Raw genomic sequence first — 72,089 nt, 5'->3', positions numbered from 1 at the left:
TATACTAACGGACTTACGAGTTTTCTGTTAAGTTTTGTGTTGTGAAGTTTTCAAGTTTTGGGTGAAGATTCGATGGACTATCGAATAAGGAGTGGCAAGAGCCTAAGCTTGGGGATGCCCAAGGCACCCCAAGGTAATATTCAATTAAAACCAAGAGCCTAAGCTTGGGGATGCCCCGGATGGCATCCCCTCTTTCGTCTTCATTCATCGGTAACTTTACTTGGAGCTATATTTTTATTCACCACATGATATGTGTTTTGCTTGGAGAGTCATTTTGGTTTATTTTGTTTTGCTTGCTGTTTGAATAAAATACCAAGATCTGAAATTCTTAAATGTTAGAGCGTCTTCACATAGTTACATATTTATTCGACTGCTCATTGATCTTCACTTATATCTTTCGGAGTAGTTTGTCATTTGCTCTAGTGCTTCACTTATATCTTTTTAGAGCACGGTGGTGGTTTTATTTTGAAGAAATAGATTAACTCGCATGCTTCATTTATATTATTTTGAGAGTCTTTTAGAACAGCATGGTATTTTTCTTAGGTTATAAAACTAGTCCTAATATGATAGGCATCCAAGAGGGATATAATAAAAACTTTCATATATAGTGCATCGAATGCTATGAGAAGTTTGATTCTTTATGATTGTTTTGAGATATGAAGATGGTGATATTAGATTCATGCTAGTGGAGTAGTTGTGAATTTGAGAAACACTTGTCTTAAAGTTTGTGATTCTCGTAGCATGCACGTATGGTGAACCATTATGTGATGAAGTTGGAGCATGATTTATTTATTGATTGTCTTCCTTATGTGTGGAAGTCGGGATCGCGCGATGGTTAACTCCTACCAACCCTTCCCCTAGGAGCATGCGTGTAGTACTTTGTTTTGATGACTTGTAGATTTTTGCAATAAGTATGTGAGTTCTTTATGACTAATGTTGAGTCCATGGATTATACGCACTCTCACCCTTCCACCATTGCTAGCCTCTCTTGTGTCATGCAACTTTCGTCGGTACCATAAACCTACCATATACCTTCCTCAAAACAGCCACCATACCTGCCTATTATGGCATTTCCATAGCCATTCCAAGATATATTGCCATGCAACTTTCCACCATTCCATTTATTATGACACGCTCCATCATTGTCATATTTCCTTGCATGATCATGTAGTTGACATCATATTTGTGGCAAAGCACCATTCATAATTCTTTCATACATGTCACTCATGATCCATTGCACATCCCGGTACACCGTCGGAGGCACTCATATAGAGTCATATTTTGTTCTAAGTATCGAGTTGCAATTCCTGAGTTGTAAGTAAATAAAAGTGTGATGATCATCATTATTAGAGCATTGTCCCAGTGAGGAAAGGATGATGGAGACTATGATTCCCCCACAAGTCGGGATGAGACTCCAGACGAAAAAAAATAAAAAAAAGAGGCCAAAAAAGAGAGAAGGCCCCAAAAAAACCAAAAAATGAGAGAAAAAGAGAGAAGGGACAATGCTACTATCCTTTTACCACACTTGTGCTTCAAAGTAGCACCATGATCTTCATGATAGAGAGTCTCCTATGTTGTCACTCTCATATACTAGTTGGAATTTTTCATTATAGAACTTGGCTTGTATATTCCAATGATGGGCTTCCTCAAATGCCCTAGGTCTTCGTGAGCGAGCAAGTTGGATGCACACTCACTTAGTTTTTTTTTGTTGAGTTTTCATACATTTATAGCTCTAGTGCATCTGTTGCATGGCAATCCCTACTCACTCACATTGATATCTATTGATGGGCATCTCCGTAGCCCATTAATATGCCCAGTTGATGTGAGACCATCTTCCTCCTTTTTGTCTTCTCCACAACCACCACTCTATTCCACCTATAGTGCTATGTCCATGGCTCACGCTCATGTATTGCGTGAAAGTTGAAAAGGTTTGAGAATACTAAAGTATGAAACAATTGCTTGGCTGAAACCGGGGTTGTGCATGATTTGAGTATTTTGTGTGATGAAGATGGAGCATATATAGACTATATGATTTTGCAAGGAAAAGTTTCTTTGGCCATGTTATTTTTAGAAGACATAATTGCCTTGTTAGTGTGCTTGAAGTATTATCGTTCTTATGTCAGTATTAAACTTTTGTCTTGAATCTTTCAGATCTGAACATTCATGCCACAATAAAGAAAATTACATTGATAAATATGTTAGGTAGCATTCCACATCAAAAATTCTATTTTTATCATTTACCTACTCGAGGATGAGCAGGAATTAAGCTTGGGGATGCTTGATACGTCTCCAACCTATCTATAATTTTTGATTGTTCCATGCTATTATATTATCCATCTAGGATGTTTTATATGCATTTATATGCTATTTTATATGATTTTTGGGACTAACCTATTAACCTAGAGCCCAGTGCCAATTTCTATTTTTCCTTGTTTTTGAGTTCTACAGAAAAGGAATACCAAATGGAGTCCAATTGACGTACCAATTTTTGATGATTTTTTATGGACCAAAAGAAGCCCTCAGAGTAAAAGAGTTGGGCCAGAAGAGTTCTGGGCTTCCCACGGGGGTGGGGGGCGCGCCCACCCCCTGGGAGCGCCCCCCTATCTCATGGATGGCTCGGAGACCCCCCCTGACGTGAGACCTACGCCAAAAATTCCTATAAATACAGAAACCTCCAGAAAATAACCTAGAACAGGAGTTCCGCCGCCGCAAGCCTCCGTAGCCACCAAAAACCAATCGGGACCCTGTTCCGGCACCCTGCCGGAGGCGGGATCCCTCACCGATGGCCATCTTCATCATCCCGGCGCTCTCCATGCCGATGAGGGAGTAGTTCACCCTCGGGGCTGAGGGTATGTACCAGTAGCTATGTGTTTGATCTATCTCTCTCTCTCTCTCTCTCTCGTGTTCTTGATTTTGCACAATCTTGATGTATCGTGAGCTTTGCTATTATAGTTGGATCTTATGATGTTTCTCCCCCTCTACTCTCTTGTAATGGATTGAGTTTTCCCTTTGAAGTTATCTTATCGGATTGAGTCTTTAAGGATTTGAGAACACTTGATGTATGTCTTGCATGTGCTTATCTATGGTGACAATGGGATATTCACGTGATCTACTTGATGTACGTTTTGGTGATCAACATGCGGGTTCAATGACCTTGTGAACTTATGCATAGGGGTTGGCACACGTTTTCGTCTTGACTCTTCGGTAGAAACTTTGGGGCACTCTTTGAAGTACTTTGTGTTGGTTGAATATATGAATCTAATATTGTGTGATGCATATCGTATAATCATGCCCACAGATACTTGAGGTGACATTGGAGTATCTAGGTGACATTAGGGTTTTGGTTGATTTGTGTATTAAGGTGTTATTCTAGTACAAACTCTATGATAGATCGAATAGAAAGAATAGCTTCGTGTTATTTTACTACGGACTCTTGAATAGATCAATCAGAAAGGATAACCTTGAGGTGGTTTCGTACCCTACAATAATCTCTTCGTTTGTTCTCCGCTATTAATGACTTTGGAGTGACTATTTGTTGCATGTTGAGGGATAGTTATATGATCCAGTTATGTTATTATTGTTGAGAGAACTTGCACTGGTGAAAGTATGAACTTAGGCCTTGTTTCCTAGCATTGCAATACCGTTTGTGCTCACTTTTATCAGTAGTTACCTTGCTGTTTTTATAATTTCAGATTACAAAAACCTATATCTACCATCCATATTGCACTTGTATCACCATCTCTTCGCTGAACTAGTGCACCTATACAATTTACCATTGTATTGGGTGTGTTGGGGACACAAGAGACTCTTTGTTATTTGGTTGCAGGGTTGTTTGAGAGAGACCATCTTCATCCTACGCCTCCCACGGATTGATAAACCTTAGGTCATCCACTTGAGGGAAATTTGCTACTATCCTACAAACCTCTGCACTTGGAGGCCCAACAACGTCTACAAGAAGAAGGTTGCGTAGTAGACATCAGCCACCGGCAGGATAGTTGAATGGGCACTAGAGCTGTCAATCTTTGGCCTGAAATACGAAAGTACCTCAACCATTCAGAGAAGAGACTAGGCGGAGTTCTTTGTAGATTGGACGCCCACTCTAGATGAAGAAACATCATAGACAGTTATTCTCGGCAAGGAGGGGCCTCATGAATGGGTCATGTATTTTGACGGTGCTTTCTCGTTGCAAGGTGCTGGAGGTGGCGTGCTTCTCATCGATCCCACCGGAGAGCATCTCAAGTATGTGGTCCAGATGCACTTCCCCTGGGAGAAGGCCACCAACAACACTACTAAATATGAGGGGCTCCTTGCCGGGCTCAGAATTGCAGTGGAATTGGGAATCAAGAAACTGATCATCTGCGGAGACTCTCAGCTTGTGGTGAGGCAAGCCAATAAGGATCACCAGAGTCCGTTGATGGAGTCTTACATAGCGGAAGTGAGAAAGCTGGAGGAGCATTTTGATGGATTGCAAACAGAGCACGTGCGCGTGCGGAAACAACATTGTCGATCATTTGTCAAAATGCGCTACACAAAAGCTTCCTGTGGAACCAGGAACTTTTGTCCTCCACCTGACTCAGCCTTCAGTATCTCCACCGATGATGGCTAGAAAAAGGAGGAAGTTGGACTCCGGCAAGTATCTCCCGGCAGAGCTTCCCGAAGCCGCTCGTAGAGATGTTGCTGGGAACCACTGCACTTCAGTTGGTGAGCAGCACTCTCCTGCGGAACCACAGGTTCCTATGGTTGAGGTGAGCGCTCCCATGAATGAGGAGGTGCCATTGATCCTTGTTGTTGAGCCCCAGGCTCCAACTTAGGCACGACACATAGTCCACTCCTTCAAACAGGAGAACTTCCCGAAGAGCAAGAAGAAGCTAAAAGAGTAGCCCGACGGTCCAATATGTACTAGTTTGTCGATGACACTGTGTACAAAAGGAGGCCGAACGATGTGAAATTGAAATGCATTTGCCGGGGAGAGGGGCTGGAACTACTAGCAGGGATACACAAGGGCGTGTGCGGCTCCCATATTGGATCGAGACCCTTGGTTGGGAAAGTTTTCCGACAAGGTTTCTACTGGCCCATTGTCGGTGTTAAAACCGGCGGATCTCGGGTACGGGGTCCCGAACTATGCGTCTAAGGCTAATGGTAACAGGAGGCAGGGGACACGATGTTTTACCCAGGTTCAGGCCCTCTCGATGGAGGTAATACCCTATTTCCTGCTTGATTGATCTTGATGATATGAGTATTACAAGAGTTGATCTACCATGAGATCGTAGAGGCTAAACCCTAGAAGCTAGCCTATGATTATGATTGTTGTTGTCCTACGGACTAAACCCTCCGGTTTATATAGACACCGGAGGGGGCTAGGGTTACACAGAGTTAGTTACAGAGAAGGAGGTCTACATATCTGAATTGCCAAGCTTACCTTCCACGCAAAGGAGAGTCCCATCCGAACACGGGGCAAAGTCTTCAATCTTGTATCTTCATAGTCCAACAGTCCGGCCAAAGTATATAGTCCGGTTATCCAAGGACACCTTAATCCCGAACTCCCTCACCCACGGCCCTCCAAGATGCGATTGGGCTAGTCACCAGATGTGAAGCCTGCCAGTTCCACTCCAAGAGCATCCATCAACCAGCTCAAGCTCTCCAGATGATCCCTTTGTCCTGGCCATTTTTGGTCTGGGGGCTCAATATCTTGGGCCCCTTGCCCCATGCTACCGGGGGCTTTGAATTCTTGTACATTGCAATCGACAAGTTTACAAAGTGGCCGGAAGTGTAGCCAGTGAGGAAGGTGACCGCGCAATCAGCTATCAAGTTCTTGAAAAGATTGGTGTGCCATTTTGGAGTACCTGCCAGAGTGATCACTGGTAATGGCACCCAATTCACAAGTCGCTCCTTCATGCATTACATCCAAAACCTTGGGACTAAGGTCTCTTTCACCTCCGTTGCTTATCCCCGGGGCAATGGACAGGCTGAGAGGATGAATGTTGAAGTGTTGCGTCGGATCAAGACAAGGACATTTGATAAGCTGAAGAAATGCGGCAGACGCTGGATTGACGAGCCGCCGGTGGTTCTTTTGTCCGTCCGTACGACACCGAATCGAGCCACCGGCCAGACTACCTTCTCCCTAGTATATGTGGTAGAAGCAGTGCTCCCCACGGAACTCATATACGGGTCACCCTATGATGAAGTAGAGCAGGAGCAGCACCGGTATGACGATGTTGTGCTCCTCGAGGAAAATCGTCTCCGGGGCGTTGTGTGTGTTGTAGGCTACCAGCGAGCCTTGCGCCACTATCATGGCCGCAGGGTTCGTGCCCGAAGCCTTGAGGAAGGCGACCTTGTCCTTAGGTGTGTTCAGTCCGCCAAGGGTTCCAACAAGTCGACGCCGAAGTGGGAAGGTCCTTACCGGTAGTACGAGTCACAAAACCTAGCGCAGTCCATCTGGAGACCAAAGATGGCATTAAACTTCAAAACTCATGGAATATTGAGCAACTTCGCAAGTTCTACCTATAAGGCACGGTTGCCGGGCTCAGCCCTAGCAACCACCTTTTGTACAAGCCTTGCCGATGTGCATGTAACCCTTTGTACAAAGCCAAGCGCAGACCCTGTGCAAAGATAATAGACGAAGTGTTGGCACCCCAAAAACTTGCATGCATGTTTAATTTAAGCATATATCTTTGCTAGGATTATAACAATGCTTAGCATGGGCTAATTAATCCTTTACAAAGAGATCGTATGCAGCAGATTTCTCCCTTGTGCTTCTTTGATTCACAGCTTCCACTACGGGTGAGCTTCCCGAAAGAAAAAATGAAGTGTAGGCCGACGCATCGACCCTCGACAGCCTATCACTGTCGGGGATAATAAGAAGGATGGCGGACGCAGCTAAGTTCACCCCGTTATACATCGTTTACTTTTGTATGAAAAACTTGCGCGTAGGAAAACCTAGTCGCTCCTATCTTCTGTGCTCCCATCTGTCTTGATCAAAAGTTTCTTCGGGCAGAAGTTGGTTGTAGTAACAGTTGAGAAAAACAGATGAGAGGCCGGCTCCTATCCTCGCTCCTACCCTATTGTAAAGGCGTAGTAGTAGCAGGGGAAGGAGCTGGCAAGATATGCTACCGGGGAACGTTGTTTACTTGACAGTATTGAGGGATCACTCCTCAGCATGAACATTACACATGCACAAAATACCCGGAAAACTATCTTTTTCATTAATACGCTGATAAACAAGTACAGGTCATACAAAGTACAAGCATGGGTAGAGGTCTACATATTTTAGAGTAAAGATTGGCAAATGCCTGCATGTTTTAGGTTGAAAAGGATAAATGCCCCGTAATGCCTTTCTTGTCCCTCTCCTCCTAGGAGCTGCAGTGAGAGGTGAAGAGGGCATAAGGAGCGCCTAGGCAGAAGCCCAGCCTGACCCCATTAGGGCCCGTGGGACGCAACCTGACAAGATCGGGACTGGCGAGGGCGAAGACGATGGACGGAGAGAGTGGCTAGGCGATGCCCTGGTCACCACTGCCAGGACTAGTGGAACGCGGTAGGACAAACGAAGCCGAAGCCCACGAGGGAGCCTGCCGGGGCCTAGCTGGAAGACTGCTGGAGGAGGCGGAGACACCCACACCCAACCCCCAGCAAATCGCTCTGCCGGGGAGGGGAAGAAGACCCAGGTGCAGATGACGGTGCCGCTGGCGCCTAGCTAACGGTGATGGTGCAACCTGTGCTCAGCTAGAGCTCGAGCCGCCGTCCTCCCGCTTGGTGTTGTCGTCTTCACCGACATTGTCCTCTTCATCGCTGTCACTCGAGGAGGAGCTTTCTTCGTCGGTCGAGCTCTCCGCGCAGCACCCTAAGCAAGCACCCGAATGCCCGAAGACCTTGACGGAGAGTAGGGTGGCGTTCATTAACTTAAAATGGAGAACGTGCCCCACTGCCAAGCTATGGGCATGAGCAAAAAAATTCCAGCCATGCCGGAGAAGCATGACATGAGGCGCGGGGAACTCTACGTCCGCCCGCATGCTGCCATTATAGCAGCCCCTCATGTGCAGCCTCAACCCTGGCGGCTGTTATAACTCCATCACCCTTGAGAAAGGGGTAGGAAGCCGAAGATGGCTGTGCGGAGGCCCACGCAGCTTGACGATGAACTCCAGTGCCTGGTCTCCGACATGGGCTTCCCTCAAAGCCAAGGCGACCGGACGAGGAGCAACCAAAGCGCTGCCGCGCCCTCCTGGGCCCCTGGCACCATGACGGCCATGCCCACGTCCTCTGGCGCCACCTTGTGCGCTAGACTCCACTTCTGCATCCTCTGCGGGGGGAGGCAGGCGCTATCAAGAAGAAGCCCTCGTCACCACCGCTGGAGTTCAACCACGACCTCTTCCTCTCACCATGGTTGAAGAAGGATGCGGGGAGAAGGAGGAGATGTGTGTGAGTGAGCCCTCCACATGCGCCTCCTTTTATAAGGGAGCGTAGCCGGGGGCTGGCTCCTCATCACCCAGGAGGCAACCGCCCCAGTCTGCCAATCCAACTCCTTGCATCGCTAACAACAAACGGAATCAAGGGTGCCCTCCTGTGCCTATCCGCGGCGCCTAGCTTTCTGCCATGGCACTCATTCCCGCGCCCTACGCATCCGCCACCAACCCTGTGCAATGCATGCAGCGTATGTGGCGGAAACGGCAGGGGTAGTAGGATGAGTAAAATGGCAGTTACCTCCCGATGAACGTGGGCGACCCGTGGGCCACGACGTGAATTACCCACGCGATTCCGCACGGCTCAAGGAAAAAGGGGAACTGACTCAATCTCAGGTTAATGAAGAAGCAAGGAGAACATCAAGAGAGACTTAAAACCCGTAGTGGCATGGCTCAAGCGCTCGCTTGTGTAATGCTTGGGGCCTACCCCAATGATGCTCAGCTGCATGTATGGGCCAGGCCCGGGGGCTCCTGTCGGTACAACAAACATTTACGTTTGTCGCCCAGACTTATACACAGGCATACTGGCGTCGTCTGTTCAGCATCAACACTGCAAACCAAGGCCAAGCAAGAGAAGCATCTCTTAGTGAGATCAAAGAGCGGATCAAGAAAACCAAGACAAACAAAACAGCAAGGCATCGCCTTGGGAGGGCTTCCCTAGCCGGGAAGGAGAGCCTAGCCGGGTCGAGGCCGTCCCAGGGACAAGTCCAAGATTTCCCTGGCAAGCTTGACGGGTTCGCCAAGGATGAGTCTCCACGCCAAGGCGCCACAGCTCCGCCGCACAGCGATGCAAGTCACTTATCAATGCGGTGTCAAGCCCCCAAATGATTAAGTGGCCTCTCCTAAGCACGTGGCGGCCCGTTGGAAGACTAGTTTTACCCAAGTGACACCCGTCCAGAGGCGTGTCAAGATGATAAGAAAGAGATGGTTAAGCGGAGCGGCAGACTTGTCGGGCTGCCTCCTTAGCGTGACACCTAGCAGTCATTTAATGCACTTTTGTCCTAACTGCCAGAGTTAGGTATGATAGCATTGTTATCTATCTAATCAGTAGATAAAGACTGTTTTCCATTGTGGTTACCCCTTGAAATATAAAAGGAGGTCCAGGACAACATAGCAAAGGATTCGGACCCTCGCACACTTACACGGATAGCTGCTCTCCCCGAGGCAACCTTGCCGGGCTTGAGCGTTGCGTGCTCGACGTGTTCTCAGCGGCCCGAACCTGGGTAAAAACCACCAGCATCACCACCTGGTGTTGTTCCATGGCCTCTGCTCTTTATGCAACGTGATCTCCCCCTTTTCTGAAACACAAGGGGCTCATGGCCCCATAGGTGATCATGTTCCACCACGACAGAAGGTGTTAGCAAAGAATAAAATGGTGCAGCGACCAGTTTACTTTGTGAGCTCCCTCACGTAGGGGGGCTAGGTCAAGGAACTCTGGGGTGCAAAAGTTGATCTTCGGCCTTCTCATGACCTCGATGGAACTGCGCCATTAATTCAAGCTCGCGAGATCATAGTTGTGACTCGCCTTCCATTGCAGCGTATTCTGAGGAACCCCGAGGCTACTGGTAGGATAGTGGAGTGGGCGCTAGAATTGTCAAGTTTTGCTCTAAAGTTTTAAAGCACGGTAACTATCCAAAGCAGGGCAATCACAAAATTTATTGTAGAATGGACTCTAACGCCTGATGAAGAGGTGCTGGAAACAACCCTCCCCTGCAAGGAGACCCCCAAGGAGTGGGTAATGTACTTTGATGGAGCTTTTTTGCTACAAGGCGCCGGGGCTGGAGTGTTGCTTGTCGCACCCACCGAGGAGCACCTCAAGTATGTTATCCAAGTGCACTTCCCCAGGGAAGATGCTACCAACAGCACAGCAGAGTATGAGGGGCTTCTTGCCGGACTCAGGATTGTGGTAGAACTGGGGATAAAGATGCTAGTCAACTGTGGTGATTCTCTGATTATTGTGAAGCAAGTGAATAAGGCTTATCAGATCCAGCTGATGGAAGCATATGTGGAAGAAGTGAGAAAGTTGGAAGAGCACTTTGACGGGCTGCAAACAGAGCACGTGCCCCGTGTGGAGAACAGCATTGCCGACCACTTGTCAAAGTGCATTGCTCATATGCTCCCTGAGGAACCAGGAATTTTTGTACTCCATCTAACTCAACCGTCAGTTTCCCAATCAGCGTTGGCCAGAAAGAGAAGAAAACTAAACATCGGTAAGAATTTCCCGGTAGAGCTCCCTGGAGCCGCTGGTGAGAAGGTTGTCGGGGGGAGCCCTATGTTGGTTGGTGAGATGCATCCTCCAGCGGAATCTCAAGTTCTCGCCATTAAGGCTAGCTCTCCCACCGCGGAGGAGATGCCTTTGGTCCTCGTCGTCAAGCCACAAGCTTCGGCATGGGCACAATATAGTCCAATTCACGCAGACAGGAGAACTTCCTGATGGCCCAAAGGAATCTGAACAGGTGTCCCGCCAATCGAGTATGTATTAGTTTGTGGATGACACTCTGTACAGAAATAGGCCAAACGGTGTGAAGTTGAAATGTATCAGCCAAGACGATGGACTAGTGTTGTTGGCAGAAATACATGGAGGTATGTGTGGCTCACATCTAGTATCAAGAGAACTTGTCGAGAAAGCTTTCCAACAAGGATTCTACTGTACCATCGCCCTCCGGGATGCAACTAAGCTTGCCAGCTAGTGTGAAGCCTGTCAGTTCCATTCCAAGAACATTCATCAAGCTGCTCAAGCCCTTCAAACAATCCCTTTATCTTGGCCTTCCGTGGTCTAGCGGCTCGACATCTTGGGCCCCTTTCCTCGTGCCACTGGAGGCTTTGAATTCTTGTACATAGCAACCGACAAGTTTACAAGGTGGCTCGAGGTGAAGCCAGTGAGAAAGGCAACTGCGCAATATGCTATCAAGTTCTTTAAATGATTAGTGTGTTGTTCTAGAGTACCCAATAGGGTGATCACTGACAATGGCACTCAATTCACAAGTTGCACCTTCATGCAGTACATCCAGAGCGTTGGAAGCAAGGTCTCTTTCGCCTCTATTGCTCATCCCAGGAGCAATGGACAGGCTGAAAGGATCAACGCTGAAGTGTTGCGTGGGCTCAAGACAAGAACTTTTGATAAGTTGCAAAAATGTGGCAGGCGTTGGCTTGATGAGTTGCATGTGGTTCTTTGGTCAATCAAGACGACGCCAAATTGAGCTACTGGCCAGCTCCCTTCTCCCTAGTATATGGTGCAGAAGCAGTACTCCCCATGGAACTCACATACGAGTCACCTCGATCACTTGCCTATGATGAAGTAGCGCAAGAGCAGCTGCGGCATGACTATGTCATGCTCCTCGAGGAGGATCGTCTCCGGGTAGCTGTACGTACTGCATGATACCAGCAAGCCCTGCGCCGCTATCACAGCCGCAGGGTTCATGTCCGGAGCCTTGAGGAAGGCGACCTTGTCCTTAGGCGCGTACAGTCCACCAAGGGTGCAAACAAGTTAACACCGAGGTGGGGAGGCCCTTACTGGGTAGTACATGTCACCGGACCTGGTGCGGTCCGTCTGGAGACTTAGGATGGCATCCCAATGCAAAACTCATGGAATATTGAGCATCATCGCAAGTTATACCCATAAGGCGCAGTTGTCTGGCCTTGCCCAGGAAACCTATTTTGTACAAGCATAGTCCCCAGGACTTGTAACCCTTTGTACAAAGCCAGACACAGGCCCTGTGCATAGTTGAATAAAACGAAGTGTTTTCACAAAACTTGCATACACGATTTCCTATTTTCTTAAGTATGATCTTATTGTGATTACACTAGTTTTTAGATGAGATGACTAACATGTTGTGAAGGGCCATGTGCTATCCTCTTTTCTCTTTTGACAATAGAAGGATCTCTTCACGGATAATTTTCCCAGGAAGGAGGATAAATGCGAGCCCGTGCACTTGGTCCCCGACAACCTCTCCTTATCCAAGATGATAAGAAGGACAGAAAAGAGAGATAAGTTCACTTCATTACATCCCATCATTCCATGTTATGCTTAAGTATGAGAAACTTGCATGTAAGGAAACCTTGCAGCCTCTGCCATTCGTGCTCCTATCTTTCACTCGAGTCCGCTCGGCAAGGTTGGTCATAGTTGCATTTGGAGAAGTTGGCAAAGGACCGGCCTTTGTTCGCGCTCCTTACCCATTTTCGAGCTCACTAAATGACGTTTAGTAGCAGCTGCATTGAAGGCCGGCCAGATGTCTTGCCGGAAAACTTTGTTTACTAAGAGTATTGAAGGCTCGTCCTTCAGTATGTTTAAATACATGAACAAGTATCCGACAAGATCTTTTTTCAAAAATACATGGACAAACAAGTATGGATAATATGAGTAGTAACATGGATGAAGGATTACATGATTTTGATTTAAATTTGGCAAGTGCCTAGATTTTTCTAATTTAAAAAGATAAGTGCCCGATAATGCCTTTCTTGTCCCTCTCCTCCTAGGAGTTACATTGAGAACGAAAGAGGGCAAAAGGAGTGCCTGGGCAAAGCCCAGCCTGACCCCGTCAGGACCAGCGGGATGCAACCTGACAAGATCGGGAGGGTGCCTCCCCGGCAAGGAAAAAGAGGCCAGGGTTGGGGAGAGCGGCTAGGCGATGCCTTGATCACCCCTGCCAGGACTAGAGGGACACGGCTCACCAGGGACACCGTGTGGCACCCCGGCTCAGAGCAACCGGTTTACCTTGCATTGCCAGCCCAGAGATCAAGTCTTCTGGCAATACACAACAACATGGTATAGAAACAACTGCTTTATTGATAGTAGCAGATTACATAGCTCTGATATTACATCGAGATTCGAGGCCAAGCGGCACACACGGCACTGCTAGACAGTATGTACATTATTTAATGAACATGACGGGGCCTCGATCACACAAGCTACGCAACAGGGGAAGGACGATGTAGTGGAACTCCATAGCACAGGGACACCAACGCGAACACAGCCTAGACACGAGATGCGCTCCGATGCAAACTGACTTGCCTAAAATCTGGCATAACACGCCAGGTCAGTACATTGAATGTACTTGCAAGCTCACAACAAACATAAGCATGATGACAAACAAATCATGATATTTAATCAGATTAATTCAATGCAAAACTACTACTACCGAAACAAACAAACGTTTCATGCAATGAGTCCCACGGACTCGCTTACCAGATGGTTACCTCGTAACCAAACGGTGACCATACCTTGGTCACAACTGAAATCAATAACTCATGAACACCTCCAGTGTTCATGCTTTCGTCACGAACCAATGCATCACAGCACTCATTTAGTTTGCAAGATTATTAGAAAAGTTTATCCATGGTGTGACTTACTTCCGAGTGATGCCCATAACCGAGTACGCGACTATCGATAGATTAATTACACTCTGTAGAGGTAGCGCACTTTACCCACACTAAGGAATACCTGGCCTCGCATTCCCATTCGGGTGGACCAAAGCATTCCGACGAAACCCTCCCTTTGTCATGCACTCTCCCCGGCCACTCCGACCAACTCCCCCTCAGGGCTAGGTCTTGGGTGGCCCCGTGTCTACCAAAGACACCAACGGCCACCGTCGTGGCAAAACAGTCCCAAATGGGGACAAGGTACCATAAAAACAAAACGAGCACATAAGGTTATGTCTGCCTACCGGGCCAGGGTATGCACACCCATAACCTTCCATCGCGGCAGGCACCGGTGAGAGCCACAACAAAGGACCGAATCAAGACCTTCCCATAAGGTAAATGTGGTTGCACTGAATTAAAAACCCGATTCAGTGGCACCATGATGTGATCAACATCATATTCAAGTTGAACTTAATCAAGTTTAGCTTTGATAAAAACTTTTTATCATCAACATGATATAACTCAAAAAAATCATGCAACTACTCGTCATGCAAAACAAACAACTCATATTCATGGATCAAACTTAACAACATATGCATCTTGCAATACTAAGAATCAAACCTCACTGGTTATAGCTCATTTTTATAAACCAGCAATATTTTTATTAGTTCTTTATTTAAATAAAACTATCACTAGTAAAATAACTATCATTAATTCCCATAGCAACATTCATAGTGCAAAATATTACTCTACTTAGTCAAACAAGTTCATGCATTCAACCAGTAACTAAAACAAGCATATCCAGCATGGTAAAGTAACTAGAAATTTACTAAAGTTATTTATCAAATTTTAAATGAAAATAATAACTCATATTCAAGTAGAAAATCATAAATATTGAAATAACACCATCCAAATGCTGGTGTGGCTTGCCTTAGTGTAGAGGTGGATCACACCCCTCTTGGTTTGCTTCAAGACAAGCTTCTCCCTCTAAAAAATAATTTAAACCACAAAAAGAATTATCAAAACACATTTTGAAAATCACTAGAAATTATAGACAACAAGGAAAAATCCACCTTCTGGTGTGCTGCTAGAGCTTTCTGTAACAAAGACAATGCAAAAAGAATCAAATCATTTGGACTTATGGTTTAGAAATGGTGGCTGGTCAAAGTTTGGTCAAATTTCTGAATAAATTTGAATTAAACAGAAATTCCTGGGGGGTGACGTCGAAGGCGTATAACAGAAATACACCTCCACTCGTACCGGTTCGGGCGCGAGTGGTGAGACCGATGATGTCTACTACACAACCTTCTTCTTGTAGACGTTGTTGGGCCTGCAAGTGCACATGTTTGTAGGACAGTAGCAAATTTCCCTCAAGTGGATGACCTAAGGTTTATCAATCCGTGGGAGGCGTAGGATGAAGATGGTCTCTCTCAAACAACGCTGCAACCAAATAACAAAGAGTCTCTTGTGTCCCCAACACACCCAATACAATGGTAAATTGTATAGGTGCACTAGTTCGGCGAAGAGATGGTGATACAAGTGCAATGTTGATGGTAGATATAGGTATTTGTAATCTGAAGAAAAAAAACAGCAAGGTAACTAATGATAAACGTGAGCACAAACGGTATTGCAATGATAGGAAACAAGGCCTAGGGTTCATACTTTCACTAGTGCAAGTTCTCTCAACAATAATAACATAGATAGATCATATAACAATCCCTCAACATGCAACAAAGAGTCACTCCAAATCCACTAATAGCTGAGAACAAATGTAGAGATTATGGTAGGGTACGAAACCACCTCAAAGTTATTCTTTCGGATCAATCTTATAAAAGAGTTCATACTAGAATAACACCTTAAGACACAAATCAACCAAAACCCTAATGTCACCTAGATACTCCATTCTCACCTCAAGTATCCGTGGGCATGATTATACGATATGCATCACACAATCTCAGATTCATCCAACCAACACAAAGTACTTCAAAGAGTGCCCCAAAGTTTCTACCGGAGAGTCAAGAACGTGTGCCAACCCCTATGCATAGGTTCATGGGCGGAACCCGCAAGTTGGTCACCAAAACATACAGCAAGTGGCACATGATATCCCATTGTCACCACAGATAAACACGGCAACACATACATAAAGTGTTCTCATAAAAGACTCAATCCGATAAGATAACTTCAAAGGGGAAACTCAATTCATCACAAGAGAGTAGAGGGGGAGAAACATCGTAAGATCCAACTACAATAGCAAAGCTCGGGATACATCAAGATCGTGCCATAGAGTGAACACGAGAGAGAGGGATCAAACACATAGCTACTGGAACATACCCTCAGCCCCGAGGGTGAACTACTCCCTCCTCGTCATGGATAGCGTCGGGATGATGAAGATGGCCACCAGTGATGGGATCCCCCTCCGGCAGGGCACCGGAACGGGCTCCTGAGAGGTTTTTGGTGGCTACAGAGGCTTGCGGCGGCGGAACTCCCGATCTATCTTCTGTTCTGGAAGTTTTACGATACGTAGGTATATATGGGTGCAAGGGGCACGTTGGTGGATCTTCGGGGGCCCCACGAGGCAGGGGGCGCGCCCTAGGGGGTGGGTGCGCCCCCCACCCTCGTGAGCACCTCCCTCATCTCCTGACGTAGGGTCCAAGTCTATCTGGTAGGTTTCCTTCCAAAAATAACTTCTCTAGTTGATTTCGTTCCGTTTTGACTCCGTCTGATATTCCTTTTCCTCGAAACACTGAAATAGGCATAAAACAGCAAATCTGGGCTGGGCCTCCGGTTAATAGGTTAGTCCCAAAAATAATATAAAAGTGGATAATAAAGCCCAATATAGTCTTAAACAGTAGATAATATAGCATGGAGCAATCAAAAATTATAGATACGTTGGAGACGTATCAAGCATCCCCAAGCTTAATTCCTGCTCGTCCTCGAGTAGGTAAATGATAAAAAAGATAATTTTTGATGTGGAATGCTAGTTGGCATAATTTAATTGTAATTCTTCTTACTTGTGATATGGATATTCAGATCCGAAAGATTCAAGACAAAAGTTCATATTGACATAAAAATATTAATACTTCAAGCATACTAATCAAAGCAATCATGTCTTCTCAAAATAGCATGGCAAAAGAAAGTTCATCCCTACAAAATCATATAGTTAGGCTATGCTTCATTTTCGTCACACAAAGATGTTCCCAACTTTTATACCCCCGATGACAAGCCAAGCAATTGTTTCATACTTAAATAATCTCAAACTTTTTCAACCTTCACGCAATACATGAGCGTGAGCCATGGATATAGCACTATGGGTGGAATAGAATATGATGATGGGGATTGTGTGGAGAAGACAAAAAAATAAAGTCTCACATTGACAAGGATAATCAACAGGCTATGGAGATGCCCATCAATTGATGTCAATATGAGGAGTAGGGATTCCATGCAACGGATGCACTAGAGCTATAAATGAATGCTCAACAAAAGAAAACTAGTGGGTGTGCATCCAACTTGCTTGCTCACAAAGACCTAGGGCATTTGAGGAAGCCCATCGTAGGAATATACAAGCCAAGTTCTATAATTAAAAATTCCCACTAGTATGAAAAAGATAACTTATGAGACTCACTATATGAAAAACATGGTGCTACTTTGAAGCACAATATATGAGACTCACTACATGAAGAACAAGGTGCTACTTTGAAGCACAAGTGTGGAAAAGGAGATAGTAGCATTGCCATTTTTATTTATTTTCCTATTTTTTTATTTTTATTTTTTTTTCTTTTTTTATTTTTTTGTGCCTTTCTCTTTTTTTTCCTTTTTTGGGCAATGCTCTAATAATGATGGTCATCACACTTTCATTGATTACAACATATGAATTACAACTCGAAACTAGAACAAGATATGACTCTATATGAATGCCTTCGGCGGTGTACCGGGATGGTACAATGAATCAAGAGTGACATGTATGAAAAATAATGCATGGTGGCTTTGCCACAAATACGATGTCAACTACATGATCATGCAATGGCAATATGACAAAAGTAATATATGTCATGCTGATGAACGGAATAGTGGAAAGTTGCATGGCAATATATCTTGGAATGGCTATGGAAATGCCATAAAAGGTAGGTATGGTGGCTGTTTTGAGGAAGATATAGGGAGGTTTATGTGTGATAGAGCGTATCATCTCACAGGGTTTGGATGCACCGGCAAAGCTTGCACCAACTCTCAAGGTGAGAAAGGGCAATGCACGGTATCGAAGAGGCTAGCAAAGGTGGAAAGGTAAAAGTGCGTATAATACATGGACTCAACATTAGTCAAAAGAACTCATATACTTATTGAAAAAATTTAGAAGTCATCAAAAACCAAGTACTACGCGCATGCTCCTAGGGGGATAGATTGGTAGGAAAAGACCATCGCTCGTCCCTGACCGCCACTCATAAGGATGCACAAGCCAGGTACACTTCATGTTTCAAATTTGTTACACAACTTTAACCATACGTGCATGCTACAGGACTTGCTAACTTCAACACAAGAATTCTTTAAATTCATAATCACCCAACTAGCATGACTTTAATATCACTACCTCCATATCTCAAAACAATTATCAAGTATCAAATTGATCATAGCATCCAATTCACTTTCTATGATAGTTTTTATTCAAATTACCATGATGTTTAAGACTCTCAAAATAATATAAGTGAAGCATGAGAGTTCATATATTTCTTAAAAATAAAACTACCACCATGCTCTGAAAGATATAAGTGATGCACTAGAGCAAATGACAAACTACTCCGAAAGATATAAGTGAAGATCAATGAGTAGTCAAATAATTCTGCAACTATGTGAAGACTCTCCCATTTAATAATTTCATATATTGATACTTTATTCAAACAGCAAGCAAAGCTAAAGAAAACTACATTGCAAGGATAGCACAACTCATGTGAAGAAGCAAAAACTTAGGCTCAACCGATACTAACCGATAGTTGTTGAAGAAGAAAGGTGGGATGCCTACCGGGGCATCCCCAATCTTAGATGCTTGAGACTTCTTGAAATATTATCTTGGGGTGCCTTGGGCATCCCCAAGCTTGAGATTTTGTGTCTCCTTAGTTCCTCTCATACCATGGTTTCTCTTTTCATCAAAAGCTTCATCCACACCAAACTCAACAAGAACTCGTGAGATAGGTTAGTATAAACCAATGCAAAACCTTATCATTTTCTACTGTAACAAATCGCAAAAATTATTATTCAAAATTGCATACTAAATGCCTCTGCATATTTAATACTCCTATCCTCAAATAGAATCATTAATCAAGCAAACATATGCAAACAATGCAACCATAACAGCAATCTGCCAAAACAGTACAGTCTGTAAAGAATGCAAGAGTATCAATACTTCCCTGACTCCAAATTATGAACTAAAATTCCCAATGTAATAAATTTATCAGATCTCAATATGCAAAAAGATTCCACATTATACCACTCTCTGACTTTTCTAGGGGATTTTTGCAACATCGATAAACTTTCTGTTTTTCAAACAGCAACATGTATACTAGCAAAATAAGCATGGCAAAGGCTATCCTTGACTTCTTTATTGAAACTAAAGATGCAAAACATTATTATAAATAACAGCAAGCAAATACTAACAAAATAAGATGACGCTCCAAGCAAAACACATATCATGTGGTGAATAAAAATATAGCTCCAAGTAAAGTTACCGATGAACGAAGACGAAAGAGGGGATGCCTTCCGGGGCATCCCCAAGCTTAGGCTCTTGGTTGTCCTTGAATATTACCTTGGGGTGCCTTGGGCATCCCCAAGCTTAGGCTCTTGCCACTCCTTATTCCATAGTCCATCGAATCTTTACCCAAAACATGAAAACTCCACAACACAAAACTCAACAGAAAACTCGTAAGCTCCGTTAGTATAATAAAATAAAACAACCACTTAGGTACTGTAATGAACTCATTATAAATTCAAATTGGTGTAATATGTACTGTATTCCAATTTATCTATGGTTAATACCCTCCGATACTACTAATAGATTCATCAAAATAAGCAAACAACACACAGAAAACAGGATCTGTCAAAAACAGAACAGTCTGTAGTAATCTATATCAAACGTATACTTCTGGAACTCAAAAAATCCTACAATATTAGGAAGTCCTAAGAAATTCGTGTACCAATCTAGAGAAAAAAGAATCAGATCATAAGAACGTTTCTATGAATTAACAAAACTAATTTACTGGGTGCAAAAGTTTCTGATTTTCAGCAGGATCAACACAACTATCACCGTAAGCTATCCTAAAGGTCTTACTTGGCACTTTATTGAAACAAAAGCTATAAAGCATGATTAATACATTAGAATAATCATGTTAACACACAAAAACAGTAAGGATAAATATTGGGTTGCATCCCAACAAGCACTTTTCTTTAATGCCTTTCTAGCTAGGCATGATGATGGCAATGATGCTCACATAAAAGATAAGGATTGAAACATAACGGGAGCATCATGAAGCATATGACTAGCACTTTTAAGTCTAACCCACTTCCTATGCATAGGGATTTTGTGAGCAAACAACTTATGGGAACAATAATCAACAAGCATAGGAAGGTAACACAAGCATAGCTTCAAGAATTTAAGCACATAGAGAGGAAACTCGACATTATTGCAATTCCTACAAGCATAAGTTCCTCCCTCATAATAATTTTCAGTAGCATCATGAATGAATTCAACAATATAACCAGCACCTAAAGCATTCTTTTCATGATCTATAAGCATAAAAATTTACTACTCTCCACATAAGCAAAATTCTTCTCATGAATAGTAGTGGGAGCAAACTCAACAAAATAACTATCATATGATTGAAAATTAAGATCAAGATGACAAGTTCCATGGTTATCATTATTCTTTAAAGCATACGTGTCATCACAATAATCATCATAGATAGGAGGCATGCTTTCATCATAGTAAATTTGCTCATCAAAGCTTGGGGGACAAAAAATATCATCTTCATCAAACATAGCTTCCCCAAGCTTGTAGCTTTGCATATCATTAGCATCATGGATATTCAAGGAATTCATACTAACAAGATTGCAAACATGCTCATCATTCACATACTTTATGCCAAGAATTCTATGTAATTCTTCTTCTAGTACTTGAGCACAATTTTCCTTCCCAGCATTTTCACGAAAGACATTAAAAAGATGAAGCATATGAGGCACTCTCAATTCCATTTTTTTGTAGTTTTCTTTTATAAACTAGACTAGTGCTAAAACAAGAAACAAAAAGATTTGATTGCCAAACCTAAAGATATACCTTCAAGCACTCACCTCCCCGGCAACGGCGCCAGAAAAGAGCTTGATGTCTACTACACAACCTTCTTCTTGTAGACGTTGTTGGGCCTGCAAGTGCAGAGGTTTGTAGGACAGTAGCAAATTTCCCTCAAGTGGATGACCTAAGGTTTATCAATCTGTAGGAGGCGTAGGATGAAGATGGTCTCTCTCAAACAACCCTGCAACCAAATAGCAAAGAGTCTCTTGTGTCCCCAACACACCCAATACAATGGTAAATTGTATAGGTGCACTAGTTCGGCGAAGAGATGGTGATACAAGTGCAATATGGATGGTAGATATAGGTATTTGTAATCTGAAAATATAAAAACAGCAAGGTAACTAATGATAAACATGAGCACAAACGGTATTGCAATGATAGGAAACAAGGCCTAGGGTTCATACTTTCACTAGTGCAAGTTCTCTCAACAATAATAACATAGATAGATCATATAACAATCCCTCAACATGCAACAAAGAGTCACTCCAAAGCCACTAATAGCGGAGAACAAACGTAGAGATTATGGTAGGGTACGAAACCACCTCAAAGTTATTCTTTCGGATCAATCTTATAAAAGAGTTCGTACTAGAATAACACCTTAAGACAGAAATCAACCAAAACCCTAATGTCACCTAGATACTCCATTGTCACCTCAAGTATCCGTGGGCATGATTATACGATATGCATCACACAATCTCAGATTCATCCAACCAACACAAAGTACTTCAAAGAGTGCCCCAAAGTTTCTACCGGAGAGTTAAGAACGTGTGCCAACCCCTATGCATAGGTTCATGGACGGAACCCACAAGTTGGTCACCAAAACATACATCAAGTGGCACATGATATCCCATTGTCACCACAGATAAACACGGCAAGACATGCATAAAGTGTTCTCATAAAAGACTCAATCCGATAAGATAACTTCAAATGGGAAACTCAATTCATCACAAGAGAGTAGAGGGGGAGAAACATCATAAGATCCAACTACAATAGCAAAGCTCGGGATACATCAAGATCGTGCCATAGAGAGAACACGAGAGAGAACACGAGAGAGTGGGATCAAACACATAGCTACTGGAACATACCCTCAGCCCCGAGGGTGAACTACTCCCTGCTCATCATGGATAGCACCGGGATGATTAAGATGGCCACCGGTGATGGGATCCCCCTCCGGCAGGGCGCCAGAACGGGCTCCCGAGAGGTTTTTGGTGGCTACAGAGGCTTGCGGCGGCGAAACTCCTGATCATTCTTCTGTTCTGGAAGTTTTATGATATGTAGGTATATATGGGTGCAAGGGGTACGTCGGTGGAGCTTCGGGGGCCCCACGAGGCAGGGGGCGCACCCTACGGGGGTGGGTGCGCTCCCCACCCTCGTGAGCACCTCCCTCATCTCCTGACGTAGGGTCCAAGTCTATCTGGTAGGTTTCCTTCCAAAAATAACTTCTCCAGTTGATTTCGTTCTGTTTTGACTCCGTCTGATATTCCTTTTCCTCGAAACACTGAAATAGGCATAAAACAGCAAATCTGGGATGGGCCTCCGGTTAATAGGTTAGTCCCAAAAATAATATAAGTGGATAATAAAGCCCAATATAGTCCGAAACAGTAGATAATATAGCATGGAGCAATCTAAAATTATAGATACGTTGGAGATGTATCAACCGACAGGTGGGTCCCACGCGTCAGGAGAGAGAGAGAGAGTGGGCAAGATCAGAGAGAGGCGGGGCTTCGTTGGAGCTCATGCCGGCGACGAGGGGGTTTGGGGCTAAACGAGAGGGATAGGATTGAAGCGGGGCTCGAGGCACACCTGCCCGTACCCGTGGCTTGGCGAGAGGGGGGCGGAGCTGGTCGCAGTTGAGCTCGCAAACTTCGGTGGCGGACGGGATTCGCCGGAGAGGATGAAGACGACGGCTAGGGGCGGATCCGAGGGCTCAGCGGGGTCCAAGAAGCACCAGCAGACCCCCAATGCCCCACCCAAGCAGCTGCTTGAGCTCGAGAGGCACCGGAGCACGGCGGCTGGACTTCAGGGATCGCCGGAGTCCTCTGGTTGGGGCGACGGCCAGAGGCCTTCCCGACCGGGCTTGTGTTCGTCTACGTGTTCGTGGAGGTGGTGTGGAGTGGTGCGTGACTAGGAATCAAGGAGGGGAGCGCTATATATAGCCGGAGCATGGGGGGACGTGTCGCTGCCAGAGCTCTCTGGACACGCGGCGAACGGACACGAGAAGCTCCAACGAGAGGGGGCAAACGATCATCGTCAACGCAGAATCTTGCCCACGCTCACGGACGAGCACAGGAGGCGGTTGGAGAAGCGGACAAGTGCACGTGCGCATGGTGGCCTTTTGGCCGCGATGCGCCTGTGCTTGCTGCGCGGCTCCAGCATCGGCGAGCGCCAGGGAGCGGTCAAGGGTGATGGGTCAAGGCTGGTGGCGCGGTGTGGCAGTCGGAGGCGAGCGCTGGATCGAGCACGCGCGAAACAGAGAGCAAGGCGCCAGCCAGAGCGCACCAAGAGGCATGCCAGGCACCGTGTCCATGCATGATCACCAGGATGGCATGGTCAAAACGACGCCCAGGAGTGGCCAAACCTTGTCTACACGCTCGACCGTGTAGTGTTTAGTCTAGGGGAGTTGATGGATCATGCCCAGGCCGACCAGAATTGACTCCACTAAGCTGACAAGTTTCTATCCAGAAACTTGGTCGCCAAGTTTGACCACCTTCTAGAAGGCCATTAGGGCTAGTATCCTGGGGTTTAGGGTTTCTTAGGAGGGTGTTTAAGCTCAAGAAAGATCAAGGCCAAAAGCTCAAGGAAAAATGTACTTGCTGTACAAAGTGCATTTCTGGTCCAGAAGTGAAAAGATTTTCTACAGCAAAAATATTGCAAAAAGTGATGCAATATTTTTACATGGGAAGTTTTGCCATGGTTCTAAGAATATTTGGGATTTATCTCAGATTTTTCTGAGCAAGAAAAATTGAGGTTGCTTTGGAGCACAAGTTTCTGAGGTGAGTTTCACAAAGAGAAATGAATATATTTCTTTTATGAAAAACATTCATTTGATTATTGATCAGAGGAATAAAGAAGATAGGTCAGGGAAAGCCTAGGATATGCCCAAGTGCCAAGTCCATTTGAAATGATTCAAACTCCAATTCAAATCAGGGCGAAAAACACGATAAAAACCAAGTCCGGAATGAGAGAGAAGGCAAGTCCGGAAAGAGAGAGAAGGCAAAATCTAGGATGTCACACACCGACAGGGAAGACGAAACCGGAGTCCAGCTAGAGGGAGCGGTGGCGTCGAGGCCAAGCACCCCGGAAAATTGCTCTGCCGGGGTCCAGCTGCAGATGATGGTGCTGCCGGTGCCTAGTTGACGGTGAAGGTGTGTCTGGTGTTCAGCCGGAGTCCGAGTCGTCGTCTTTGTCCTTGACGACCGGGGGCTCACCGTCGCCGTCTTTGCCGTCAGTGTCCTCCTCGTCGCTGTCACTTGAGGAGGAGCTTTCGTCATCACTCGAGCTTTCTGCGCAGCACCCTAGGCGAGCACCTGAATGCCCAAAGACCTTGATGGAGAGCATATCAGACTCCCCCAACTTGAAGCGGAGAACATGCCCTTCTGCCAGATAATGGGCACGGGCGAAGATTTTCCAAGCACGCCTTAGGAGCTTGACATGCGGTGCGAGGAACTCGACGTTCACCCACAGAACGCCATTACATCAGCCACTCATACGTAGCCATAGCCTAGGCGACTGATCGACCTCCATCACTCTGGCAAAGGGGCGAGGAAGCCACAGGCGGCTGCAGGGAGGATCACGCAGCTTGACGATGAACTCCAGCATCGTATGCCCCACGTGGCCTTGTGTTGGCGTTGGAGCCCCTGGTTTGCAACCGCCCCACTACGCCAATCCCGGGCGTGCATATTCTGCCAAAGGCACATGTTCCCGCACCCTGCGCATCCACCACCAATCCCACGCAATGCATGCGGCACGCATGGCGGAAATGGCAGCCATGGTGGGAGAACTTAAGGTAAAAAACCACAATTCACGCACGAGTGTCGTAATGGGCTCCCGTGAGCGTGGACGCCCCTGGTTTGCAACATGAACGACGTGTGCCGTATGGGCATGAAGGTACCACGGGACCCCTAGAAACTGACCCAAGTCCAGTTAATGAAGAAGCAAAGAAGATCTCAAAAATGCAAGTGCCAGCCCCGGCAAGATCTATGTGTACGCCTATTAATTGGTTGGGCCTACCCCGACGATGCCCAGCGGCACATGTGGACCAGGCGCGGGGGCTCCTGTCGGTGCAACAAACATGTGTGTTTGCTGACCTGACTTATACACCAGCGTACAACCACCCATACATCGAGTACCAAGACATGACACAAGATAAGCTAGAGAAAGCGCACTTCGTGAGATCAAGGAGTGCATTAAGAGGACCTCAGTGACCAGAGAATCCCCCAAGAATGCCTCCCTTGCCGGGCTGGCCAGCCCAGCAGGGTCGAGACTACACCTGGGGCCAAGTCCAAACCGCCCCAGCAAGGTTCCCGGGGCCACCAAGACCAAAGCAAAACCATAAGACAGAGTCCAGGCAGGCTCCATGCCGGCAAGCCTCTGCCAAAACACCAACGCTCCACCTCATCGTATGCCAGTCATTAATTAGTGCGGTGTCGAGCTCTCAAGTGGCTAGGTGGATCCTGTCGAGTATGTGGCAACCTGCTGGAGAAGAGATTAACTTTATTGACACCCATCTTGATGGTGTGTCACGCTAATAAGAGGTAGATGGATAAGCAGCGCAGCAAGCGTGCCGGCCTTCAACTTCAACATGACATCTAGCAGTGCATTTAATGTACTTTGTCCTAACTGCCAGAGTTAGGTATGATAACACTGTTAGCTATCTAGTCATACGGTAATGACTATTTTGCCATTGTGGTCACCCCTTAAGCTATAAAAGGAGGTCTGAGGCAACCTAGCAAAGGGTTCGAATCCTTGATCCCTCAACACTTGTACACGCGTAGCTGCTCTCCCCGAGACACACTTGCCAAGCTTGAGCGCTCCATCTCTTCGTGTTCCTCCAGATCAATCCACCATAGCAGGAGTAGGGTTTTACACTGCAAAGTGGCCTGAACTTGGGTAAAAGAGAGTAGTCCATTGTCGTGATGTCCTGTTGTTTCTACTCTTTGTGTAATGTGCTCGTTCCCCCGCCAAACCACAAAGGGGAAACCTTGCCCCATTGGTGATCGTGCTTCCTCCACGACATGTTGAGTATGTGAACTTGCTAAATAAGAGATCTTACATTGACTCTTTCCGATGTTACGATAAATTGCAATTGCTTCAGTGGCTGAGATCATAGTTTGTTAGTTTTCAATAAAGTTTTTTGGTCTATACTTTACATTGTGAATGAATTATCACCTTGGCATAAGAAGTTATATGACAATATATTGCTGTTCTAAAGATGATCATGATGCCCTCATGTCCGTATTTTATTTTATCAACACCTCTATCTTTAAACATGTGGTCATGATTATTGATTTCGGCTTTCGCTTGAGGACAAGTGAGGCCAAAGCTTGGGGGAGTTGATACGTCCATTTTGCATCATGTTTTTATGTTGATATTTATTGCATTATGGGCTGTTAGTTCACCTTAAGATACAATTATTATGCCTTTTCTCTCTTATTTTACAAGGTTTACATGAAGAGGGAGAATGCCGACAGCTAGAATTCTGGACCAGAAAGGAGCAAATCCAAGATACCTTTTCTGCACAACTCCAAATGTCCTGAAACTTTATGGAGAATTGTTTTGGAGTATATAAAAAATATTGGGTGAAGAAACAACAAAAAGGGGACCCACCAGGTGGCCACAAGCCTGGGGGGTATGCCCCCCCCCAAGGCGCGCCTCCTGAGCTTGTGGGCCCCCTGGCCAGCCCTCGGTGTCCATCTTCTCCTATATGGAGGGTTTTGACCTAGAAAAAATCAGAAGGGAAGCTGTCGGGATGAAGCACCGCTGTCTTGAGGCGGAACTTGGGCAAAAGCATTCTAGGGCTCCGGTAGAGCGATTATGTCGGGGAAACTACACTCTGGGAGGGGGAAATTAAAGCCATCGTCATCACCAATGATGCTCTCATTGTGGGAGGGTCAATCTTCATCAACATCTTCACCAGCACCATCTCCTCTCAAACCATAGTTCATCTCTTGTATTCAATCTTTGCCCCCAAAACCTCATATTGGTATCTATGGGTTGCTAATAGTGTTGATTGCTCTTCGTAGTTGATGCTAGTTAGTTTATTTGTGGAAGATCATATGTTCAGATCCTTATTGATATTCAATACCCCTCTGATCTTGAACATGAGCATGCTTTGTGAGTAGTTATGTTTGTTCCTGAGGACATGGGAGAAGTCTTGTTATAAGTAATCATGTGAATTTGGTATTCGTTCGATATTTTGATGAGATGTATGTTGTCTTTCCTCTAGTGGTGTTATGTGAACGTTAACTACATGACACTTCACCATGATTTGGGTGTTGGATTTCGGGTTCCGCAAACCCTTGAGAGGTTCAAACTCTGGGGTGCGTGCAGAGATCTCAACCTACCCAGCCTGTCAACTCGCAAACTTCATAGCCTATCACGTCGAGCTCGAAGGGAAAGGAAGACCCAGTAGTTTGCCCAGGTCCGGGCCAGCTTGCAGTGTAAAACCCTACTCCTGCTTTGTGGTGGATTTGCCTCGAGGGGCTGAGGAGGCACTAGTACAGTGGAGAACAACCTCAGGAGGTGTGTTCTTGAGCTGGTGGGGGAGAGGATGAACTCCAAGACTCAGATCCCTCTCTATGGTGGTGGCTGATACGTCTCCAACGTATCTACTTTTCCAAACACTTTTGCCCTTGTTTTGGGCTCTAACTTGCATGATTTGAATGAAACTAACCCGGACTGACGTTGTTTTCAGCAGAACTGTCATGATGTTGTTTTATGTGTAGAAAACAAAAGTTCTCGGAATGTCCTGAAAATCCGCGGAGGCACTTTTTGGAAAATATAAAAAATACTGGCAAAAGAATCAAGACTAGGGGGCCCACACCCTGTCCACGAGAGTGGGGGGCGCGCCCCCTCCCCCTGGGCGCGCCCCCTGTCTCGTGGGCCCTCTAGACCTCCACCGACCTCAACTCCAACTCCATATATTCACATTCGGGGAGAAAAATCAGAGAAAAAGTTTCATCGCATTTTACGATACGGAGCCGCCGCCAAGCCCTAATCTCTCTCGGGAGGGCTGATCTGGAGTCCGTTCGGGGCTCCGGAGAGGGGGATTCGTCGCCGTCGTCATCATCAACCATCCTCCATCACCAATTTCATGATGCTCACCACCGTGCGTGAGTAATTCCATCGTAGGCTTGCTGGACGGTGATGGGTTGGATGAGATTTACCATGTAATCAAGTTAGTTTTGTTAGGGTTTGATCCCTAGTATCCACTATGTTCTGAGATTGATGTTGCTACGACTTTGCTATGCTTAATGCTTGTCACTAGGGCCCGAGTGCCATGATTTCAGATCTGAACTTATTATGTTTTCATGAATATATGTGTGTTCTTGATCCTATCTTGCAAGTCTATAGTCACCTATTATGTGTTATGATCCGACAACCCCGAAGTGACAATAATCGGGATACTTCTCGATGATGACCATAGTTTGAGGAGTTCATGTATTCACTATGTGCTAATGCTTTGTTCCGGTTCTCTATTAAAAGGAGGCCTTAATATCCCTTAGTTTCCGCTAGGACCACGCTGCCACGGGAGGGTAGGACAAAAGATGTCATGCAAGTTCTTTTCCATAAGCACGTATGACTATTTACTGAATACATGCCTACATTACATTGATGAACTGGAGCTAGTTCTGTGTCACCCTATGTTATAGCTATTACATGAGGAATCGCATCCGGCATAATTATCCATCACTGATCCATTGCCTATGAGCTTTTCACATATTGTGCTTCACTTATTTACTTTTCCGTTGCTATTGTTACAACTACTACAAAACCCAAAAACATTACTTTTGTTACCGTTACCTTTGTTATCATATTACTTTGCTACTAAATACTTTGCTACAGATACTAAGTTATCCAGGTGTGGTTGAATTGACAACTCAACTGCTAATACTCAAGAATATTCTTTGGCTCCCCTTGTGTCGAATCAATAAATTTGGGTTGAATACTTTACCCTCGAAAGCTGTTGTGATCCCCTACACTTGTGGGTTATCAAGACTAATTTCTGGCGTCGTTTCCGGGGAGCGTAGCTCTATTATCTGAGTCACTTGGGATTTATATCTGTTGATCACTATGAAGAACTTGAAAGACGACAGAACTACGATTTTTCCCTCAACTACGAGGGGAGGTAAGGAACTGCCATCTAGCTCTGCACTAGATTCTCCTTCTGTTTTGAGTAAGCTTGCGACACCTAAACCTGCTGCTGCTATGAATTCTGATATGTCACATGTTATTGATGATGCCACTTCTGCTATGCATGATACTTATGATGAAACTACTTCTGTGCGTGATACTACTTTGCCATTAGGTGAATTTCTTGATGAACAACTTGCTAGAGTTAGGGGGAATGAAATTATTGAAGATGCTATTATTGATGATAGTGATGATGAAAGTTCTCCCAATGATTATGAATTGCCTGTTGTTCCTGAGGTTATGTTATGAATGAAGAAGCTGCTAGAGCTATCTTTGCTTGCAATGATAGATATGATCTTAAGAAATTATTAGCTAAATGGAAGCAGCAGTCTCTTAATGCTAGAATGAAACCTGACCCTGCTTTTGCTACTTCACCTATCTGTGTTACTGATAAGGATTATGAATTCTCTGTTGATCCTGAGATTATTACTTTAGTTGAATCTGATCCTTTTTATGGCCTTGAATCTGAAACTGTTGTGGCACATCTTACCAAGTTGAATGATATAGCTACCCTGTTTACTCATGATGATAAATCTCGCTATTTTTATATCCTTAAGATATTTCCGTTCTCATTAAAGGGTGATGCTAAGACTTGGCATAATTCTCTTGCTCCTGGTTGTGTGCATAGTCCCCAGGATATGATTTATTACTTCTCTGCTAAATATTTTCCTGCTCGTAAGAAACAAGCTGCCTTGCGGGAAATATATAATTTTGTGCAAATCAAAGAAGAGAGTCTCCCATAAGCTTGGGGGAGGCTTCTCTGGTTACTTAATGCTTTGCCTGACCATCCTCTTAAGAAAAATGAAATACTTGATATCTTTTATAATGGACTAACCGATGCTTCCAAGGACTACTTGGATAGTTGTGCTGGTTGTGTTTTTAGGGAAACAACAGTCGACGAAGCTGAATTACTATTGAATAATATGTTGACTAATGAAAATAATTGGACTCTTCCTGAGCCAATTCCTGAGGAAATTCCTGAACCAATTAAGCCAACTCCTGAGCCTATTCCTAAACCCACTCCATAGAAGAGAGGTGTTTTATTTCTCAGTCCTGAAGATATGCAAGAGGCAAAGAAATCAATGAAAGAAAAAGGTATTAAAGCTGAAGATGTTAAGAATTTACCACCTATTGAAGAAATACATGGTCTTAATATACCGCCTGTTGAAGAACCCCATTGTCTTGATAACCCGACACAGGTAGTAAAGGTAAATTATCTCTATAGATATGATAAAGTTGAAATCCCCTCTACTAAATTGCATAGCCCATGGTTAGATGAATTTGATGACTGTATGGCTAGACAAGAAAGTTTTAATGCTTATGTTGGTAGAGAGTTAAAGAATAATGCTTTCGAGATAGGACGCGTGAGCGATAATATGGCTAGAGTTAAAGGTGAACTCAAACTCATTAGCAAATATACTTCTATGGTTGCTACTCAAGCTGAGCAAGTACTTAAAGCTCAAAATGATTTGCTTGATGAATTAAATAATAAGAATGATTTTGTTGTTAGAGTGGCCACTAGAACTGGTAGAATGACTCAGAAACCTTTGTATCCTGAAGGCCACCCTAAGAGAATCGAGCAAGATTCTCAGAGAAATAATCTAGAGGCACCTAGTTCTTCCAAAAAGAAGAAAAAGAAAAACGATAGGACTTTGCATGCTTCTAGTGAACCTACTGTAGACACACCTGAGAATCACAATGATATTTCTATTTCTGATGCTGAAACACAATCAGGTGATGAACATGAACCTAGTGATAATGTTAATAATGATGTTCATGTTGATGCTCAACCTAGCAAAAACAATGATGTAGGGATTGAACCTGATGTTCATCTTGATAACCCATAATCAAAGAATCAACGTTATGATAAGGGAGATTTTGTTGCTAGGAAGCACGGTAGAGAAAGAGAACCATGGGTTCAAAAACCCATGCCCTTTCCTCCTAAACCATCCAAGTCAAAGGATGATGAGGATTTTGAGCGATTTGCTAAAATGATTAGACCTATCTTGTTACGTATGCGCTTAACTGATATGCTCAAAGTAAATCCTTATGCTAAATATATGAAGGATATCATCACAAACAAAAGAAAGATACCGGAAGCTGAAATTTCCACCATGCTTGCTAATTACACTTTTAAGGGTGGAATACCAAAGAAACATGGAGATCTGGGTGTACCAACTATACCATGCTCCATTAAAATAAATTATGTTAGAACTGCTTTATGCAATCTTGGAGCCGGTGTTAGTGTTATGCCTCTCTCTTTATATCATAGACTTGAATTGAATAAGTTGACACCTACTAAAATATCTTTGCAAATGGCTGATAAATCAACTGCTATACCTGCCGGTATTTGTGAAGACATGCCCGTTGTGGTTGCAAATGTCACTATCTTAACGGACTTTGTTATTCTTGATATTCCCGAGGACGATAGTATGTTGATTATCCTTGGTAGACCCTTTTTGAATACTGCAGGGGCTGTTATTGATTGCAACAAAGGCAATGTCACTTTTCATGTTAATGGTAATGAGCATACGGTACACTTTCCGAGGAAACAATCTCAAGTTCATATCATCAATTCTATTGGAAAAGTTCCAACTATCATTATTGGAGGTTTTGAATTTCCTCTCCCTACTGTCAAGAAAAAGTATGATATTCTTATTGTTGGGGATTTTCATATCCCCGTTGAGGTAACTTGGTGTTATTTGAAATTTCTCCGGTTCCGTGCTATTCGGAATGAGTTTGTTAACAAGACTTGATCAACCTTGTTAGTGGATTCATTTTGATGATCATGAGATGGATGAAACTAGAAGGCACGACCTTCTGTACCCTCTTTTTACTTTTTTTTATTTAGAATAAATAAATCAAAAATAGTATTATCTGTCTGTTTTCTAAATTATCCGTGCATTAAAAAATATCTCGAATATAAAAGTGCTCCAAATGCCCTGCAAATTTAGTATGATTTTTTATGGCATATTTGAGGATTTTAGGCACTGAAATCACTGCAGGAGGGGCAAGCACCAGGCCACGAGAGTGGAGGGCGCGCCCACCCCCCCTGGGCGCACCCCCTGTCTTGTGGGCCCCTGGTGGCCCCCCTCCACTTATGCCAACACCCACACACTTCATCTTCTACCCAAAAAATCCCCATCCAGCTCAAACACGAGTTCTAGCTCTTTTTGCTGCGATTTTCGATCTCCTTGCTCAAAGCTCCATTTACAAAACTGCTTTGGGAGATTGTTGCTTGGTATGTGACTCCTCCATTGGTCCAATTAGTTTTTGTTCTAGTGCTTTATTCATTGCAAATTTTTGCTGCATAGGTGACCATGTTCTTGAGCTTGCATGTTGAATTTATGAGGTCCCAAGCAATTCTAAAGCGTGATATAGGCTCCAGGCACTTGTAGGAGTAGTTGCTACCATTCTTGTTTAGTTTTATTCACTTATATTTTGAAGTTACTTATATTTTGAAGTTACTAAAATTTCAGAAATTTTTCAGAAAAAGAATTATGTCTAGGAATGTACCAAGGTGGTTCCTCGGTGAAGAAAGGGCCCAGGATTGCTATACGTGAGCAAGATGTTGAATTGCCGAGGGACGCGGATGTACGAGCTTGTGAGTGGCCATCCGATAATTTTATGGTCGAAGCAGGCTGGAGGAATTTGATGCGTATGTGCGTAATGCTGAGCTGGAGGGCTTCTTACAAGATAAGTGTCCTCAGTACTATCAATTGACTGATTCCTTTGTGCAGAGGTTTAAATATAATTATACACATAATTCTCCTAGTGTCCTATTTGATATTTATGATACATCTTATACCATGGACTTAGAGGATTTTACAACTGCTTGCAAACTTTCACAGTGGGGTAATATTAATGATCCTCACAAATCTGAATTTAGAGACTTCCTTACTAGTATTACTATGGGAGAATCCAGGGACATAGCACAAGCTACCATAGGGAGCATTCATTTTCCTGCTATACATTATTTTGCTCTCTTCATTGGTAGATGCATTAACAGTAAGGATGAAGTCCCTGATCTGTGTGTCCTCCAGAGTGCTGTGTTAGGATATAAAGGTTATAACTTGGGGGAAATAGTTGCACGTAGGTTGCAGAATGATAGTAGAAAGGGAAATTTATTCGGAGGAATTTATGCAACCCGTGTGGCTAATTATCTTGGTATAGCCCCACGAGAGGGGGATATGATGATACCCCCTGCTTATTTAGATTATGACACTATGGTCAATCATCAATTTCTTAGGAGAAATGAACAATTCCTCCATTATCGACTAATCTATGACAGACGCAACGTCGTCCATGTTACTCTTCCTGCTCCCCACCTTTTTGATTATCAGGCAAAAGGAAGATATGTTGTCACCAGGGAGGAAGCAGCTGAACACGAGGGGAGAGCGGAGGCAGCTCGCCAACACGCCGCAACTCAGGAGGCGGTTGCCGCTGCATCTCAGTACGACCCCAGTTACAACTATGGATATCAGCCAGGCGGTCCTTGGTATTAGACCAACTTAGGCCAAAAGCCTAAGTTTGGGGGAGTACGTATCTCTCACCGACTTTACATTCATGTTCACACACTAGTCGTCGGTGCTCGTACTCTTTCATTGTATTATCCATGTTAGTTTGATTTTCTTTTTTCGCTTTCTTCTTGTGTGTTTGATAAACCTTGAGAAAAACCAAAAAAATTATTTAGTTTAATTTCCATGCCTGTAGTAGAAACTAAAATGAAAACCCAAAAAGATTTCTAGTTCTTCTTCTTACTTGTTGGGAGCTTTCCCGTGTAAATAGTTTTATTTTATTTTCTTTCCTTTGGGGGTCGAGAAGACCATAATGAAAATTCTTAGCGGCTCTCATATACATGATTGTTTATTTAACTTAGAGCCCATATTACCCTGTCTTCTCTCTTGAGTTGAATGCTTGCAGATTCCAGCTTAGTCTAATGCACGTGCACTCTTATTATTATACACATCGTTTGGTCGTGCAAGTGAAAGGCAATAATGACGATATATGATGGACTTATTGAGATGAGAAAAGCTGGTATGAACTCGACCTCTCTTGTTTTTGTAAATATGATGAGTTCATCATTCCCGATTTAGCTTATTATGAAGTAAACATATTTGCAATGACATTTAGAGATTATAGTTGCTTGTGCCATGCTTGATTAGCTATGAGTTATAATGGTTTACCTTGCGTGCCAACATGCTATTAGAATGATTATGATGTGGTATGATGGGATGGTATCCTCCTTTGAATGAATTGAGTGACTCGACTTGGCACATGTTCACGCATGTAGTTGAAACAAATCAACATAGCCTTCATGATATTTATGTTCATGGTAGATTATATCCTACTCATGCTTGTACTCGGTGTAAATTAATTTTAATGCACGTTTATGACTGTTGTCGCTCTCTCAGTTGGTCGCTTCCTAGTCTTTTGCTAGCCTTCACCTATACTAAGCGGGAATACTACTTGTGCATCCAAACTCCTTAAACCCCAAAGTTGTTCCATATGAGTCCACCATACCTTCCTATATGCGGTATTTACCTGCCGTTCCAAGTAAATTTGTATGTGCCAAACTCCAAACCTTCAAATGAAATTATGTTTTGTATGCTCGAGCCGCTCATGTTTCAACTAGGGCTGCCTATATCTTCCATGCTAGGTGGGTTTATTCTCAAGAGGAGTGGACTCCGCTCCTCATTCACGAGAAAGGGCCGGTAACCGAGATGCCCAGTCTCATGATCCAAAAAGATCAAAGCAAATAAAATAATTAAACAAAACTCCCCCAGGGTTGTTGTTAGTTGGAGGCACTCGTTGTTTCGAGCAAGCCATGGATTGATGCTTGTTGGTGGTTGGGGGAGTATAAACCTTTGCCATTCTGTTTGGGAACTGCCTATAATGCATGTAGTATGGAAGATACAGCCATCTCATAGTTGTTGCGTTGATAGCGGAAGTATGCCGCTCAAAATGTTATTCAATCTCTATTTGAAAATCGAGCTCTGGCACCTCTACAAATCCCTGCTTCCCTCTGCGAAGGGCCTATCTATTTACTTTTATGTTGAGTCATCACCCTTCTTATTAAAAAGCACCCGCTGGAGAGCACACTGTCATTTGCATTCATTATTGTTGATTTATATTGGGTATGACTTGACTGGATCTCTTTTACCATGAATTACAATGTTTAGTCGGTCCTTGATCTTTAAAGGTGCTCTGCGTTTATGTTTTGCGGTCTCAGAAAGGGCTAGCGAGATACCATTTTGTTATATTACGTTATGATTCTTTTGAGAAAGTGTTGTCATCCGAGTTTTATCATTATGGCTCGCTAGCTGATTATGCTATTGATATGAGTAATTGTGAGACCTGGGTGTTATTATGAGTATGGTTAGTTCATAATATTTGCTGGAACCTGAATGATGGCTTTGCATGTTTACAACAACAAGAGCAAACATAGTTTGTAAAAGTTTTTCTTTATCACTTTCAGTTTATCAACTGAATTGCTTGAGGACAAGCAAAGGTTTAAGCTTGAGGGAGTTGATACGTCTCCAACGTATCTACTTTTCCAAACACTTTTTCCCTTGTTTTGGACTCTAACTTGCATGATTTCAATGAAACTAACCCGGACTGACGCTGTTTTCAGCAGAACTGCCATGATGTTGTTTTATGTGTAGAAAACAAAAGTTCTCGGAATGTCCTGAAAATCCACGGAGGCACTTTTTGGAAAATATAAAAAATACTGGCGAAAGAATCAAGACCAGGGGGCCCACACCCTGTCCACCAGGGTGGGGGCGCGCCCCCTCCCCCTGGGCGCGCCCCCTGTCTCGTGGACCCTCTGGACCTCCACCGACCTCAACTCCAACTCCATATATTCACGTTCGGGGAGAAAAAAAATCAAAGAAAAAGTTTCATCGCGTTTTACGATACGGAGCCACCGCCAAGCCCTAATCTCTCTCGGGAGGGCTGATCTGGAGTCCGTTCGGGGCTCCAGAGAGGGGGATTCGTCGCTGTCGTCATCATCAACCATCCTCCATCACCAATTTCATGATGCTCACCGCCGTGCGTGAGTAATTCCATCGTAGGCTTGCTGGACGGTGATGGTTTGGATGATATTTACCATGTAATCAAGTTAGTTTTGTTAGGGTTTGATCCCTAGTATCCACTATGTTCTGAGATTGATGTTGTTATGACTTTGCTATGCTTAATGCTTGTCACTAGGGCCCGAGTGCCATGATTTCAGATCTGAACCTATTATGTTTTCATGAATATATGTGTGTTCTTGATCCTATCTTGCAAGTCTATAGTCACCTATTATGTGTTATGACCCGACAACCCCGAAGTGACAATAATCGGGATACTTCTCGGTGATGACCATAATTTGAGGAGTTCATGTATTCACTATGTGCTAATGCTTTGTTCCGGTTCTCTATTAAAAGGAGGCCTTAATATCCCTTAGTTTCCGCTAGGACCCCGCTGCCATGGGAGGGTAGGACAAAAGATGTCATGCAAGTTCTTTTCCATCAGCATGTATGACTATTTACGGAATACATGCCTACATTACATTGATGAACTGGAGCTAGTTCTGTGTCACCCTATGTTATAGCTATTACATGAGGAATCGCATCCGGCATAATTATCCATCACTGATCCATTGCCTACGAGCTTTTCACATATTGTGCTTCGCTTATTTACTTTTCCGTTGCTATTGTTACAACTACTACAAAACCCAAAAACATTACTTTTGCTACCGTTACCTTTATTATCATATTACTTTGCTACTAAATACTTTGCTACAGATACTAAGTTATCCAGGTGTGGTTGAATTGACAACTCAACTGCTAATACTCAAGAATATTCTTTGGCTCCCCTTGTGTCGAATCAATAGATTTGGGTTGAATACTTTACCCTCGAAAGTTGTTGCAATCCCCTACACTTGTGGGTTATCAGTGGCTAGGTCCTATTTATAGTGGCATTTGTCCTCTTCCCAAATGTAGGAGGGAAGGGATCCCACAACGGCCAAATTTGAAGGGAGACAACAAGTACATCTTATCCTGACTAAAGTGGTCTTCGCCTGCAAAAGCCTCTGGTCGTGAGGTTGTGGTAGGCTCGATGGTGACCTCTGTCCTGCCGTCCCGGCGGTCTTGGTCTTGTTGCACCAGAATGGAAACCTTTTGTTGATTCCTCGGGATTCCGCGCCTGCTGCTTGCCTACTTTGCACTGAAGGGGAAACTGGTACTCTGTGCCCGCTAGCACCCACTTGGCGCCCGCCTGGCCTTCGTCGTCATGGCTCACGTTAGCCGAGCCTCGCGAGGTGCGCCTTGCATAGAAATATCCGCTCCTCGGGACCCAGCCTCAGGGGGGCGATCCCTTTGAAGGTCTTGGTGTCGTCCACCTCACGAGGCTTGGCCCCTCGCGAGGGTCTTCAGTTGTTGATGTTAAAGCTGGGTCGTACCAGGCCGTCGATGGAGCCACGCCGTGGGCCGCAGGCAGGCAAGTCTGGGTACCCCCGTATCTAGAACGCCGACAGTAGCCCCCGGGCCCAAGGCGCGCTCGGACTTGGCTTCTGGGCAAAGCCAAAGGGAAAGTGTGGAGCGTCGCAGGCCCTAACCTCCTGCAGCCTTGGACGACGTGTGGCTATTGATGGGACGTGGGCGTCTCCACTTCCCCACTCTGCCCTGAAATCCGTCCGACTTGACAAGTCGATGCTGCACGCAAAGAAGCATCATTGTGCGAGATCGTGGAGGCCGGCGGTTGGCCTCCCTCTGTCTATAAATGAGGGGAGGGGCGAAGCCCCCCTCGCTCATATCCTTCTTCATCTTCTTGCTGCTCATCTCTTCTTCTTCTCCACCTTGCCGTAGCATCCATGGCGCCGACGAGGAGATTCTTGGCTGCTGAGAAAGGGAAGGCTCCTAAGGAGGGACCAGCTTCGCCTCTGCCCAAGAGGGGCCGCGGCCATCCCCACAAGCATGTCGTGACCCTGGCAGCGGCCTCCAGGAGGCGCGGGCGTGCTTCTTCGGGGGCTGGCGTCTCCCTTGGCGTCCGTGGTGGTGCTTCTTCTTGTGGCGAGGGCCACCGGCCACTAGGCAGCCCCCGCGACGAGGGGAGGCGCGCTATGATCGCTCGCCCTCCTCGACCGCGCTTCTCCTTGATGGATGTGCTCCCGGAGTTCGTGGTGTGGTCGGAGAGGCCCACTGGCACCTCATTCCGGCTTCCGCCCTTCTTCACCGGCGAGCTGCTGACCTTGGGGCTTGACGGCCTCTGGCTGCTGCAGTAGGGCCTCGTGGGTGGGGATAGAGGTCGCCGTCGTGGGCAGCATGGTCCTTGTCGGTGTCCTGGACTTGGGGTATCCAGTCCTGCCTGCCTGCGGCCCACCACGTGGCTCCATCAACGGCCCGATACGGCCCAGCTTCAACACCAACACAACAAGACCCTCGCGAGGGGCCAAGCCTCGCGAGGCAGATGATGCCAAGACCCCCGAAGGAGTTGGCCTCCTCGGGAGGCCTCCTGAGGGGCGGAGAGATCTATGCAGCTACCTCATGAGGCTCAGCTGACGTGAGCCATGACGACCAAGGCCAGGCGGGCGCCAGGCGGGTGCAGAGCGCAGGTTTCCCCTTCGGTGCAAGGGAGGCAAGCCACAGGCGCGGAGTCCCGAGGAATCAGCCAAAGGTTTCCATTTCAGTGCAACGAGACCAGGACCGCCAGGACGGCAAGATGGAGGTCATCACCGAGCCCACCACAGCGTCACGGCCAGAGGCTTTTCGCAGGCGAAGACTACTTTTATCAGGATAGACTGTACTACTTGTCCCCTTTCAAACCCCGCCGTTGTGGAATCCCTTCCCAATCATATTTTGGAGGAGGACCAAGGCACTACAATAATGGCTCCTTATCAATGGGAGCAGCAAGGACTGGCGGCTCAGCTAGCTGTCTCTTCAAATCTTCAAAGACAGCGTTAGCAGCATCACTCCAGATGAAGTCGTCTGTCTTTTTCATCATCTGATACAGCGGTATGGCCTTCTCACCTAACCGGCTTAAAGCGGCAATACGACCCGCCTATCACTGAACATCATTGATACACGCCGGTTTAGCCAAAGAAGTGATTGCCTTGATCTTCTCCGGATTAGCCTCAATGCCTCTGTTAGAAACCAGAAAACCCAAAAGCTTGCCTACAGGCATATCAAAAACGCACTTAGCCAGGTTAAGCATCATCTTGTAGACCCGGAGATTATCAAAGGTTTCCTTCAAATCATCTATCAAGGTCTCCTTCTCTCTGGATTTTACCACAATGTCGTCCACATAAGCATGAACATTGCACCCAAACTGATTGTGAAGACAGTTCTGCACACATCACTGATAAGTCGCCCGGGCACTCTTAAGCCCAAAAGGCATAGACACATAGCAGAAGGCTCCAAATGGAGTAATAGAAGCTGTCTTCTCCTGGTCCTTAACTGCCATCTTGATCTGATGATAACCAGAATAAGCATCCAAAAAGCTCAAACGCTCACAACCCGCCATAGTATCAATAATTTGATCAATACGAGGGAGAGCGAAAGGATCAGCTAGACAAGCCTTGTTGAAATCTGTGTAATCCACACACATACGCCAAGTGTCGTTCTTCTTAAGCACAAGCACCAGGTTAGCCAACCACTCTGGATGAAAGACTTCAATAATGAACCCGGCCGCCAAGAGCCAGGCCACCTCCTCACCAATGGCCTTACGCCTCTCTTCATTGAACCACCGAAGAAACTGCTTGACCGGCTTAAATTTTGGATCAATATTGAGAGTGTGCTCAGCGAGTTCTCTCGGTACACCCGGCATGTCCGAAGGTTTCCATGCAAAGATGTCTCGGTTCTCATGGATGAACTCGATGAGCGCGCTTTCCTATTTGGGATCCAGATTAGCACTGATACTGAACTGATTAGATGAGTCGCCTGGAACAAAGTCAACAAGCTTGGTGTCATCGTCCGACTTAAACTTCATCACCGGCTCATGTTCTGTGGTTGGCTTCTTTAAAGACGTCATGTCCGCCGGGTCAACATTGTCCTTGTAGTACTTCAGCTCCTCTGTTGCACAAACAGATTCAGCGTAAGTAGCATCACCTTCCTCACATTCCAAGGCTATCTTCCGACTCCCATGCATTGTGACGGTGCCCTTATGATCCAGCATCTTGAGTTGCAGATAAACATAACACGACGGCGCCATGAACTTGGCATAAGCCAGCTGTCCAAACAGGGCGTTATACGGGCTCTTGATTTTGACCACCTCGGAGCTTAACTTTTCAGCCCTAGAATCATGCTCATCTCCAAAGGCTACCTCCAGCTCAATCTTACCCACTGGGTACGCCGACTTACCAGGGACCACTCCATGAAAAACAGTGTTGGAAGTCTTGTGATTTTTATCAGTCAAACCCATGCGAGGAAAAGTCTCATAATAGAGGATATTGATGCTACTGCCTCCATCCATGAACACCTTAGTGAATTTATATCCACCAACCTGAGGTGCCACCACCAAGGCCAAGTGACCCAGATTGTCAACCCAGGGAGGGTGATCTTCCCTACTCCATAGAATAGGCTGCTCAGACCATCTCAAATAACAAGGAACTGCCGGCTCAACAGCGTTCACAGCCCTCTTATGAAGCTTCCGGTCCTGATTGTACAAACTGGTGGTAAACACATGATATTGTCCACTATTCAGCTGCTTTGGATTACTCTGATATCCACCCTGTTGTTGTTGCTGACCTCCCTGGCCAAATTGCTGATTATAACCACCTTGATTACCCTGAGAGCTTTGAAAATTGGAATTTGAACCACCGCCCGGGCCATGAAAGCCGCCGCCACCTGAGCCGCCGCTCGGCCCATGATTACTGTCGAACATGTTGGAATTCTTGAAAGCTTTCATGATCGTACAATCCTTCCATAGGTGAGTGGCCGACTTCTGTGAAGTACCGTGCCTTGGACAGGGCCTATTCAGCAACTGCTCAAGCGTGGGGCTTGACCCGGTGGACCGAGGAGGTGGTCTCCCCTTACGTCGTTGATTGTTGTCATGCGCATTGGTGTTGGCCACAAACTCCAAGCTACCATCAGCCTTACGTTTATTATTACCTCCTTGTTTTACCGGGTTATGCTGAGGACCCTTGGCGTTATCGTTCTTCTTTCCTTTCCCTGTCTTCTCATCATCCGGGATCCTTGGTACTATCAAAGTCGGCGTATTTGACTAGAGCCGCCATCAGCTGGCCCATGTCATTACAATCGCTTGGGCCGCCCCAGCTTCATCTTTAGAGGCGTAAAACGGCAATTTTTCTCCAACATTAAGGCTGCAAAGCCGGCATCCATCTTATCAGACGAATGTATTATGGCTTTGACCCGGCGCACCCAATGGGTCATGGACTCACCCTCCTCTTGCTTGCAATTAGTCAAATCCACAATTGACATGGGCTGCTTGCATGTATATTTGAAGTTCTGAATGAACCGGGCTTTTAACTCTGCCCATGAACTGATGGAATTAGGCGGCGGCCCCTTCAACCAAGTGCGGGTCGTCCCATCCAACATCATGGTGAAGTACCTGGCCATCGCATTGTCACTGACTTCCAGTAGCTCCATAGCCATCTCATAGCTTTCAATCCATGCCCCAGGCTGTAAGTCGGCCGTATAGTTAGGCACCTTTCGACGCCCCTTGAAATCCTTGTGCAAATGCTCGTTACGCAGATCCGGCACCAGACAAGGGACACCTCCGGTCCTAGTGGTCACGCCTGCCTCAATAGAAATCGTCGGATAAACCGAAAAAGGCTGGTAAGCCGCCCGCTGAGCCGCCTGCTCAACCGCCTGCTGAGCCGCCCGCTCAGCTTCTTGACGTATTTTGTTCTGATCAACCAGGTTAAAAGCTCCATCTCGCGGCGGGTCATGCCCACACAGCTGGTCACAGTACCGGGCGTTGCTTGAAATAGCTATTGAATCCATGTGCCTACTATAAAAGGCTCCGGCTTGGGCGAGGGGTCGAGTGAATCCTGTCTCGACTATAAGAACATGCCTCCTGCTGCGCCAGAGCCGCCTGAAGAAGTTCTCTGACCCTCCGTGTTTCAACCACCGTCGAAGAGTCGCCTTCCACCGGAAGAGTCGCCAATCGTGCCGCCGCAGCAATCATGTTCTCCAAAGGGTTAGAATAATGAACCGGTGGTGTTGGTACATAATGAGGCGGAGCTGTATTCATCTAGGGAGGTTCCATTATACGTGGCTGAACCGGTGTCCCAGCCCCGGGTGTTGCAACCCGGTCTATCTCCGGCGGGTTACTGGGCCCTGCACCGGGCGTATGGAAGAGGTTTCGAGGATCGTAAACTGGAGGCAGACGGGATTGAGTCTTCTGGTACCTCCTCCTCATGACCTCATTTGACGCGTTCTGATCCCTAGTGAGCTGGAAAGCCTGCGACCGAATCCGCTGAGCCTGGGCATCCAGAGCCGCCCGCTCTGCGGTCATCTTGACGTCTTCTGCCGCCAGGTCTTCCTTAGCCTGCACTATATCCTGTTTTAACTGCGCCACTTCCGCATCATGTTGAGCTTGATCCGCCGGGTTGACCACGACGATTAATAGAGTTGTCATCTTATCCATGAGATCCATCAGCATCTAAGCCGGCGGGCGCACAGGGCCTCCAGCCCCGGCTGCCGCTGACCCAGAGGTTATCATTGCCGCAACCGTAGAGTTTTGAACGGGTCGCGTGCCAGCCATGAAGATCCCAACTCTGCTCGGTGGCTCAAAGGGGTACGGAATAGTGCTGCCATCGGAATAGCCCCCAAGCCCGCCGTCTTGCAATTGATACAACGAATCCATCTCACCCGTGGACAACTCACCATCAGAGTAGATGGCCGTCTCACCGCCAGACACAGATCCTTCAGACAGTTCCCCTCCATGGATGCATCCCACGAAGGCATGCTTCACGGCAGGCTGAGCCCGGGCGGGTCTCGCACGCTAAGGCGTCTCGACGATGTCAGTGCAGATGTCCGGCTTAGGGCCCGGCTCGCCGATCTTGCCGATGAAGACGTGGATTCCGCCGAACGAGACCTGGTACCCGTACTCTATTGGGCCGGCGTCGGGGCCCCAGCCTGCGTCATCGATGTAGAGCTTGCCGCGATGATTCTTGGTCATCCGGCCCATAGCGTATCCCTTGAGCCCTTCGAAGCTGCCCTTCAAGAACTCAAATCCACCGTGCGCTGGCCCCATGATGGGCGCCAACTGTCGTGGAATTGTCACGTCAGATGTCCTAGTGAAAGGACTTAGTCATGGAGCCATCGCAACTAGGAAGCTTAAAGGGGTTAATTGGGACAAAGGACAAGGGGTTTATACTAGTTCGGCCTCTTACAGTGAAGGTAAAAGCCTATGATCCAGTTTTGAGTGGGATTGCTTATGTCTCGATTACCAGGGAGCGATTCCGCTTGACCTAGTTCTCAATCTGATGTTACTTGCCTTGAACCGCCGCTGGGTCATCCCTTTATATACAGAGGTCGATGCCTAGCGGCTCACATAGTCTCGGCCGGCTCATAATCAGTGTCCAGCTCAGTCTCTAACTATTCTTGCCTTACAATACAAGTTATGTACATATGGCGATTTATTTCTATGGGCCTTAAGTCGCCTTTGGGCTTTGGGCCCTTAACTGAACCGCCATCTTCAAGCTTTGTCTTGGGCTTCAAGAGTCCTCATAGGTATAACCCGGCCCCTCCTGGGCGGGTCATACCTAATAGTTATATCCCCAACACAAGGTATTGTGCATGAGCAAGTGCAGTTGCAGTGGTCAAGTCCCGCAACCCTGGGCACCACCTGAGAGGAGAAATCTGGTCTTACGGCAAGGTTCTCGCATGGTGAGGTTTGGGGTCAAGCCTCGTCTCAAGAATGAGGGGATGTTAGATCACCTGTTAAGGAGAGCCCAGCTGCTAGGATGATGGAACCACATGGTGCACGCTGCAACCATGCATCAGCACCCAACAAGTGTTACTTCAGCCACGAGTGGGTGAAGCCACGCCAGCGTGACTACCATTACTTGAGGCTCGGAGAGAGAAAGAGAGAAGCGCCAGCAGCTGCCTACCCCAATTCCCCTTTCTTCCTTCTTCCTTTTTTTGTGAAGAAGCCATTGGATCTATTAACCAGGAACAAGCATTACAAAGCACCCCTTAACAAAGACAGATAATACAACAAAGTCCTCAGGAAGCCGGCCACCGTCTTCAACCTCGATGTGCTGATGGTGCGTCGCTGCTGCCTCTCCTCGCTGGAGCCGGCCTAACCTTAGTTGTTGTCGCAGACGGGAAGTCATCGAAGCACCAATCCTTCCGGAGCATTGCCCTGGAGAAGAGATCGCCGATGCCACATCCGAAATCAAACATCCATAAACTCCTATGCCGGTTACGCCAGCGCACCTCCTGAACAAGCAGCCGCCAAGCCCAACAACAACCGCTAGGACACCGCTGCACCAAACCTCACCAACCCCGTACCACCGCTGGAGGAGACGACAGTGCGACGCCAAAAGGGCCGGAGGACAGCATCCCCACAACGAGCAGGCATCGTCGACGCCTCATCAGCCGCCCAGAGGGCACAACGTCTCGCCAGACCTGTAGATCCGTGAGGATAGAACGCCACCTACTCTCTGACGAAGCAGCAGACCACGCTAGAGAGGGGAAGGAGTAGCAGCAACATTATTCCCCATTGGCACCACCTCCGCCTCCAAAGCGCCGCTGACCAAAGCACACACCCCGCACCTAATAAACACCATTGACGAGATCCAGGATTCCCCCGACGCGCCTTAAGGAACAGTTACCTCATGTCCATGAAGGAAGGCACGCTGGAATCACTCGCGACCACGAACTGCCCCTCCCTTCGTGGACGTGAGGTAACTGTTCCTTGAGGCGCGTCGCTATTTGGCCCTCCCTTCCTCTTTCTTCCTTCTTCCTTCTTCCTTCTCCCGCAAGAACAACTATCCAGTTCTTGTAATTCGTCTGTAATAACCTACTACTTTTCGAGTAGGGCATTTTGGAGACCGAGCTCCATGGAGCCCTTTATTTTGAAATTTTCAAAATTCATAAATTCCAGTTTCAAAAAATTCTAAAAAAAAGTACACATGTATGCATGGATGTAAAGTGTATGTGTAAAAATTTCAGAATGAAATACCATGAATTGCAAGCTGCACAAATAAACCAAAATCATGGACTTTAAAGATGAACAGTACATATGCTAAAAAGCTCCAGATTTGTCTTTTTTGTGTAGCTCACGTTTTAATATATTTCGACCTGAAAATTTGCACACATGTACAATATGTATCTAGGTATATGTATATTTATTTTCAGAATTTTTTGAAACTGAAAAGTTTGAATTTTAAAGTTTCCAAATAAAGGCCTTCATGGAGCTTGGTCTCCGTTTGGCATTTTTGCTACTTTTCCCCATGAAAAAAAGGTACCACGGAGAGCTTAGGCCAACTCCACCGCGCGACCCCAAACGGGCGTCCGTTTTGTCCGGTTTCTGTCCGTTTGGGTAGGGATTTGGGGTTGTGTCCGGGCCTGTCCTGGAATGCGGTGGTCGTGCGCCCAGCGCGCGGCCGCATCCATTTGCCCCATCTTGTCCGTTAGGGCCAAAAATGCCCAAATTTGCATCAAAACTAGTTTCCAACCCAAATATTTGTCTGAAAATTAAAATGGTTTTACAACCCAATTGAAATTGTCTTTAATAAAATAGTTTCACAACCAAATCGAAATTGTCTTGACTGAACATAAATTGGACCAATACATCTATTGGTTGCCAATGTGATCCCAGACGTGCTCAACCAAGTCATTTTGAAGATTCAAATGAGTGTGCCAATCACGCATCTCACGGTGGAATTGGACAAACTGTTCAAATGTGGCCGGGTCTTGGTGCAGGGGCTCAATATTTTCACCTTGATAATCAAATCCTTGGTCGAAGATACTCTCATCACGCTCGTCCTCGACGATCATGTTGTATATGATCACACAAGCAGTCATCACCTCCCAAAGCTTCCTTTAATCCCATGACAGTGCAGGGTTTCGAACGATACCCCACCGGGATTGAAGCACACCAAAAGCACGTTCCACATCCTTTCTAACACTCTCTTGCATTTGGGAAAATCTCTTTCTCTTCTCACCTTGGGGTTTCGAGATTGTCTTCACAAAAGTTGACCACTGAGGATATATACCATCTGGTAGATAGTATCCCTTGTTGTGCTGGTGGCCGTTGATCTCAAAGTTGACAGGTGGGGAGTGGCCTTCTGCAAGCCTCGCGAAGACTGGAGAACGCTGCAGCACGTTGATATCATTGTGAGAACCTACCATACCGAAGAAAGAATGCCATATCCAAAGATCTTGCGATGCCACCGCTTCTAATATGACAGTGCACCCGTTAACATGCCCCTTGTACTGGCCCTGCCAAGCAAATGGACAGTTCTTCCACTCCCAATGCATACAATCTATGCTGCCAAGCATGCCTGGAAAGCCTCTAGCTGCGTTGATCGCCAACAATCTCTCTGTATCAGCGGCAGTTGGCTGCCTCAAGTACTCTGGGCCAAACACCTCAATCACAGCCTGGCAAAACTTGTACATTGACATCAGACATGTTGTCTCACTTATACGCACATACTCGTCCACCAGATCGCCTGGAATACCATATGCAAGCATGCGGATGGCCGCGGTGCATTTCTGGTAAGAGGAGAATCCAAGCTTGCCAAGGGCATCCGTCTTGCACTCGAAGTATGGGTCATGAGCAACCACTCCCTCTCGGATACAATTGAACACATGTCTTGCCATACGAAAATGGCGACGAAATTTATCCGGCTTGAAGAGCATGGTGTTGGCAAAGTAATCGGCATAGAGCAGGGCGTGGCCTCTCTCCCTGTTGCGGTTCAGGTTGGGAGCACGGCCAGGGAGTGACCCCCTGTACCGAGGAAGCTGCCGTTGAATATGGTCGTGAACGACCAGTGCAGCCACCACAAGATCTTCATCATCCGACGACGAATCGTCCGATGAACAAAGGAAGTGATGAAAGAAAAACTCGTCTCCACTGTCCATACCTTTGTTGGCAAAAGGTCAAACACCTTGCGGTCGTGGTGGCGAAGAGGCTGCGATAATCACCTCGACGCAACAGGGGTGGTTGTCGGCCGGCTACTGGTCGCTCTCGAGCTCTCGTCGGAATCTGCCTCGGCCGCCGTGGTCCGTCGCTGGCAGTCGTGTCCCCTCCTCCACCGGCAAGGACGGCGACGGCCAAACCTCCCCCGATAGACGACCAAAACTACGACGAAAGCGTGGGCGTGGTGGCGGCCATGTCGAGACGTGGTTTGGTATGGACGGCGGGGGGCTGCGCGGTGAGGAGGCGGCCGGAGAATAGGGGCGGCGCCGACGGCGGGGCGGGGCGGGGAGAGAGGGTGAAGCGTTGGGAGCGGAGGGACTGCTAGTGTCCCCGACAGGCGGGCCACGGGGGGACAAGGGCGTGCGTCGCGGCCGTCCGCGCGCATCCGTTTCACCCCAAACCGAGCGCAAGTTTGGGCCGGGGATGGATCGAAAACGGACGGAATCCGGACATTTGTCCGTTTGAGGCCGTACGCTGGGCCGCCTCTTTTGTCCCTTTTACCCCAAACAGACAGAGCCGAATAGGATAGGGTCGCGCGGTAGAGTTGGCCTTAGGTCGAGAATCATTCCTACCTATTACCTTATCAAAATCATGGTTTATCTTGACGAGAGTCGATTCAACTGGCCACATCTGGAGCGGGCAGGCTCAAGATGCCTATCCAAGCAAACACAAGACCAGACCAGGCGTCCAGAAAGGAAAACAACGCCACTAGTCCACTACTGTTTCACACTGCAGAAGCTACCAACAATAGCAGGACTGTACCTGACGCTTGCCCACACTGTACATCCATGTTCTTCGACTGGTACTCGACCCAAAACTGAAGGAAAGTTCAGCAAGGGCATCAGGCCAACGTTTCATCATCCGTGAGAGATAACAGCACAGGAACAGCAAGCGACAGACAAACACAATGGAAACCTGCATGTGCAGCACATCGAATCCTCAGGTTTGGGACGAAAAGGAGTATGCAAAACGGAGAGAAGATCACAGCCGATGGAACAGAAAACGGCACAAAACCAGCTAACAGCAGCTTCGTCCGTATCAGTATCACGGTGTGCAGCTGAGCGACAAACGCTCAAACAGCAACATCAGATCCACGGTGGGAGCCACGTGAACAATGAATGCCGCAAGCAGCAGAGCAGATGGCAGATAGAGATAGATAGGCGTAGGCCTGCCGCGCTGCGGCGAGAGCGGAGACCACCACATCAATGGCCTCTCTGGCTCACACTCACAGGCTTGGCAGTGAGGATGGATGGGCCAGCTGCAGCTCCCACAAGAGGAAAGCTGGACGTTGGCCCATCATGGGAGGGAGGGAGGCACTGCTCACCGGTCAGAGCAACAGCTCTCAGTCGCTAGCTTGGTAGGGGTGCTACTACAATGGCGCTCTGGACCGGGCACCAGTGCGCATTGATAGACAGCATCGCAAGAAACAAAAACTCTATACAGTTTCTCTCGACGCCCAAAGTGACAAGAAATTTGATCGCCACATCACTGAAAAGGCACTTGAAATTTTACCCGACAGAAATGTGCATCATGTGAAACGAGAAATGGCATACAATCATCACAGACAAGTGAGTGTGACTCAGCAACACTGCATTACAAAATATTAATCTCTATCACAAGAGACAATTGCATCAATGACGTGAAAATAAATTAAGAGAGGGAGAGAGTGTATCATCCATCTTCCACAAAAGACGAGGGTCACTGGTTTTGTTGATGCCAAACAAGTCAACGGTACAGATCGGGTACAAATTAAGTGGTAATATCCAGCCGAGGTTCAAAGCAAAAGCCAGTGAACAGCTGGAGAGGAAACTTTTTGCTCACAGGGCATTTTGCCGACCACTTCCATTGCCTCTGCTTCATGTCAAATCCAAGCAAAGCAGTTGCACCATAGCTTTGGATGTAGACAAGGTCGTCGGCACCACCGCTACAAAAAACATCATCCAACTCACCAAATCCTTGGAAGAATTTGTGAGGCATCCGACTCACCTCTTGCCACTGTGTCTTGTCAAGCTCCCATATACCGATTCCCTTGATGATATCAGGTCTATTGGGCTTTGCTATCCCGCCGACCATTACCAGCTTCTCTCTCAGGTTCAGTAGACGCCCGCAAGTGAGAGAACATGGCACTGGGATTGACGATTGCGTCAACGAAGTTGCAGAAGGTCCAGCAACAAGGTCATACATGATGAGTCTGTGACGGGGCTCAACGTTGCCAAGAACACCTGTGGACTGGATCAAGCAGTACAAGACTCCACCACATATCACACTATCGTCACCCCCTCTCCAACCAATGAACACCTCCTTCACTGCAGTTACCCATGAACTACTCCATGAGTCGTACTTGTATAAAGAGAAATCCCATTGGACATAATCCTCAGGTACCTGCTTCGATTTTGCCAATGTAACAGTGTAATTGTGAGTCACCTGATCTACCTTTATGGCAACAGTGCTATAATCTGGAAACTTTGCACCTGGGGGCTCCAACAGCCTCTTCCAATCTTTTGTAATAGGGTTAGATACAGAAATGATGTTTCTGTTGTCATTATCCATGAAGCAAACTAGCCCACAAGAAGAAGAGACGAAACAGCTGCTCCTATCAATGCCTTGAAGCTCTAAATCATACCATTTATGGAGGATGGGGTCATAAGCATATCCAGAAGCAGTCTCGTTACAGGTGAACATGAAGTACCAGGGCCTCTGAGGCAACATGTGGGTCCAAAGATACCGGCTTGAGTAGATAATATCATGCCATCTCTTGCATACCGCTGTTGACCTTATCATGCTTGCTATTGGCAAGAAGGTGAAAATTTTCTCAAGAATGTCATCAGGAACTGCGGCATCCAATGAAACTGGCAATTCATTTTCTCCATTGCTAGCCTCTGAAATAACTCGAAAGTTGAACGCGGGAATTCTGATGCGCTCAATTGGAAGAGCTTCCCATGACGAATCATCTTCCATGATACCACACAGAAAAAAATGCAGGTAGTGTGATGGCCTGAAAAAAAGGACAGGTAAGTCCTTAGTTCTTACACAGATAGTTGCAAATATTTTGCCTTATATTCAAAAATTCTTATTTTCGAAACAGCTCATTCTCCTAATACTATTCTTTATAAGCAAAGAGAGCCTAACCTAATCAAAATAATATAGTATTCTAATAAATCCTCTAATAATGCTACACTCAGTGGCAAAAGCAAGTCTTTTCCAAAATGTTTCAAAACCATATATGGATGAGAAGTTTCTATCAGGCAAGTACTGTGTATACCACCAATATAAAAGCTTCTACAGAAAACCATACATGGCATCAAAAACTGTTATACTACAAATGCAGGCCAACTATGTCAAATACTCCCTCCGTCCCAAAATAAATGTCACTGATTTTGTATGAAACTCCAGCTTATAAATCAGCGACACTTATTTTGGGACAGAGGGAGTATATGTTAATAATGAGAGTATGAAACTTCCATTATTGGCGTATGTTATGCATACCATGGCAAACACTGAACAAGAACATATAGACATTCTCAATATAATATATACTTTACGAAATATTTGGAGACATTTTGTTACTTTTGTCAGATGACATGCAACATTTCCATGCCCCTTCAGATCAAAACAAACGTTTGAATCGAAGCCCCAGCAGGATTCTCCATGAACCTCCATGTATACGCAGGAAGACCCCTTAGAAGGATAGCACCATGGCATGTACAACGATACCTTCCATCAACAACTTGTTGCGCCTGCCTATCCTAGTATCGGTGTCTCCCTCCCAATCACTGTGGTATCATTGCCCCAGCACAAATAGTGGAGCAGGAGGCCTGGTTGGCTTGGAAAGAAGCAAGGACAGACATGACCTTTGCATCGTAAGGAGCAAAGTACAGAATGTAAGCAAGAAATCCAGGGAGATCTCTGTCCCCAACCAACCCGCTGATCCCGCCCCTCCAATCAAATCCGGCCATTCGCTCGCCCTGATGCCATTGGCCCCCGATGTAAATAAAATCATATGATCCATACACAGCAGCGTATTCGCGGATACGGACGATTTTCGCGGAGATGCGGCAGTCCGACGAGGTAAATATCATCCCCCAACCAGCAAAGGCAGCAAGGATACATACAGATTGAAATAGAATGGGAAAGAAACAAAAAGGGGCGGTACATACCTAGAATCCAACGGATCAGATCGGCATCAGCTGCCTATCGCTGTTCTTGCGAATGCCGTCCTGAAGCAATGTGCGGCGATTCGGGCGGAGTGCTCCAACTGCAATCCACACGCTACGGGGAGGGGAACGAATCCGGAATGTCCCCCCGAGTTTCCCCACTTCGGGATTGAGGGGGTGGAGGTGGGGGTGGGTTGGGTGCGGCGATGGGTTTATTGTTTGTTTACAGATTGAGGGAGGGAGTGGAAGGAGGAGGCGGAGAGATGTGGTGCCGTGGGCGTGGCGGCGGCTCTGCCTCTGCCCAGCATGCGGCTGTGCGCTATAATCAAATGAATCCACTGCTGGGGCTGGGCTTTGATTGTTTTGCGTTTGGGGGCTCTGTTTTATATAGCAGAGGAGGAGAAAGTTTGGTTGGATTGGATGGAGCCTCCCGGGGACCAAAAATGTAGTACATCTTACTATCTTTTTTGTTTTGAAGATATATATTCTACTATTAAGGGAGTTGATTGTAACTGACAATTGCCTTATTGAAGGTATTGCTTTGAGAGCTCGGTCTCTCTCCGGGTAAAACCTATGTTCTTGGATCGGGCGACGACGGCGCTTGTGCACTATTTTTTGCTTGAAGACGTCGTTTTTGAAGACCTTTTATATTTTCCGGGTGTTGTCTTTGGTGGTGGTTTGTGTGCTCTCAATAGTTGATCACTGTGGCAAGGCCATTTTTTTCTTTTTTTTTCTTTTCGCATTGTGTGCATTCTGGATGTCTTTGTGACTTCTTGTAGGTGCAGAGACCAGGTGTAATTGGTATCTTCGCGATACTAATATATTTCCCTTTTCAAAAAAAAGGAGTTGGTATGGTTCACCTCACCTTCTACCCGCCCACCTTGCCTCCCTATGTTTAATTCCCTCCCACCACGTATGTCTCTTACCTTTTTTGATTCCCTTTCAAAACCAAAACCAACCGGCACATCATCCTAGGCCACGCCGCAGGCGCATATGCCATGATAGTTGCCGCTGCAGCGTATCATCGCAACGATGCTGATCACTTCGATTCTTATGTCCCATAGATGCTCCTTGCCACGAGGAGCTCAGTCATGCCGCCCCAGCGACCTCGCGCGCAAACGAGCATCACCAGCACGTCATCTTCCTCGGCACCGATAGTCGTGCCGCTGATTACGTGCTCTGTCTACATGCCTCACGGTATCGATTTCATCCACTAAGAGGTGCATGAAGATGAGAGGAAGCTGGTGCCACCACCTCTTCATATTCGTATGAACAACGATGTCCGCATAGGCACTCGTTTCTTCCAGTTATGGCAGTGTGGTCTCGTCGCCTCACCCCCGGCCTGCTATGCGCCCAACATCATCCCCCGCACTGCTCCCCTTACCCTCGCTTTGTGAAAGGCTTTCAACTTTATTCAGTCCTGCAATGCGGGGTGTTGATTGGTATTAAAATAATTATCAAGACTTTCATTCATTGATGTGTGTTTTGGGATTGATTATTTAATTCCTTTTTGTGAGATTTTGATTATGTATATATCCATCAACAAGATTTGTAAGTCTTTCTACCATTTGGTGTGAATTGCTTAGTGAGTAGTCAAGTGTTTATTGTGTTTTAGATAGCAAATATATGATTTTAGTTATTCCTTTCATCCAGTATTATTGTATTATTGTGAAATCATTCGTATGATTGTATGCATGGCATTATTTTGAAATGTTCATTCTTTGTGCGTGCAAATTTGTATGAAGATGTTATCAGATTAGCAATTCATAGGTAGAGTTGATCAAATATTAATTTCTATATTCATAACTTCATAAGTTTATTACAATTTATTTGTTTATTTCTCTTTTTTAGAAAATGGTACGTATGCATATGCTCACAACACGCACATACACTCACTCTTATGAACGCGCGCGCACACACACACACCCTACTCCTATGAGTACCTTTGAAAGTCTAAGCGGGCGAGTCTTGCGATTGATGAAGTCATCACAGGAGCCTCGCTATCGACAGGAACGCAACCTCTCACTGGACGAACATTCTGCCTTTATGAGACACCAGTGTCAAACCTAGGGTTTGATCCCAGTGGGCTGGAGGTATCACTGCCCTCCTAACCATCCAACCACATGTTGGTTCTCATATTTGTTTACTTCTCTAAGTAACATTTGAAACTATATCATCACAATAGAGTTTCATATATGTTAATGATTATCTTAGAGATATTGTTGGATGATTTATGAAGTGAGATAAATGTTTGCACATTTTTATAATTTTCTCTTATGTGCTTTTCACACATGTTTTGTTAACGTTAATTTTTCTATATTGATAGAATACCTATTTCCTCGTTGTAATGCACGGACAATTTGACAACGATGACCATAGAGAGAAGGTCCTGCTCGACATGTCTACTACCATCAACACCAACAATGACGATCGCGAGGCAGCTGCTGGAGCACCGAAGCCTGCTTGAGAAGAAGAGTGTGTTGTTGATCAAACTACTCTACGAGGATGAGAGGGTGAAAGTGCAACTAATCCCCGGGTGGTTTTCGTAATTGATAACAATATATATGTCGTTGATCTAATGAACATTGATGATAGATTTCAGAAAATATCAATGATTGGCATGGCAAGGAGTAAGGGATGTGGAACCCTCAAAATTTCAAGGACAAGAATTGGCTACTCCAAGGCTCTACATTTTTGGTTTAGTGATCCAAGATCACATTGAGTCCCTTGGGAAAGCCAGTACTATTAAAAGGGGATGAGGTATTGTTGATGAGGCTGTTGCTCAAGTGCTTAGTGATATTGCTCCAAAAACCCTCAATCACTTTCTCAAAAGACATCTGTCCAAAACCCTAAATCTTCATTTTGGTCCCACCGATATCACCTACTTCAGACCCACCGAGATGACTCTTCCATTGCCACAGCCAAAACCCTAGCAATTCGGTTTGACCAAAATGGCTCTTAGTCCCACCGAGATGGCCTGACCAAGTTTCTGTGATGAAGTTGATCCATTTTGGAATCACCGAGATGAACCGATCGAAATTATCAAAACGAGGTCTTTCCCTAGCCATTGCACTTCGGTCCTACCGAGTTGGTATAATTGGTTTAATGAAAAGCCTAACAGTCAAGTCTTTTGCACTAGTCGGTCTCACCGAGATTCTCATGTCGGTGCCACCGAGTTGGGTCAAAGACTTGTAACGGTTGGATTTTTGGTGCTGCCTATTTATACCCCTCCACCACCACTTACTCTCTATGAGAGCCATCAGAACGAAACACAACTTCCACCATTCATTTTCTGAGAGAGACCACCTACTCATGTGTTGAGATCAACAGACTCCATTCCTACCATTTGAACCTTGATTTCTAGCCTCTTCAAGGTTCTTTCCACTCCAATCCCTCTCCTACCCAAGCCAAATCTGTGTGAGAGAGATTGGATGTTGAGGAGACTATCATTTGAAGCACAAGAGCAAGGAGATCATCACCAACACAACATCTATTACCTTTTGGAAAGTGGTGTCTCCTAGATTGGTTAGGTGTCACTTGGGAGCCTCCAAGATCATGTGAAGTTGAACCAGGGGGTTTGTAAGGGCAAGGAGATCGCCTACTTCGTGAAGATCTACCCGAGTGAGGCTAGTCCTTCGTGGACGTAAGCCATGGTGGAGTAGACAAGGTTGCTTCTTCGTGGACCCTTCGTGGGTAGATCCCTCCGTGGACTCGCGTAACTGTTACCCTCAGTGGGTTGAAGTCTCCATCAACGTGGACGTAAGAAAGCACCACCTATCGGAACCACGCCAAAAATCAACGTGTCTTCATTGTGTTTGAAATCTCCAAACCCCTCCTTTACTTACATGTGCAATGTTTTACTTTCCGCCGTTATACTCTTAGAATTGCATGTGTAGGGTGATACTCCCCCAACTAAAATTGGGAAGAGGATAGATTTTATTTGATCAAGTAGTCTAATCACCCCACCCCGCCGTTCTAGACTGATACGTCTCCAACGTGTCAATAATTTCTGAAGTATGCATGCTGTTATATTATCATTCTTGGATGTTTTACAATCATTTTGTAGCAACTTCATATCATTTTTTGGGACTAACCTATTGACATAGTGGCCAGTGCCAGTTGTTGGTTTTTGCTTTTTTTTCTTACATCATAGAAAATCAATACCAAACGGAGTCCAAATGCAGCAAAAAAATTTGAGAATTTTTTTGGACCATAAGACACAACTTGGGCCAAAGAAGTACCACAGGGGAGCCCCGAGGGGAGGCACAACCCACCTGGGCGTGCCTGGGGGCCCAGGCGCGCCCTGGTGGGTTGTGCCCACCTCGATGGCCTCCCACACCGCCTCTTCGCCCTATAAATTCCCAAATATTCTAAAAACCCTAGGGGAGTCGATAGATCAAAAGTTCCGCTGCCGCAAGCCTCTATAGCCACGAAAAACCAATCTAGATCCTGTTCCGGCACCCTGCCGGAGGGGGAAATCATCACCGCTGGCCATCTTCATCATCCCCATGGCCACCATGATGAGGAGGGAGTAGTCCACCCTCGGAGCTGAGGGTTTGTACCAGTAGCTATGTGTTAATCTCTCTCTTTCTCTCTCGTGTTCTTAAGTTGGCACGATCTTGATGTATCGCAAGCTTTGTTAATATAGTTGGATCATATGGTGTTTCTCCCTCTCTATCTTGTTGTGATGATTAGAGTTTTCCCTTTGAGATTTGTTTTATCGAACTGAATATTTTTTACGGATTTGAGAGCACTTGATATATGTCTTACATATGAATATCCATGGTGACAATGGGGTATTATATTGATTCACTTGATATATTTTTTGGCACTCAACTCGCGGATTCCGGAGGTGACATTGGGGTAATCTATGCATAAGGGTTGATGCACGTTTTCGCCCTTGTTTCTCTGGTAGAAATCTTGGGGCACTCTTTGAGGTTCTTTGTGTTGGATCGAGTATTATGAATTTGAAAATGTTTGATGTGTATCATATAATTAACTCATGGATACTTGTGGTGACAATGGAGTATCCCGAGTTGGTTGATGTGCGTTATTTTAGTACGAAGTCTTGAATAGATCGAACAGAAAAAAGAATTTTAAGGTGGTTTCGTACCCTACAAACAATTTCTTCTTATGTTCTTCGCTAGATAAGAACTTTGGAGTGATTCTTCATCACACGTTGAGGGATGGTTATATGATCCAATTAGATTAGCATTGTTGAGAGATTGTACTAGCGAAAGTACAGACCCTAGGCCTCATTTTCAAGCACTGCAATACCATTTGTGTTTCGTTTTATCAATTGCTACCTTGTTGTTTTTATTGTTCCTATTACAAAAATCAATATCTACTATCATCACTACACTTGTATCACCATCTCTTCTCCGAACTAGTGCACCTATACAAATTACCATTGTATTTGGCGTGTTGGGGACACAAGAGACTTTTTGCTATTTGGTTGCATGGTTGTTTGAGAGAGACTGTCTTCATCCTACACCTCCCACAAATTGATAAACCTTAATTCATCCACTTGAGGGAAAATTGCTACTGTCCTACAAAACTCTGCGCTTGGAGGCCCAACACAAGTCTACAAGAACAAGTTGTGTAGTAGACATCAAGCTCTTTTCTAGCGTCGTTGCCGGGGAGGTGAGTGCTTGAAGGTATATCTTTAGATCTTGCAATCGAATCTTTTAGTTTCTTGTTTTATCACTAGTTTGGTTTATAAAATAAAACCACAAAAAATGGAATTGAGGTGGTCTCGTATTGTTCATTTTTATAATGTCTTTCTTGAAAACAATGGATTGGAAAATTGTGCTCAATTGATAGAAGACGAATTTAATAAAATGTTTGGCACAAAATCCATGAATGATGTGCATGATTGTGATGTTGCTACTATGAATTCTTTGAATATCCATGATGCTAGTGATATGCAAAGCCATAAGCTTGGGGATGTTATATTTGATGAAGTTGATATTTTTAGTCCCCCTACTTTTGATGAGAATATTTACTATGATGATTGCATGCCTCCTATTTATGATGATTATATTGATGAAAGTGGATTTGGTGAGGTCATGACTTTATTTAGTGATGAATCCACTATTTTGGAAGAGCTTCCAATTGATTATGACAACAAAGTTCCTATCTGTGATGATTATGGCGATGGCATGTATGCTATAAAGAATAATGATAACCATGAAACTTTCCATCATGATTTTAACTTTCAATATCATGATAGTTATTTTGTTGAATTTGCTCCCACCACTATTGATGAGAATAAACTTGCTTATGTGGAGAGTAATAAAATTTCTATGTTTGTGGATCATGAAAATAATGCTTTATGTGATAGCAATATTGTTGAGTTCATTCATGATGCTACTGAAAATTATTATGAGAGAGGAACATATGCTTTTACATATCTCAATAATATCAAGTTTCCTCTCTATGTGTTGAAAGTTTTGAAGTTGCACTTGTCTTGCCTTCCTATGCTAGTTGATTCTTGTTCCCATAATTTGTTTGCTCACAAAATCCCTATGCATAGGAAGTGGGTTAGACTTAAATGTGCTAGTCATATGCTTCATGATGCTCCCGTTATGTTTCAATTCTTATCTTTTATGTGAGCATCATTGAAATCACATGCCTAGCTAAAAAGGCATTCAAGAAAAGTGTTTGTTGGGAGACAACCCAACACTTTTACCTATTGTTTTTTTGTCATAACATGATTAAGCTACTGTAGTAATCATGTTTTATAGCTTTTGTTCCAATAAAGTGCCAGGTAAAGCCTTTGGGATAATATGGATGATAGTTGACTTGATTCTGTGCAAAAACAGAAACTTCTTCTTCCAGTAACAGAATTGTTTAAATTCACTGGAACGTGATAAAATTCTGAATCTTTTTTACACATTATTGATATACAAATTGTCTATGTTCTCCTAATTTTTCAAAATTATTGGAGTAGTATAAGTATGGTAGTTGTCCAAATCATTACAAATTGTTCGTTTTTTGACAGATTCTGTTTTCAATGCATAGTTTGCTTGTTTTCTAGTTTCTATGGCTTATATTGCTCAGTATAAATTGTGGAAATGATATGGTACAGTAGGCATTGTGTGAGAACAATTATGAATCTTTTCTTTGACAGTACCAAAAGTGAATGGTTTGCTCTTTATCATACTAACCTATCTCATGAAGTTCCGTTAAGTTTTGTGTGATTGAAGCTTTCAAGTTTTTGGGGATATCGATATGAGGATAATAAGGAGTGACAAGACCCTAAGCTTGGGGATGCCCAAGGCACCCCCAAGGTAATATTCAAGGAAGATCCAAGCAACTAAGCTTGGGGATGCTCCGGAAGGTATCCCCTCTTTCATCTCCAACATTATCGGTAACCTTACTTTGAGCTATATTTTGATTCATCACGTGATATGTGTTTTGCTTGGAGCATCATTTTCTTTTGTTTGTATTCTCTTGTTGTTATTTATCATAATGTTTTACATATTTTATTTCAATAAAAGTGCCAAGGATAGCTTTTCAGATGCTTATTTTGCAAGTATATGAGTTGTTGCTTCAAAACAGAAAGTTTATCATTGTTGCAAAAATTTCCGAGAGAAGTCAGAATGTGATAAAATGTTGAATTGTTTTTGCACAATAAGCTATGATAAATTTTCTACAGTGTGGTAAATTTTTAGAAATTTTGGAGTTACAGAAGTATGAATATTCTTGCATTCCTTACAGACCGTACTGTTTTGGCAGATTGCTGTTATGTTTGCTTGTTTAATAATTCTATTTGAGGATAGGAGTATTAAATATGAAGAGGCATTTAGTATGCAATGTTAAATAATAATTTTAGTTATTTTCTACATTAGAGAATGATAAAGTTATTGCATTGATTTATACTAACTTATCTCACGAGTTCTTGTTGAGTTTTGTGTGGATGAAGTTTTTAAGATTTAGGGAAACCGTGATATAAAAGGAATTAAGGAGACACAAAAACTCAAGCTTGGGGATGCCCAAGGCATCCCAAGATACTATTTCAAGAAGTCTCAAGCATCTAAGCTTGGGGATGTCCCGGTAGGCATCCCACCTTTCTTCATCAACAATTATTGGTTAGTATCGGTTGAGCCTAAGTTTTTGGTTCTTCACATGAGTTTTGCTATTCTTGGAATGTCATTTTGTTTTGTTTAGATTGATGTTTTAATAAATACTTAGATCTGAATTTTTTTAAATAAGAGCAAGTCCTCGAATGGCTACCCTTTTTTTCACTACTCGTTTGATCTTCACTTATATCTTTTGGAGTAGTTTGTCATTTACTCTTGTGCTTCACTTATATTCCTATGAGAAAATTGTTGAATGAATTTAATATCGTGAAGTTGAAATTATATGTTATATCATGCCTAGTGGTAGCTTCACATTGCGTTTAGAAAGTGAAATCTTTTGAAGCTTGACAATCACAATATTGGTCATACAAGCAATTCATGAATGATTAATATAAGGAAGGGGACTTTCACATACAAATATATTACCTTATACATCTTCTATGATTGTGAATACCCATTAATTATTTTCAAACTTGAGCAAATTAGTTGAAGTTGGATAAGGAAGACAACGTAATGAGTTATGTTTGGATATATTTGCATAGAAGTTATATTGTTATGGATCCTCCAACATGTGGTGTTTGTCTAGGATCTTTTGCTAGCCAAAAATTCGTACTAAGTAGAGATACTACTTGTGCATCCAAAAACCCTTAAACCAATTTTCTTGCCATGAGTGTCCACCATACCTACCTATGGATTGAAAAAGATCCTTCAAGTAAGTTTTCATCGGTGCATAAAGCAATAAAAATTGCTCCTAGATATGTTTGATCTTTTATTGTAAGGGAACATTGAGCGTTGTACGAACTTGTGATGGCAAAGTAATAAAAGTGACGGACTGCATAATAAAGGTTGCTATCATAAGGGGCAATATAACATGAAGTTCCTTTGAATTAAGAGCTTGGGCATCCAAATAAAAAGCGCATGACAACCTCTGCTTCCCTCTGCGAAGGCCTATCTTTTACTCGCGCCGTCCCATAATGTAAGACGTTTTTTGACACTACACTAGAGTCAAAAAACGTCTTACATTATGGGACAGAGGGAATACTTTTCAGTGTTTACTTTTATGCAAAGAGTCAATAGTATGAATTCTCATTTCAACCTCAACTATTCTCTAGTTGGCAAGCATCATGTGGTGGGGAAAGATCTACGCACATATGACCAGTCAAACATACTTGATCATGAATTATTATTGTTGACAATTCTCTCTATGATAAATGAGTTGGGAGGCGAAACATTAAGCCCCCATCTTTCTCTGTGTTCGATGGATGCCATTTGTTCTAAGAATATGCTTTGAGTACTAGCAATCATAGAACACTATATGATGATTGAGTATGTGGAGCTCTTACTTAGACTTTGTTGAATAAGTTGACTTGCAATTGCTTGGTGGCTGAGAACATAGGTTGTTAAGTTTCAAGAGAATTCATTGTTTGAACCATAACACGTGAATTGGTTGCTACTTTAACATGATGATTTTTATGAGAAAGAGTTGTTGTTATGATGCTAGGAAAAGTGACTGAAATTATCATTGATCAAACTTATGCACTTTTCTAGCATTCACACTTCATAAATTATTTCTCTTATCATTTACCTACTCAAGGACGAGTAGGAACTAAGCTTGGGGATGCTGAGACGTCTCCAACATATCTATAATTTATGAAGTATTCATGTTGTTATATTATCATTCTTGGATGTTTTACAATCATTTTATAGAAACTATATATCACTTTTTGGGACTAACCTATTGACATAGTGCCCAGTGCTAGTTTCTGCCTTTTGCTTGTTTTTTACATCGCAGAAAATCAATACCAAACGGAGTCCAAATGCAGCAAAACTTTTGGGAGAGTTTTTTTGGCACCAGAAAGGGGTGCTCCGAGTGGGGCAGAACCCACCTGGGCATGCCTGGGGGCCCAGGCGCGCCCAGGTGGGTTGTGCCCACCTCGGTGGCCTCCCGCAACACCTCTTTGCCCTATAAATTCCCAAATATTCCAAAACCCCTAGGGGAGTCGATAGATCAGAAGTTCCGCCGCTGCAAGCCTCTGTGGCCATGAAAAACCAATCTAAACCCCATTCCGGCACCCTGTCGGAGGGGGAAATCATCACCGGTGGCCATCTTCATCATCCCTATGGCCACCATGATGAGGAGGGAGTAGTCCACCCTCGGGGCTAAGGGTTTGTACAAGTAGCTATGTGTTTAATCTCTCTCTCTCTCTCTCTCTCTCTCTCGTGTTCTTGAATTGGCACGATCTTGATGTATCGCAAGCTTTTTTAATACAGTTGGATCATATGGTGTTTCTCCCTCTCTATCTTGTTGTGATGATTTGAGTTTTCCCTTTGAGATTTCGTTTTATCAGATTGAATATTTTTATGGATTTGAGAGCACTTGATATATGTCTTGCATATGAATACCCATGGTGACAATGGGGTATTATATTGATTCACTTGATATATGTTTTGGCACTCAACTCGCAGATTCCCAAGGTGACATTGGGGTAATCTATGCATAGGGGTTGATGCACGTTTTCGTCCTTGTTTCTCCGGTAGAAATCATGGGGCACTCTTTGAGGTTCTTTGTGTTGGATCCAGTATTATGAATCTGAAATTGTTTGATGCGTATCATATAATTAACTCATGGATACTTGTGGTGACATTGGAGTATCTAGGTGACATTAGAGTTGGTTGAAGAGTATCATATGGTGTTATTTTTGTACGAACTCTTGGATAGGTCGAACGGAAAGAATAACTTTGCGTTATTTTGGTATGAACTCTTGAATAGATAAAACAGAAAGAATAACTTTAAGGTAGTTCTGTACCCTACAAACAATTTCTTCTTATGTTCTCCGCTAGATAAGAACTTTGGAGTGATTATTCATCACACATTAACGGATGGTTATATGATCCAATTAGATTAGCATTATCGAGAGATTGCATTAGTGAAAGTACGGACCCTGGGCCTCATTTTCAAGCATTGCAATACCGTTTGTGCTCTATTTTATTAATTGCTACCTTGCTGTTTGTTATTGTTCCTATTACAAAAATCAATGTCTACTATCATTACTACGCTTGTATCACCATCTCTTCGCCGAAATAATGCACCTATACAAATTACCATTGTATTTCGTGTGTTGGGGACATAAGAGGCTTTTTGTTATTTGGTTGCAGGGTTGTTTGAGAGAGACCATTTTCATCCTACACCTCCCATGGATCGATAAATCTTAGGACATCCACTTGAGGGAAAATTGCTACTGTCCTACAAAACTCTGTGCTTGGACGCCCAACACGAGTCTACAAGAACAAGTTGTGTAGTAGACATCATAGACATACTTTCGATCATACAGAGGGACAATCATGAGAAGGAGCATGGAAGATGGACACGGGACAAGAACACGATGACAATAATATTTTGATATGGTCATGAGGAATATAAATGTATATCTCAACATGATTGTCGATGAACCACTAGAATATATATGCCCCCATTACAGCGCACACACATTTAACTAGTACTAAGATAAAAGGGGAGTATATTTGCATATGTCAAACAAAATCCAACAGAAGAAACATGTAGTTGTTTGATTCTTTATATGTGTTGGATTTCTTCATGTGATATATTTCACTTTTCTCCCTACAAAAGAAGTACATTTTTCTGCCATTTGTAGAAATAGGTTGCCTTTTTAGAGCACTAGCTTATTTTGGATCAAGGTACTCTTTTGTGAAACATTACAAGAATGCAGTAGATTCACACGCAAAAAGGAGTGCATGATTCAAACATTTTATATCTGATGATTTTATTGTTTTGGTATTTTATATGTATATTTATATAATCTATGGTTCAACTAGGAACATTTGCTCATCGAGGCATTTCGTCGCATCCCAAGAGGAATAATTTGAGAATTGTGTACCTAATTTCTATTTACAACATGTACATAAAAATTGTTGTATAGTTTGCAAATAACTCGAAATTTGTGCAACATGTCTCTCCTTCTAATTGTTGTCTCCCATTCTTTATGCTACCTCTCCCCTACCTTCTTGCCACTAACAAAGCTCACTCTTTTGTGCCGCTCTATCGCTACATTCACCCTTAACTTTATCCATATGTAGTGTTGCCCCTACCTTCTTTGTCATTTTGATACCCTTTGATGTTCGGTGGGCTTCTGCTTGCTCCAAAAGAATCACACAAGATAAAAAGTTGTTGGGCGCCAAGTGCAAGGATTTGTAGATAGCATCAAGTTTTCCCTCACTGAGAAAGTAAAGTATCAATGCATGGAAGCTTGGTTCATGCACTAATACTCAGCTCTGCAACACAATAAAACTTTACGTGCGTCCCCAACAATTCTAATGAGGGTGTCAGCCTTACTACCTTTGCTAGTTGCAACAGGCAATTAAAGCATAGTGTGTTGGAAGTATTTTGTATTCTCTCCTATGTAAAGTTGTCAAACCATACATGGTATATTATTAGTACAAAATATTTCACTTCACATATCTATGTTACCTTTGCCGCACTTCTTATTTTGTGGAGGGTTACTATTGGTAAACTGAACCCCGGTCATAAGAAACATCTTTCAACATTATTTACACCATTTTTATTTTTAGTTATTATTTATTTTGAAAAGACAAAATACTTCCATCCACATTGTACGTTAATTACTTGCTACAAAAAATAGAGGGTTGCTGGCTCCTAAGAGATTGACATCTCCACTAGAATTGTTGAGGACACAAGTGAAGTTTTATTTTTGTTGTGGAATTTACCATTGGGGTGTAGAGGACGGGTGTTTCCACGGATTAGTACATTGGCTCTCACCCACAGAAAATTGATGCTTGTTATAAACCATTGTGTAAGTGCATCTTGTCCCCCTTTGTGGATTTTTGGATGATTAAATACAAAATAGTTAAGGAGCTAATGCATTTGCAAGTATACATATATGAAATTCACTAAGGATTTGGTTTAACCAGTGGACGGATGACCCCTGAAAATGTTGCAAGAACATTGTGGTCTTTGAAATGCCTACTAAAGAGTTGAACACTTATGTGTATGACTTCTATTTACTAGTTTTAGGGAGACAACCCGAAAGTTTTAGGGATTCATTTTCTTTTGTTGTGTACTTATAATTTTTTATCAAAAACAAATATAGAAGGGAACCCAAAAAAATTTCAAGAAGAAAAGTGAAAGTGAGATAGATGCAATGTGGAAGTGGGGGCTAGCCTTGAACTTTGTTCATGCTCATGGGAACTTTGTGAACCTTAATCACAAAAACTTTTCAACAAAAAGTAATTATTCTCTTGTACAAATCCATTGTATTATAAAATAATGTGCCAAGATTTACCTTTGGGGTGTTTAAATTGCTTATTTGGTATGTGTTGTGCAGAAATAGAAACTTTTGTTTTAGTGTTTGAATTTTGATATTTTACTAGAATGTTCAAAATTCTGATTTTTTACACAATATTGTTATGCAATTTTTTATTAGGTACTATTTGTTCAGAATGTTTGGAGTTATATAAGTATATGTTTCATCTGCATCTTTACAGACTGTCCTGTTTTCACATATTGTTGTTATAGTTTTTTATCCACTTATGTTTGCAATTTTGCCAAGCCCCATTGATGTGGGAGCATTAGAATTGTGTTTTCATACAAATAGGTAGTGTTGGATTATAATTATACAATATTGTTATAGCAAGACATGATGAGATTTGATGTTATATGTACTGAACCCTCTAATAAATGTTTGGTTAAGCTTTGTGTGGATGAAGTGTTTGAAGACCGAGGAGACATTGATATCAAAAGAATAAGGAGAAGCAAGAGTTCAAGATTGGGGATGCCCAAGGCACCCCAAGTAATAATGAAGGAGACTCAAGCATCTAAGCTTGGGGATGCCTCGAATGGCATCCCATCTTTCTTCCTCGACAATTATTGGTATGTCTCGGTTTTTGTTTTGTTCACATGATATGTGTAAATTCTTGGAGCGTCGTGTGCTTTTTATTTTTATTTTACTGATGCACAATGCTGGTATGAGATATTCCTTGGTTAATTCGTACAATGCTCTTTGCACTTCACTTATATCTTTTGAGTATGGATTTCTAGAATGCTTCGTGTGCTTCATGCATATCTTTTGAAGTTTGAAGCTCATTTCTCTACATTTGGAACACCGTTATTTTTAGAATGCTCTTTTGCTAGACTTATATTTGTTAGAACTTGGCCGAGTCTTTTGTAGAAAGAATTAAACTCTCATACTCCACTTATATCTATTTGGATAGTTAATAGGAGTTGGTTATTCACATGGTTAGTCATAAAAACCTGCATTAAACTTATAGATCACTGAGTATGATGCATTTATTAAGGATAATGTGGTTATAATACAAAGGTTTACTAGTTGATAATCACTAGTCAGTAAAAATATCGATGTTAGGGTTCGTGAAGTACTACCTCATTAAATTGTCGGACATGGCATGGCCAAGAAGTTGGAACGTAATTTATCCTTGATTGATATCATTTGTGTTGTCCGGATCAAAGGGTGTGATGGTTAACTCCTCCCAACCTCCCTCCTAGGGGCATGCGAGTAGTACTTTGGTTTGAGGGCTTCTAGACTTCACAATAAGTACTTGAGTTCTTTTATGACTATGTGAGTTTGTGGACTATAAGCACTTCCACCTATCCATAATTTTCTAGCCTCTTCGATACCGTTCATCGCTTTCTCACCACGAGACTTGGCACAAACTTTGCCAGCGCATTCAAATCCCATGAAATGACTCGCTCTTTCACACATAAGCCTGATATATCCTCCCTCAAAACAGCCACCATGCCTACCTATTATGGCATTTCTGTAGCCATTCCAAGATATATTGCCATGCAACTTTCACCATTACTATTCACATGACTTGATCATTCATTGTCTTTTTGCTTTGCATGATCATATAGAGATGACATGATATTTTGTGTAAAGCCACCATTCATCGTTGTTATACATGTTACGCTAGATCATTGCACATCCTGGTACACTGCCAGAGGCATCCATATAGAGTCATATTCTTTTGGTTTATCGAGTTGTAAGTAAAATAAAGTGTGATGATCATCATTATTAGAGTGTTGCCCCTACCAGTGAAGAAAAGAATGGTGGAGACTAATGAGTCCTCAAAAAAGGGGGGATGAGGTCCATGAGACTGTTCAAAAAGGAGGGATAAGGAAAGAAAGAAAGAAAAAAAATGAGAGAGGGGGCACACTACTATCCTTTTTCCACACTTGTGCTTCAAAGTAGCACCATGTTCTTCATATAGAGAGTCTCCAGGATTTGTCAGTTTCATATACTAGTGGGAATTTTATATTATAGAACTTGGCATGTATATTCTGATCATGAGCAAGCAAGTTGGATGCACACCCACTTAATTTCATATAGAGAGCTTTCATATAGTTGTAGCTCTAGTGCATCCATTGCATGGCGATCCTTACTCCTCTTATTGATATTGGTTGTAAGGCCTCTCCATTGCCTAATGCCCCACCGAGTTGACGCGAGACTTTTTCCACTATTTGTCTTCCCTTATAAACCCCTACCATCATTCTCTTTGCCATCCAAAGTGCTAAGTCCATGGCTCACGCTCATGTATTGAGTTGAGTTGAAAAAGCTGAAGCGAGAAAAAGTATGATACAGTTGCTAAGTCCCCAACTGTCGTCACATATGATCTCCATCATCACATGCAGCCATCATCCATCTCCATTGTTGCTCCAAGACCATCTCCATAGGAAAGAGAAGGGACAAGCCAAGAGGAGGAAGAGGAGGCGCCTCCACCACGTGCACCCACCTTTAGGCAGGTGTGGTATCCATCACCAGCGCCGACACTATCACCATCTCCACCGTCAGCGCCGCCACCATCATCATCATTGCCACTGTGCTCCTCTCCTCCACCAGCTTTGTGCCAACTTGTAACTTAATCTCTCTCTCTCCCATGTTTGAGTAGTTGTATTGGTTCTTGAGGATTTGGACGAACCATTGCATGATTAGTACTTTGATATTGAATAAGCAATTTGTTCATTCTCATTATATGTATTGCGTTGATTGTTTCATGGTGTTGTGAAGGGCGCTCACACATCATTAGTCACTTATTGACTTGAGGTGCTTTGTGTTGGTGAGCAGGCTGGTTGAGGAGATAGGTAGTGACAAGGCCTAGATCCCTTCATCCCTGGTCATTGCAATAGGGATTAGTGGAGAACCTCATAACTTAGTGCCTGTCAATGTGGAGTTCACTCCCCTTTGTCATCATTGGTAACCGGAGTGTGGAAGTACGATGGTGGCACGAGTGTATGCAATAACTGAAGTGGGGATGCGTACTTTTATTGGTTCGTCCATGCGAGATCATATACAGGTGGATTAGTGGTACGAATATAGAGCCTTGTCTATCATGTGTTGTCAACAGCATACTTCTGGTGATGAGTCCGAATCCCCCTAGAACGTTTACTACTCAAGCACCGTTTCCCGTAGTTTAGTCTCTTTAATTTTCTGTCTTTTATTTTCCCATTTGTACTTTAGTAAACACTCCTTTTTATTTGTCTTCTTAGCAACTTACTAAAGTGGACCATTTCCAAACTCCGGTTTGGGTGCGCACGGAACTGTGTTAAGTGACAATGTAGTTGCGTGGTTTGTGGTGCCATCCTATTAGCTCCCTATGGGTTCGACACTTCACTTATCATGAAAGTGCTACAACAACCATGTGCACTTGCAATCTATCAACCTATGTCTGCTTGTTAGCTAGAGGGGTTCTCACAACTTACTTGGTCAAGACAGAGTCCATATCGACCCTCGATTACACATGGAAGCTACTTAACCTTGAACTTGTACAATCCCTTTGAGCCTGGAGGTCGCCCACACAACACACGACCACCAAAGCAATACTAAAGCACCACCAAGATGATTCATTAATTTAGTTGTTATTAAGTAGTCATCCATAAGTAAATTTTGAAAATAAATGTTGACCCCAGTCCATGTATTAGTAGCTAAACAACTATACGTTGGTTATAAGGTCACAGTAGATGGAGCTAAATTTTCAACTACTGGGTTGATGCAAAATTTAGCAAGTCTTAAACTCACATTCCTATCATGGAATTCCTAAAATGCATTGAAAATACTAGGTAACATGGTCAAAGTGAAAGTCTGCCTCGTATTGATCATTCTTCAAACTCACAATCATGATCAAGTTACTCTTCACTCTCCGTATAATCTAAGATGAATAAGCGCAATCAGAAACAACCATACAACACAAATCAAACATACAACAAGTGGATTGCATGGTGTCAGTGTCATTGTGATGTGAGATCATGTGCCATGTGTTAACCCATAAGAATTTGGAAAATAACATAGTGGTTGTTAACTGGAATACATGTGACATAAGTTTCAATTTATACCAAAGCCAAATTCATTTTCAAATCCAGAATCAAATATAACTCCAAACAATTAGTAAAGTTCAATATTGGTTACTAAATTATAGTGAAAAAGGTTTTATTCAATTTTAGCAAATAGTTTAAAAGTTATAACGAGATTAAGTTTGAACTAACATCAAATCAGTTCAATTTTCCAAAGTTAAACAATAATCTAAAGATATTTACTAGAGTCAAATTTTAATTCCTCAACAAAATTACAAAATAATAATTTTAGTTAAAACTTTTATTTTTCTAAGTTAACAACTAAATTAGGTCTAAATATTACCTTAATTATAGCTACTGTTAAACTATATTAATTTTTAGATTTAAATTTTAACTTCAGTAGCTAAGTTGAAACTATATTTAACTAGGTTTATTCTGCAAAAATAATTAATTGAAATGGATTTATAATTTGCAAGTTATGTCCTATTTAAGTTTAAATTAATCATGTTTGAATTTAAATTTTAACTATCCAAATTCCAAATTTTATTTGTCTAGGTGAAAGTACATTTTATAAGGATCATTTTGCAAAAAGAACCACTCAATTTGGATTTACAAAATCAAAGTTATGACAGACTGAAGTTACATGTTTTTTAAGTGCTAAATATCGAGTTATTTAGATTTAACCTGAAATTAGTTGGGGATAATGTTGTGCAGCATGACACTTTGCTATTGTTGCATACTAATTCGAGTAAGTGTGTCAGGACCCCGACTCGATGTCACATCGATCTAGCCGGTAACACCTCATATCCCTTTGCGGCCTCACGCACGGTATCCCCACGGGTGTCGCCTTACCTTTGCCCGGGACCGTTTGCGCCTTTTGGCTCACGTATATGATAGTGTCGCTAGCATCCATATGATAAGGAGCCCGGGCTGACATGACTAGTCGTAAACCCAAAGTGGCACAGACTTACAGGGACAGGCATCCATGACCCAGCTTCGAACGTGTCGGTCATCAGCAAGTGGGTCCGGGCTGTAGCACTGGGCTAGCAGGACTCCGGTAAACCGGGCTGTAGCGGGCTAACAGGACTCCGGTACTCAAAGCGTGACATTTCCCAGAAGGGACAGACACATGAACGAAGAAGGACACATGCCGGCCAGCCTAAGTGTTCCAGAGCAGTAGCAAGCTACCATGGCTCAGCGGTAACACTAGGAGACATTTCCCGGTAAGAGAGGCTACTAAAGATAAACAACTAGATAGTCAGATCCCACACATACCAAGCATTTCAATCATACACACAATATGCTCGATATGTGCAAATACAACGAAGCATCACAACATGACTCTACGACACAAGTACTTTATTTAAGGCTCAGGGAGCCATACATAACATACACAAAGGTACGGGTCTCACGACCCAACATACAAGTCATACAGTCATACAAACCAGCAACGGAAGTGACTTGTCTGAGTACAGACAACTAGTAAAATAAAAGAGGCTTGGGAAGCCTAGCTATACTACAAGGTCCTTCACAAGCTCAGGGTCACCACCTGGGTCTTTAGCCTACTCGTTGATGTCAACGTCTACATAGAACCCATCAGAAGGGGTTGCAGCGTCTTCTGTAAAAATGTAAATTATAGCAACATGAGTACAAAGGTACTCAGCAAGACTTACATCAGATCCTACATACATGCTTAGTATCAAGAAGGGTTGGTGGGGTTATTGCAGCAAGCCAGCTTTGACTCTTGGCTAGGCTATCCTACGATACTCCAACTTGAAATGGTTTTGCGCACACGAGTCCACTACTCACCACTTCAATACACTACCGAGGATCCACCTCCGTCTTCCTACGGAAGAGCCATCCTCGGCACTCACACTTATCTTGAGGCTTTTAACAGTTTCCATTTACTTGTCTATGAACTGTATAGGCAACCAAGTAGTCCTTTACCGCGGACGCGGCTATTCGAATAGATTATGATAACCCTGCAGGGGTGTACTTCTTCATACATGTTTCCACCACTTAGCGTCTGCACACGACATGTGCTCGGCAGACTTCAAGCGAAAGCCGACCTGGGTGTAGACCACGACCTACCTAAACACTTAAGCCTCTAGTCCAGGTTTATCGCCTATTCAGGTTCCATCCGCAGGGAGTCCGGCCGAGGTTTCCCATACGGCCCCGAACGATGTGAACAGGGTTCCCGAGATACCTAACGGGTATTCGGTACACCCGGCCACGTACCTACCGCATCACAGCCCACCCCTACGGTCAGCGCTGTCCACGGCCTCCAGTAGGCTACAAACACCAGAAACTACTTGCAACTCCTGGACAGAGAGCTAGGGTGAATAAGAAGTCGAGCGGGGTCATATTTCAGGGCCCAATGCATGGTAGTAGCTGTATCTTAAATCACGCATACAGATCTCAGTGCTTAAGGTCGGCTTCAATGAAACAACCCACCATGTACTCCTACATGGCCTCTCATCGATACCTTTACCAAATCGTGTTCACCACACCACTCTCATTACCGACATAATCGTTTCACTCTAGCCCATCACCCAGATGAACCAGACCTGACACGACTCTAAGCATAGCAGGCATAGCAAGGTAGGAACAACACATAAATCTGGCTCAATCAACTCCTACACATGCTAGTGGGTTTCATCTAGTTACTGTGGCAATGACAGGTCATGCAGAGGAAATGGGTTCAACTACCGTAGCACACAGCAGTTTGAATCGCGTTGTCTTAATGCAGTAAAAGAGAGCAGGAGCGAGAACATGGGATTGTATCGATATGATCAAATGGTTGGTTGCTTGCCTGATGGTTCGATGCACTGATACGGTTCTTCGTTAGGGTAATCATGGTAC

At 44.2% G+C, this 72,089-nt stretch overlaps 1 protein-coding gene across 1 annotated transcript; it reads right to left on the bottom strand.

The window, feature by feature from the left end:
• Positions 1-49,224: 49,224 nt before the first annotated feature.
• LOC119276447 (F-box/kelch-repeat protein At3g61590-like) lies at positions 49,225-52,149 on the bottom strand. Its single transcript, XM_037557497.1, has 2 exons — positions 51,807-52,149; positions 49,225-50,644 (listed from the first exon to the last, which is right to left on the bottom strand). Exon 2 carries the CDS (start codon positions 50,605-50,607, stop codon positions 49,399-49,401), a length of 1,209 nt encoding a protein of 402 aa, XP_037413394.1. The 5' UTR covers positions 50,608-50,644; positions 51,807-52,149; the 3' UTR covers positions 49,225-49,398.
• Between the last annotated feature and the right edge of the window lie 19,940 nt (positions 52,150-72,089).

This window comes from Triticum dicoccoides, chromosome 3B (assembly GCF_002162155.2).
Source record: "Triticum dicoccoides isolate Atlit2015 ecotype Zavitan chromosome 3B, WEW_v2.0, whole genome shotgun sequence".
NCBI lineage: Eukaryota > Viridiplantae > Streptophyta > Magnoliopsida > Poales > Poaceae > Triticum > Triticum dicoccoides.
Note: the sequence above shows the minus strand (reverse complement) of the source record. Positions and strands in the feature narration are given on the sequence as shown.

Coding starts and splice junctions, on each gene's coding strand:
- LOC119276447 (XM_037557497.1), bottom strand. CDS start 50,607: ATGGAAGATGATTCGTCATGGGAAGCTCTTCCAATTGAGCGCATCAGA.